This window comes from Nothobranchius furzeri, chromosome 2 (genome assembly GCF_043380555.1).
Source record: "Nothobranchius furzeri strain GRZ-AD chromosome 2, NfurGRZ-RIMD1, whole genome shotgun sequence".
NCBI classification, from domain to species: domain Eukaryota; kingdom Metazoa; phylum Chordata; class Actinopteri; order Cyprinodontiformes; family Nothobranchiidae; genus Nothobranchius; species Nothobranchius furzeri.
In genome coordinates this window covers 54816415-54874392 of record NC_091742.1, presented here as the reverse complement: position 1 = coordinate 54874392, position 57978 = coordinate 54816415, and the positions used below count along the sequence as shown (strand labels likewise).

Sequence of the window (57978 nt, the reverse complement as noted above, 5' to 3'; positions counted from 1 at the left end):
TTAGTGATCAAACAAACGGGTGGGGGGGGGGTCAAAGGGAAACACTAACTCGGTCTGCCCAGGTGGCGGGGCTGAAAGGAGATCCATGGTGCAGGCGGGTCAAACTTGGGCTGAGTGTGTGCTCCTGACTTTTACAGGGCGTGAACTCCGTCTAGTTGGATCTGAACCGTGACCGATTGGATGTCAGGCTCTGGGGGGTGACCTTTGACATTTTTACAACATGTGCTTCTCTGATTTTCCCTCAACCACATTTCGTCGCCGCGTTTCTCTGTTTACCACCCAGAGCCAAGGAGGATGACGTTCTGTCTGTTTTCGATGTTTACACATCTTCTTTACAACTTTTGTTTAACTGCTCATAATTATTAGTCATTAATTAAATTATACTAATATGTAATTAATATAATCTACTTCCATCAAAAGGAAATATAGTGAATAAAGGTTGTTGCTGGATTTACACTGGAATTAAAATATTATGGTATTGTGTGCTTCTAATGAGCCTTTTTCCCATTAAACCTGTTCAGCCATGCTCTTTATTCATAATGTAAAAATAAATGCGTCAGCTTGTAGTTAGAGCTGTATCTAAAATTAGTATAATGCAATTATATTCATGTGCACCCAATAAAATGCATAAATATAAAATTTACCAGTTTAAAATGAACACATTTTGAAACAAATACTAAAGAAAATCACATTCTCTGCCTCAAACGTTGATCAATGAGACAAAAGCACACTGAAACCCTTCTTCTTACAATCAATAAATATGTTTATTGTACAGTTCCTTAGGGTGTCTCCAGGTCAGGTGTTTAAATCAGGGGCCAGCGGGTCTCACATGTAGGTGGGACCTTCGTCAGCCTCTGAGAGGAACGGCAGAGAGGTCTGAGCTCCTGGGAGGTTTTCACACTGCAGGTAGCTGAAAACCACCTGGACCTGAGAGGAGACACACAGAGACGTCAGAAAGTGTGTGAGGTGGAGTTTTATCTTTGTCCTTGGTCTAGTTGTGTGCAGAAGCTCCAAGCTACTGTTTCACTCAATTTCTAAACAACTTCAGGAATGTGTTTTATCTGTTTGATGCTATAGTTTCATTTTTGAGGTGTTCACTGTAATATAACAAGTTCTGTCTCTGAAATTCTAGAAATCTTATTTTTCTACCTGTATCACCACCTCCTGAGAGATGTCCACCTTGGGTCCATGGTGTCCCTGTCCAGCCGCTGGTGGACGTAAAAGGCTTGGACCAAAAACCGTAGCCAGGTTTAACAAGGACATCTTGTTGAGTTCTTCTCTCTGTGCAACTCTGCACAACAAAACAAACAAATAAACGATCACAAGGAGATGAGGTGTGATTTGAAAGCAGAAGGGATGGTGTGCTGTTAGCATCAGACCGTTGGAGGTGACGCAGCAGGAAGAGGAAGGTGTGGCGCTTGACTTCAGGACAGGACTTCAGCAGGGACAACATGGACACCAGACGTGCGTTTAGGTCCTGGATATCTGCAGGAGAGAGGATCCATACAGACTCCTTATATGTTTCTCAGTGAACTTCGTCTTTAATAATTCTCTGACCACGCCTCGACTGCTTTTAATATTTCTGCATTTGTACCCCAAGCTAGAGGGCAAGCCCCTCATTAAACAAGGTTCATTTCTTCTGCCACTTCTGCATTACTCATCTATCTAACCTGGGCGCTGGCTTCCTCAAATCGCCACCCCTTTGTCTCCCATGATGATGTGGATGGGTTGTTGCATTCATTCTATTTGACCTGTTCAGCTGCGTTAGATTCCTTTGCACTCAAAAAGCCTAAACACAATGAAACCACCTCAGACCCTTGGTAGAATGAAGAAACACTGTAGGGTGCTAGAGCGTAGATGGAAGAAAGATAGGTCCCGTATCTCATCAGCTTTTTGATGACTCCCTCTCCCTATATCAAAGGACAGTCACATCTGATAGGAAAAAGTCTTTTTCATGCATCATCTCACTGCAGAAAGGTGATCAGTCAAAATTATATAGCAGCATCGATTCCATCCTGTTGCTCACTATATCTGACGGTATCACACCCTCTACCTCTCTGTGCATCGAACTCCTCAAGGTTCAGGACGTCATGGATGGTCTCTTACCCCTTGGACCTGCTGGCCATGCTGAACCACTTGACCCCCCAACTTTATCTCACTCCTGTCTCACTCAGCGACCTTGAAAATCTCATTAGATCCATGAAATTGGCTAGTTCTCCGGAGGGCTGTCTCTCTCTGAAATTGGTATGTGAAGTCCTTCCTATCTTGAGCCTTGCCATTCCGAATATTTTCAGCACTAGCCTAACTACCAGAGTGTTGCCTGCAGTCTCCAAAAAAAAAAAAAAATAACGGCTGTCCAGCCGATTATTTAAAATCGTGCTCGACTCTTCCGACTATGCTAACTTTTACACTTAGAGTCCACAAAAATTCCTAAAGTTTACTTTAAATAACAGTTTTAATTCTGGTTTCACCAACATTCCTCATTTTGGAATCTTAAGTGAATTTTTATAGAATTTAGACGTGAAATAAAAGGTGACCATGTGATGGCACTGTTACCCTCTGGGACGCCTGAACGTCAGCAGCTTTGATTTGATCATTAAATGTAAGAAACAGCTGGTTAATATCAATGTCAAAATACGTGTATGTGATAATAAAGTGTTTCATGTTAATATCAAAATAAGGAACTGCAGTATATCAAATGTATGGATTTATTATAGATTTCAAAGTTAAAAATATAGTGATATCAATTTACATCCAATATTACATGATAAATAATGATTTTATTCTGATTTTAAATATTTACCATGATTCACTGATTAAGAACCAATATAAAGAATTATTTTTCTATCACATATTAAATATATTGATTTAACACCAACATCGACATAAATATACTTGATTCAAAAATTAAGGAGCTTGGTTTTTAGGAGACTAATTCATTGTTGTAAAAATGCTTCTTTAGCTGTATTATTTTCCACTGACATTTACATAGTTTTTAGGAAAATTTACTTTTGACAGTCAGTTACATTTTTGTGAAAACCTTCATATTATGAGTGAAAATAAATTAGATGCATTTAGTTTGTCATGTTCGGGATGTTTTTATCTTACCCAGAGCTTTGGCCAGAGTCTGAAACATCTCAGAGGGTATCAGAGGCTCCGGCAGCTCTCTGAAGTAAAGTTTGAGGAGACCACAGACGGCGTTCACCTCAGCACCTCTCAGTCTGGTTACAGCTTCCCTCAGATCTGAGCACACAGATAATTAGTCATTATCAGTCTGTCATGTTTTGGTGTCAACTTGCTTCCTTTGCAGCAAAGAAAGAGTATGCAGAGCAATAATTTGTAGTAGCAGCTGCTTATGGGTGGATTTTGTCGGCCACAAAGGATTTTGTCTCTAAGACAAAAAGTAATTAATTGCAAGAAAGGCAGTGCTTCTGGATCGTTGTGTACAAAAATTTCAGTGGATTCTACTAAAAGGTGGCGCACACTAAAATCAAGAACAAGAAACATGCTCAGATCAGGATGTATCCAACTGTGCTCATTTTATTTTGATCATTATTTGTTTAACCAGGAAGTTTCCACTGAGATTAAAAACGTCATTTTCAAGGGAGTCCGGGCCAAGAGGCAGCTAAAGTTAGTCACAAAATTGTCTAAAGAATGGACCCAAAGACGTTTCCTTTGTATATTAAAAGGAACTATGCAGTTATGGCTTGCTTTTAGCACCCCCTAGTGCCCGTTTGTAGAACTGAAAGCAAAACCTATCCTTGCTGTGTGTGCGTTCGTATTTTTAACACCTTAACTCATTCGCTGCCAGCGTTTCTCACCATTTTTAAGGTTTTTAAGAGTCACAGAATGTTGCGCGCTAGGATTATGTCGATGCCAAAACAACCAAAACAAAGCGGAGACTCACCTCTTAAATCAGAAATAATCCGCGTGTTTCAAGCGTTATCCGTTCTTTCATAATCTGTTGTTGAACTGTGATCGGCGGAAGCTTTTCCGGTTCGCGCCTCACTTTTTTTTTACAGGAACGTCCCAAAACGATCTCCAAACACGTGGGTGTTCTGCTTCCTGATCATGGGACGTGTGACGTATGCGGATGAAGATCGGCTTTAGAGCTGAGATGTTTGTTCTCACGATGCGGGGGCTCGTTCCGACCCCCACACAGTGACGACTTTAGTCGTCAGTGGCAGTGAATGAGTTAATTCAACAACTGAAATGTCTCTCCAGCCTTCGCCAGTGTCTAAAGTGACTTATCACTAAATTAAATAAATCTGCTGTGTTCATGAAAGCATGCTGGAAGCAGACTGCAGCTCCAGGTATGCCAGCTAAATTTTTTAGAAGTCCCAACAGAACGGCTCGCCAGTCTGAAGTTGCAAGTGAAATATTCTGGCACAGGGGGTGATGGGGTTGGGTGGCTTTCATTAACCCTGTAAAGGGTCATTTTAGCACACTCTGGCTCAAGAAATGTTTAAAAACATGAAAGACTCCAAGACTCAAAACTGAAGAAGAGTATGCAAACTTTCATTTGGACAGGTAAATACTAAGCAGATTCATCTATTTTTGAGAGTTGGAGCCATAATTTTATTTAAATGAAAAGAAGTAAAAGGCGAGTTGTTGTCAAATTTCAAAAATTCTTTCCCCTTTCCTTAACGATGCTTCGGACCAAATCTTTAACATGGAACTAAGAATAAAATTAATTCAACTCAGCACATGATTCTGGTGGAAAAGTTCCAGAGAATGGGTTAAGTGGAAACCTTATCTATAGCGATCTAACTTCTCTGTAGTTTAACCAGCAATAACCCTAACCCTAACATCATCACCAAGATACGATGATGTTTGGAGGTGTGTAGACTTCATGAGTATCAAGGGGAGTTATAATAATATAATAATAGAACATGAGTTTACAACCCACAACAGGCCAGCTATGGCTCCAACCATGCTGTTCAGTGTAGGATTTGGGTTACACGAGGCTACCTTGACACAAAGCTGGTCTGCCTCTATCGTGTGGTCCACAGCTGTATGATATGCAGCACTATTGAAACATTTGTAGTTTTGCATGCACCAGTATTTTGTGCGTACACACCTTTCATACCTGAAGCCCTAGGTGGTTACTGTTTCCGTTGTCCTCATCAGTCTGCTCCTTTCTGTGCAACAACTACAAAAAGCTGTGTGTTTTCTTACTGCTGTTGAATGCAGCTCTGAGCATGTTGATGTCAGTGGCGGTTCCTGGAATCCTGTAGATCCCCACCTCGTCCATGCCCCTCCCCTCCACCTCCTCTACGCAGCATCTCACGACATGAGGAACCACCACCCTCTCCTGTCTGGCAAAAGAACGGAGAGTGTCGTTAGCTTCAGCTCACGGACGTGTTTAGTCATTCCGCACGTCTCTGCTCCTTCCACACTTCTGCTTCGCCCACTCTCCCACAGAACTAACCACTTCTGTTTTGAGAACCAATAATGTAAAGCAGAACACAAAGGAAATAAAACTCCCACGATGGGGGTGGGGGTGGGGGGTGGGGTGGTGGGGGGGGGGGCAAGATGCAGAACACCAGACGACACGAGGCAGGAGCGATTTGTAAAAGTAAACTCCCTTTTATTAGGATTGGGAACAAAGAAATCCAAAAGGGCAGGAAGCCAAACCTGATGTCTAAACTGAAAGACAAAAACCAAAAGCTTACTCATGAGCAGAGACCTAGTGGGGGGACAAACAACGCTGACAAACATCAATGGACCCACAAAACAGTGAGACGCAGACAGGGTTATGTACACAGGGACTGGGTGATTGGGAGACGAGGAGCAGGTGCGTGGGGAGAGAGAACTGAGGGGAGACTGTTGAATTTATTTCACAGTTTCCATTGGTTCACTCTATTCATTGTTTTACACATTTGTCCTGTACCAGAATGTTTCACCTTTTTTGTAATTTGTATTTTTAATTTGAATTGCTTTTATTTTTGATTTATTCAATATATTTACCTTCTACTGTACCATGTTCAGCGCCTTGGGCTTCCTGACAGGGTTGCGGAAGGTGCTTTATAAATAAAGCTTTGATTGATTGAATGAGATCAATTAACTAAATGCGAAGGGAAAAGCAGGCAGAGGGGATAAACCCTAACATATGAGTCTCTAAAGAAATGAACCTAAAAGACTACACAGGAGAACCAAAGAATAATTAATGACCTGAGAAGTGAGGGAGACTAATTAACAATTGGGGAAGGAAAACACCCACTAAAGGAGACGAATAAAATGAAAAGCTGAACCTATGAAAAACTACAGAGGGGTGACTAAGGGAGACCTGAGGGAGACCGGGAGGGAGCTGGGGGCAGAGAGGGGCACAGGAAGCTTGGGTACACATGAGGGGGATCCTAGAGGGACACCTGGAGGGGTTGGGGAACACAAGGAGCACATGAGGAGGGATGCAGACAAGGAGACACACGAGGAACACAATGAGACACATAAGGGGAACCTAGAGAGGGATAGAGAGCACAAGGATACACATGAGGGAGACGCAGAACACAGACCATGACAAAAACTCTCAACTGAGCTGCAGCTTTCAGTTTCAGGCAGGACTTACAGCGCCACTCTTTCAATGGGGACACAGAAAACGGGTGGTTGTTGAGCAGCGGGGCTCGGCGGTTGAAGATAATGATGGATGTACTTCAAGGAGAGAATCACCTCCACTTGACCAAGCTGCAGAGTCTGTCTTCTCCATCGATTAGTTAATTGTTTACTCTCTAGCTGCAGGATTGGAAAAATACACTTGTTAAGCCCTATACATTTATAAATTTCAGTTTGACCCAAATTTAGCAGATTTTCTTGCAATTTAGAGTTCCTTGCAGTTTACCAGAAAACAAAATAAAGTTTATTTGGTTTTCTAATGACACCAAAGTTTAAGCTGTGTGAACATGAAAGAAAAAGGAAGTGGGCTAAACGACAGTGTGGGCTCCTTGCATGAGCTGAACTTTATTTCATTCAGTTTAAAAGCTCTTTTTGTTCTTGTTACAGCAAGATGTTCTCCAAATCATTCACTTGTCCTCCTGCATGATTCGTTTTTTAAACAAAATGTCTTACATTTGTGTCGAAGATGTTCAGCCTGTAAGGACTTTATTTTTCATGATTAGGAAACGGCTTTCAACGTAGTGTCTTCTTTTATTTTCTTTGAATCAATGTCAATAAGTAAGATTGTATTAACTGTGTCCTGGAAGATAAATACTGTGTATAGTGCTTCACACAAAATCAAGAGTTTCTATTAATCTGGCAAAATTCTTTCAAGAACCTCAAGTTGCCAACACACATTTAACAGAATTAAATTATCGTTGCACTACCTTAAGCTTAGAAACATCTTGAGGCTTCACAGATGAATAAGATTGATCATCTGCATAAAACTTTAAGAGATGTCCTTTAAAGTACTCAAAATGTGCTGACATGGAGGCTGGACCAATAGAAACAACAAGGGCCTGAAAACAGAACCTTGCGGCACACCTTAGGCTCAAGAAGCTAAAGGTCTTTTTATAGAAGCAACCACCGAAAGAGCTTATTCTAGTAAATACCAAGAAACCACTCAGTAGCCACAGCCTGATATACCCACCAAGGAGCATAATTCTAGCAGTCAGTGGTTTCTAAAGCTAAAGTATCAGCATCAGTAAAACAAAACGTTCTCCTATTGACAACTTACTTTAAGTTGTCAGAAGACCATACAAACTCTGATGGCTAGTTCAGTCAAAAAAATTATGAGTACAACTAACCTAGAGTGTTAGATCAGGTCTTTTTGGATCTTTCTGTCTAAAGATTGCAAATAAATATGATCTTATCTGTTGTAGGCAATTGTTTGAATTACCCCAATGTGGGGAAACAGATCGTTCTGAATAGTATATTGTAAATGAGCTGTATATGTATTGTGCCTTCTTAGGGTTCTACAACCCCTCCAGGCGCTTCACAACACAGTCAGTCATTCACCACTGCACACACACTTTCACACACTGGTGGTGATGAGCTACAATGTAGCCACAGCTGCCCTATGACACACTGAAAGAAGCTAGTCACAAGGTAAAAGTAGATAACTATCATCTTAAAAGCTCTCAATACAAATGCTATTTAACAAACACTGACACAGCCTATATCATTTTCCTACAGCTAGAACTAGCTAGCTTTGCTGCTCATCCCCCCCCCCCCGCAAACAACTATAGACATTTCTCCACAACCACATGAGTAAAAAAAGAGTTCATTAAATTGTGTTTGTATAGTTTAAATTGCACAAAAAAATAAGTCTAAGGCTTAAAAAATATGGATGTGAACTTTTATTGACAGTTGTTGCGATAAAAAAGTTGGTTTTTTTTTTACCTTCACAGTAGTTTTCCCCAGAACTGTATCATTCTGTCCTTCATTCTGACTCACACATAGAACCTTCATATTGTGCGCACCATCCACATGGAAGGTCAGCTCCTGATTGAAATAACAGAAAAACCATTAACACCAAACAGACACCTAACCAGCTCTATCATTGTGTCCTGTTAGAACCAAGGGGGTAAGCTATGCCTGTCAAAATTGTAGCTTATCGTCATGACAACTCTGAGGGGGGGGGGGGGGGAATTTTTTCATAACTCAGCTTTTGTAAATGTGAGTACTTAGGGGCATATCCATTTGGTTCACAGGTAGCAGATGAGCCAACAGTGCTAGCTTGCTTCAGGGAAGGCCTCAACCTTGGCCTCATGTTAAGTGTTAAAGCCTAGAAGTCAGAGGTAGCAGAGGTCACTCAACCATGGTTTACTGGCTAACCCCCAAATTCCACTACCTCCGCTCCGGTCCGCCCCCGCCTTCCGCAGCCGCTCACTTCCGAACTCAATTTTTACTGGTACCCGGTCTACAACGGCTCCGCTCCGGTGCGGAGACCTGAGGTGCGCAAACAAGCATGTGCGGGATTTTCGAGATCTTGCGATACAGTCCGAGCAATAAACGCGGAAGTTAGATCCAAACACCCGTTGTGTGAGAGAAGCATCGGCATGAACTGTTTAATCTGCCCATCATTTGTGTTGAGATATCAGCAGTGTTTGGATCAACAAAGGGTGACTACTTTGATAGTGGAAACTGTATTTATGGCTTACTTTTGTGCATTTAAAGTTCAGCCGCCATTGATAGTTGTTAAAAGTTGTTAAACCTGTGCTTATGAAACAAAAAACGCCTTTTGTTTATCGATTTATTGTGAAATAACGGAAGTTGTGCTTGCTCCTTTTCCTGTTCGGCGGTTGTGATTTCTGTCCATTTACTGCAGAGGTGCTCCGGCGTCCGGCGAAAATAGGATCGATTCTATTTTTGCCGGACGCCGGAACAGAGGGCGGCGCACTGCGCCGCACTGCCGGAGCACGGTCGCAGTAGTGGAATTGCTCTGATTGACTACAACAGGACCGATTTTTCTCCGGCGTTCGTGTCGGAGCGGAGGTAGTGGAATTTGGGGGTAAGAGCGCCCAACAAAATCCATTAGCTTTGGTTAGCTTGTAGCTACATCGGCTCAGAGATTGATGGGCGTCAATCATCTGCCCCGATCCTAGCAACCCCACTCTCAGCTCCATTTTGTTATTTTCCGGGAGTGGCAAGATGCATGACGTGGAAAAACTGGCGGTGGTGGGAACTGCCCATTGGGGTTCGATTCAGCTTTTCAGAATCCTACGGGTAACAGCGCAGAGGGGTTGGCTATCTTATTTATACAGTCAATGATTTTAACACATTTCACTATTTCCAACTAGATTTTTACTGATGTTGTTTTTAGAGACGCACCAACCTGGTCCCAGTGTGGGTTGAGGCTGTTGACTGAAGGGTGTGATTGTGTTTCGTCATCAAAAAAGTCATACCCATCCACCTCAACACACACATAAACAGCTGAAATAAAACAAAAGTCATATTTACAAATAAGTAAGCATCTAATATATCTTCTAAATTGTGTTTCTAGTTTACATTTCTCTACTTCCTTTGTAAATGTTTAGATACATACAGGCTGGCTGCTGTAGTCCAAGAGCTGAGTGGATTGCAACACTGAACGTCCCACATAATAAGCCCCTGTTCTCTCCTTGTGTGAGAAAAAAAAATTTAACAAAAGACCAGAAGTATATCAATATTACAATAAAAATAAAAAATAAAAAACACGACAAATATTAAAGAGTTTGCAGAACAACTTTTTAAACTTTCTTCACGATTGGAAACTGTTCTTTGTGCCTCAAAATAGTATAAATCTATAAATCTTTGTTGGGGCTCACAATGTCGAACATAAACACAACCCCATTGCAAAGCCCTACAATTTAAAGACAGGTTTGCCCCATCCACTTAGGCAGGACATGAATTTCAATTGAGCTATGTGCTGATTGGCTGATTTACACCAATGATGCTGCCTGAAATTTGTATCTCTGTGTACAGCTGTGTTCAGTGTCCGGATAGGCAAGCTATGGATCTACCTGGTATTCATTCAAAGTCTGGATATTCCCAGCATATTTTGGAATGTTAAATTAATGTTCTGACTTTCTTCTTTGGTGTTGTCCTCTCATCCAACAAGGAGATAAACAGCAGCTTGAGCTAGCGTTAGCTGTAGCTCAGGCTAGTAATAACAGCAGAGGTGGAAAGTAACAAATTACATTTACTCACATTACTGTAATTGAGTAGCTTTTTTGTATATTTATACTTTTGAAGTTGTTTTTAAAATCTGTACTTTTACTTTTACTTGAGTATGTTTTTAAAAAAGAATTGTAATTCGCTACATTTTAAATCATATCCGTTACTGAGTAACAATAAATTATAGGCTTAATAAATTAAAAATACTGCGTGTAGCAGCGTCGAAACAGAAAGAGACACCTGCATGAGCGCCGCGTCTAAACCGTGGGGATGTGGGTGTTGGCAAGGCCGGATGAACCATATGGGCAACTGGGCAATTGCCCAGGGCCCACGAACTCTAAAGGGCCCAGGGCATCAAGGGCACGAGCAAAATACTATATATGTAATCTCCCGCTTTATATTAAATTAGGGTGACCTTACGTCCTGTTTTCCCCGGACATGTCCGCTTTTCACTCTCTGTCCGGGGCGTCCGGACTGGGGGTTCTTGTACTGATGAAAATGTCCGGCTTTTGCAGGAGCAGGGATCGAATTATGGGGGAGCTGTATAGCCTACACATCCAGGGGAGCCGGAAAAGTTTTCTATCTATATTACATCATTTATGGACTCTTTTGAGCAGAGAGCACAAAGAGCGATGATCGTTGGTGCGCAGGGCTCCAGGCTGCTGCTTCCAGCGCACGGTCCATTCTCAAAGTGGCGCAACCAAAAAACTATAATTAACACACGATCATTCATGTCCGCACATGTTCTCTATTTTCTGTCTTATTTGTGCCTGAAGCGCTCTGCCACTGCGGAGCTCATCACCAGTGCTGCGGTGATTTCACCTCACTGACGCAGCATCGAAACACGCTCTCCGCTTTGCGGTCAGGAGATCCCTTTGATCTGCTCAAAAGTAACTGATGAGGTGAAAAAGTAAGAATCCAGGCAACAGATTTTCTGGAGAGTTTAGAGGAGATGCAGGAAGATGAGAGACAGACAGGACAGGAAAATAGTTAAATAAAAACAAGAAAACAAAACAAAGTGTTGAAAAGTAAAATGTAGGTAGATTTATCTCCACTACACGTTTTTACCTGTATAAAACAATAAGTTACACACATGTAATAATTATACATCTGATACAATTCAGATCACCTTCAACACTCAGTCAAACACCCAGGGCCGTTTCAAGGCATTTTGGGGGCCAAGGAAAAAGCACTAAAGCAGAAAAATGAGATTTTGCAATAAATGTGCTAAATATTTACATATGAATTGTTTTAGAGCCCTTTTATTGGCAGAATCTGATATTAATTTAGTTCTCACAAAAAATGGGTCCCAACGTGGTTTGTGTGGCGTTGCCATAATTTAACGTCATAGGCACAGATCCCCTGCCCTCTTTTTTGGAAATGGAAATATGGTCACCCTATATTAAACAAACTGTCCACCCGGGCTTTTGCGCTGCACAGAGACGCTTTGCTGCCTATGACTTTGAACGTCAGTTGAGAGTCAGTCTCATGCAGACTGACCAATGAAGAGATGGCCTCAAGTTAAGACCCTCTCCTCATTGGTCAGTCCACACAAGGTGGGTCAAAGTTTACCCTGAGCGGGTTATGTGATGTCAGGCATTCAAGTATTGAGTATATTTACTACATATTACAGTAAAATATTCTGTATGTGACCATATTATGGTGATCCTTGGGTTGTGATGATGGTGCCCTTTAATATTGTTGCCCAGGGTACAACAAAGTGTTAATCTGGCCCAGGGTGTAGGACATTTTGCTCAAAAACATCAGTTCAGTCCCTGTCATCCACTCACTACATGCACCTTCGCGCACCGGTGTTACATAATCAGAATTCTGCTCGGTTCGGTAGCCGGAATCTGTTCTGTGTTCTAAACGTGTTTCTCTACCGCTCCGCACGGCAGCAGCAAAATAATGCTTAGCGCTCACAACAAGCGGATTATTGGCGCTTTGCTCATGAAACAAAAGACCTGCAGGCCTCTGTGAGTTAAAACATCCTGATACTGTTCAGGTGTAAAAATTGTGCTCCATCCCTGTGTTTGAACTCAGAAGTTGCTTCTTGATGCCACAGATATGTGATGATTTAGCTTGTTTCTTCATTTTACTCCAGAATAAGAGATTAAATTATTACAAAAGCAGTTCAGTGTAGTTAAATTAGTCATGACGTGTGTGTGTGTGTGTGTGTGTGTGTGTGTGTGTGTGTGTGTGTGTGTGTGTGTGTGTGTGTGTGTGTGTGTGTGTGTGTGTGTGTGTGTGGAGACACCATTAGTTCTAGTAACACCTGGGCTCCCAAGGCCTATTCTGACAGGATGGACGTTACGGGACCCTTAAGGATTCCAGTTGGATGATTGGAGGATTATTTAGGAGGATTGGAATGAACAAACTGATTTCAGTGGTGAAGGGTTAAATGAGTGAGCGAACCCACCACCAAGGATGAACTCAGCTAACTTTAAAAATCAGCTGCTCTAAATAAGCATGAAGGTCAGAGAGGAGCTCTAGGATGGACACGAATAAAGGAACTGTAATGTAGAGGTAAAGTAGGGCAGGGCCAACGTTAGCAGCTGTCATACGGTCCATCTGAAATGTTTGACTTTCATTTAGCTTGTTATGTGACAGGTAAGAGCACAGTCTCATGTTAGAGTTTTGTCATGAGAACATTGAGATACCTCACATGCTGATGGGAGCTACAAATAAAAAAGATGTCAAAATCAAAAATAATTTTTATCACAATTGAAACGTACTATCCTAGAAAAACCTCGTCCAATCAATGTGCACGTCCTGTTCTCACCGATTGGATAGAACATCCCTCCATCAAACGGTGCATGTGTGTGTGTGCGCTCGCACACGAGAGTGTTGTGAACTGGTGTTGTGATTTTGCACTGATGTAACCATCTATACGCTGACAAAAATGTAACTGAGTAACTTTTACTTTGAGTACATTTTATTTACAATACCTTTTACTTTTACTTGAGTAAAAATTTAGGCAAGTACTTTTACTTGTACTTGAGTAAAAATTATCAAAGTATTGGTACTCGTACTTAAGTAGGAAATTTTAGTACTCTTTCACCTCTGTATAGCAGTAGCTAAAACTAGCATTAGCAGTAGCTCAAACTATAGCAGTAGCTGAAACTAGCATTAGCAGTAACTTAAACTATAGCAGTAGATGAAACTAGCATTAGCAGTAACTCAAACTATAGCAGTAGATGAAACTAGCATTAGCAGTAACTCAAACTATATCAGTAGATGAAACTAGCATTAGCAGTAACTCAAACTATAGCAGTAGCTGAAACTAGCATTAGCAGTAACTCAAACTATAGCAGTAGATGAAACTAGCATTAGCAGTAACTGAAACTATAGCAGTAGATGAAACTAGCATTAGCAGTAACTCAAACTATAGCAGTAGATGAAACTAGCATTAGCAGTAGCTCAAACTATAGCAGTAGCTCAGAGTAGAGTTGTTCTCCTGCTAGCATGGCTGCCACCAACATGGTTGACGTTGAAGTGGGCAGGGACACTAAACATATGGTATTCAATTCAAGTTTATTTATATAGCGCCAAATCACGACAAGAGTCGTCTCAAGGCACTTCACATAATAAACATTCCAATTCACAGTTCATTAAGCCAATCAGAAATAATGTTTCCTATATAAGGAACCCAGCAAATTGCATCAAAGCACTGACTAGTGTCAGTGACTATACAGCAATCCTCATACTAAGCAAGCATGCAGCGACAGTGGAGAGGAAAACTCCCTTTTAACAGGAAGAAACCTCCAGAGAATCCTGGCTCAGTACAAGCAGCCATCCTCCACGGCTCACTGGGGATCGAGAAGACAGAGCAGGCAGACACACACACACACACACACACACACACACACACACACACACACACACACACACACACACACACACACACACACACACACACACACACACACACACACACACACACACACACACACACACACACACACACACACACACACACACACACACACACACACTCACACACACACACACACACACACACACACACACACACACACACACACACACACGCACACACGCACGCACACACACACACACACACACAAAGATAAGTAATGTGTCTATAGTTATATTGTGATGTCTTAGTAAATATTGTATTTGGTGAAAGATAAACTTTATTGTATTTATCCTAGTGGATAATTAAACGGATAAACTAGTATTAGCACATCAAAAGTCAATGAAAACAAAAAGTTATTATCAGGAGAGAGAAAATGTATTAGTGGTTAGCAGCAGTGTGCTAGTCGATGGCCCCCTCCATGAGGCCACCACAGCTGAGCAGAACATCATTGTAGCTTCTTCTGGGGAGAAAAACACTTACAGAGAAAATAAAGTTAACAGCTGAAATTGCACAAAATAGTACAGTTAAAGAGCAGACTGTAGAAGAAAGCAGTAGAGTGTGAAAAGTGGTCAGTGTGTCCTCCAGCAGTCTAAGCCTATAGCAGCATAACTACAGAGTTAACTCTGGATAACCTATCCTATTTAGATGTAGGCATGTTGGAGGCAGGGCAAGGGAGAGCCGTCTTTACCGACTGTACACTCCACCTCCCTGTAATCCCCAACTTGTCCAGATTTAGGCTAACATCAGATTTTAACTATAAGCCCTATCAAATAAAAATGTTTTAAGCCTATTCTTAAAAGTAGACAAAGTGTCTGCCTCACGGACTAAAGCTGGGAGCTGGTTCCTCAGGAGAGGAGCCTGATAACTAAAAGATCTGCCTCCCATCCTAAGTTTAGATATTCTTGGAACCACCAGTAGACCTGCAGTCTGAGAGCGAAGTGCTCGGTTAGGAACATATGGAACAATCGGATTACTGATGTATGATGGACCTTGATTATTAAGAGCTTTATATGTGAGAAGAAGGATCTTAAAATCTATTCTGAATTTAACAGGTAGCCAATGTAGGGAAGCTAAGACAGGAGAGATATGATCTCTTTTTTTAATTCTCATCAGAACTCTAGCTGCAGCATTTTGGACAAGCTGAAGACTTTTAACTACATTCTGTGGACTTCCTGAGAGTAATGAATTACAGTAATCCAGTCTTGATGTAATAAATGCATGAACTAGTTTTTCAGCATCACTCCTGGAAAGTATGCTTCTAATCTTACCAATATTCCGAAGGTGGAAAAAGGAAATCCGACAAACTTGTGAAACCTGGGATTTGAATGACATGTCCTGGTCAAAGATAACACCAAGGTTCCTTGCTTTGTTCTCGGAGATTAATGTAATGCCATTAAGCTCAGGTGATTGGCTAAGCAATTTCCTTTTCTGGATTTCTGGTCCAAAGATGAGAACTTCCGCCTTGTCTTGATTTAAAAGCAAGAAGTTAAGAGTCATCCAATTTTTTATGTCCTCAAGACAAGCCTGTAATCTACCCAACCGATTAGGTTCATCAGGGTTAATGGATAAATATAACTGAGTATCGTCAGCATAACAGTGGAAGTTTATCCCATGCTGTCTAATGATTTTACCAATTGGGAGCATATATATAGTAAAAAGAATTGGCCCAAGCACTGAACCCTGTGGTACTCCGCAAGTAACCCTGGAGTATGAAGAAGATTTGTCATGTACATTTACAAAATGAAATCTGTCAGACAGGTAGGATTTAAACCAGCCTAACGCTGTTCCTTTGATCCCTACAACATGTTCAAGTCTTTCTAAAAGAACATTGTGATCAACTGTGTCAAAGGCAGCACTGAGATCTAACAAGACTAGAACAGACACAAGATTCTTATCTGAGGCCATAAGAATATCATTTGTAACTCTCACTAATGCAGTTTCAGTGCTGTGATACTCTCTAAAACCAGACGGAAATTCCTCAAACAGAGCATTAGTGTTTAAATGCTGACATACTTGGATGGCCACTATTTTCTCCAGGACTTTGGATAAAAATGGAAGGTTAGATATTGGTCTGTAATTCATTGGGTCATCTGGATCCAGAGAAGGCTTCTTAAGTGAAGGTTTGATTACAGCAACCTTAAAATCTTGTGGTACATACCCATTTACTAAGGATAGATTGATTATATCTAGAATGGGGGAAGTAACCAAAGGAAATGCATCTTTAAATAATTTGGTTGGGATTGGATCCAAAATGCAAGTTGAAGGTTTAGATGAAGCTAATATTTATGATAACTCTGAAAGCTCAACTGGATCAAAACGGTTCAAGCACAGATGAGGTTCTAGAGTCACCTCTGAAGCTGCCTCACTTACTGAGGAAGAAGAAATCGTATTAGGGAGGATGCTAAAGATTTTGTTTCTAATAGAATTAATTTTACTTGTAAAAAATCCCATGAAGTCATTGCTGCTGAGGGCTAAGGGAATAGATGGCTCAGAGCTACGATTCTGTGTAAGTTTAGCAACTGTACTGAAAAGAAATTTAGGATTATGCTTATTCTCCTCAATTAATGCTGAAAAATAAGCAGTTCTAGTTTGTTGAAGCTTATTTTTATAAAGCACAAGACTATTTTTGCAGGATAGGTAGACCTCCTCATGGTGCGTAGAGCGCCATGTTCTCTCCAATTTCCTAGAGTTTTGTTTTAAGGCTCGTAGATGAGAGTTAAACCAGGGAGCCAAATTCCTGTCCCTAATTACCTTCTTTTTTAAAGGGGCAACATCATCTAATGCCACACGTAAAGAGGAATTCACATGATGAACTAAGGCATCAATTTGTGAGGGGCTAGAACTGAAAATATTGCCCTCTGCTACATGCCTCTGAGATGCTGAGGACAGTAAAGATGGAACAGTTGATTTAAAAGACGCAACAGCGTTGTCAGATAGAGACAGACTATAATGAAATTTACTTTCATGTCTCGAGAACTCAGTTATAAAAAACTCAAAGGTTATCAGAAAGTGGTCCGAGAGGACTGGATTATGTGGAAAGATTGTTATTTCCTCACACTCTATGCCATAAGTCAGCACAAGGTCCAATGTATGATGGCAGGAGTGGGTGGAGCTATGTATTCTTTGAGTAAAACCAATTGTGTCTAAGATATTGCTAAAGGCTACATTGAGGCAATCATTTTCGATGTCCACATGAATGTTGAAATCCCCCACTACAATGACCTTATCAGTATTTAGCACCAAATCAGATAAAAAATCTGAGATCTGATCCAAAAACTCAGAGTAAGGCCCTGGTGGACGATATAAAACTACAAACAAGAGTGGTTTTACAGTTTTGCAATCTGGATTAGGAAAACTAAGAATAAGATGTTCAAACGAACTGTAGCTATTAATCTGTAAGGGACTGATTAATAAGTCCGAATGAAAAATGGTTGCCACTCCTCCTCCTCGCCCTGTACTTCGAGCAATGTGATGATTTAAATAATTTGAAGGAGTCGACTCGTTTAAGCTAACATAGTCCTCTTGCTGCAGCCAGGATTCTGTGAGAGAGAGCAAAGAGATCTGATTATCACAAATCAACTCATTAACTAACAAAGTCTTAGAAAAAATGGATCTAATGTTCAACAACCCACATTTAATTTTTCTAGTTTTCTGCTCAGTTGAATTTGTTCTAATATTTATGAGATTTCCATGGTTTGCTTTATTAAGCCTGATATTTAATCTGTGTGATTTTGGCTGTGGGCAGGACACTGTCTCTATGGGGTAGTGGGTGGGTAACAGTACAGAAGCTGCAGAGGGGTGGGTTAAATTACGACTCTGCTTCCTGGTCTGGACCCTGGGTTGTCATGGAGGACTAATAAAACTGGCCATATTCCTAGAAAGAAGAGCTGCACCATCCAAAGAGGGATGGATGCCGTCTCTCCGCATCAGACCAGGTTTTCCCCAAAAAGTTTTCCAATTATCAATGTAGCCCACGTTGTTTTCAGGACACCACCTAGACAACCAGCGGTTGAAGGACAGCATGCGGCTAAACATGTCGTCACTGGTCCGATCAGGCAGGGGGCCAGAGAAATGTATGGAGTCCGACATGGTTTTGGCAAACTTGCACACTGAAGCAACATTAATTTTAGTGACCTCCGATTGGCGTAACCGGGTGTCGCTACCGCCAGCGTGAATAACAATCTTACTGTATTTACGCTTATCCTTAGCCAGCAGTTTCAGATAAGATTTAATGTCGCCCGCTCTGGCCCCAGGTAAACATTTAACTATGGTTGCTGGAGTCTCTAATGCCACGTTTCTGACTATGGAGCTGCCAATGATCAGAGTCGGCTTGTCAGTGGGTGCGTCACTGAGCGGGGAAAATCTATTAGAAACGTGGACGGGTTGGTGGTCCACGGGCTGGGTTCTATGCTTCCTGCGTTCCGTCAACCAGCCGGCCTGAGGTCCCGGCTGCTCGGGTTCCACTGGAGGGTCGCTACGGGGTTGTTCTGAGCTAGTTAGCCCCGCGCTAGCTAAGTAACTACGGCTGTTTAGAGGTTTTTCAACAGCGCGGAGCCGGGATTCCAATTCCGACATCCTCGCCTCCAAAGCTACAAAAATGCTACATTTATTACACGTACCATTATCACTAAAGGAGGCAGAGGAGTAACTAAACATCTGACACAGAGAGCAAGAGATAGGAGACGGAGAAGCAGAGACAGAAGTAGCCATAGCCGTGCTGAGGCTAAGCTAACTGGACGAGCAGCAAACTGTTCAGTACCAAATAAACTGCGTGCGGACTCAAATGGTTCCCTAAAAGCTAGGTGGAACAACAGAAAATGTGCGTTTTAGCGTGCTTTTGTGCTACAATAACTCAGAGATATCCAAGTACAGAGAAATTAAATCAGCTTTAGCGAGCCCCAAACACCAAACAGCTACACGGAGTGCAACACTGAAAACAGGAAACAGGAAACGCCTTACCGCTACCGCTGGTAGTGTGGATAAGTTTATGACAAGTTAAACTAGCTTTTCTCAGAACGAACGGTTTTCATTGGCTTTTGTTAAGATTACTACTGAGCGTGATGAGACACACGCATTTGACCCTCTTCACACGCTCTCACACCACACCTCCAATATCTCACGTTAAACCAGCACTTGTGCTCCCCAAGCGTGCATCACACACAGTGTGTAGGATTTATGAAAAAACAGATTATATTAATTATAGCATTATTTATGATTTATGGCTCTTTCATGGGAGCCGTTCATTAGTCTGTCGTTTACCTCAGAGAGCCGTTCAAAAGACTGGTTCCTTTGAGGGTGTGGATGGGGGGTGGGGGTGGGGTGGGGGGTACCTAGAGCAATGTGTTCCTGCGGTGTCCGTGAGGGCGCACGGGGTTGGTTAGGGTTCCTCCTACGTTCGTCACGGTGCGCTTAACCGACTTCCGGGGAGGTTTGTTCCCGGAAGACAAGATGAACTGCTCTCTACAGGGACTCGGCTCTCATCATTCACTTTGAAAACCCGTTCAAAAGATTTGATCCGTTCGTGAACGTCACATCACTACCCAAAACCGTGAGCTGCGGCTGCGTGCGCCACCCAAATGACGTGCTTGAAATGCTAGAAGTGCTATAAATGCAGCTGCGTCGCCAGCCGGTGTTGACGGAGCTTCAGTCCCAAATGTTTTTCTTTTGTTTTCATTCATCAGCCACAGATGGCTGCGCTCGCTCACAGCAAGCTGGGCTTCCTACCGTGGTGACTCCCTCACATGTTCCCTCTCCAACATCAGTTGGTGACGAGATGAATTACCACTTCACCAGTGTGCTTTTCCTGCTTGTGAGACAAACCCCTCCTCCATAACCAGGTTACTGGTACTGAAGCCTGGAAATGCCAGAATTGCTCAAACATTTTTTCCCCTACTGGCTGATATGAATTAATATAATAGAATAGAGTACATATTATTAGTCCCACAGTGGGGACATCCACTCATTACAGCAGCACACACACTTAGAGACACAGATTACAGTAAAACTGATTCCAGACATGATAACTTCAATAACTTCATGCTGATGAACACGTGAACATAATCCTCTGTTTAGTGGATGCAATTACATCATGAAGTTAGCTTAACATGATAGATTTTTTTCCTTGGCAGGAAATAATAACTGATAATATTATGAATGATATGATATAACCCCCCCCCCCCCCCCCATGGAATTTAAACATTTACATTAATTATAATTAATAGTTCCTGTGTGACATGTAGCTGTAACTCTTTACTGCTAGATAGATAGATAGATAGATAGATAGATAGATAGATAGATAGATAGATAGATAGATAGATAGATAGATAGATAGATAGATAGATAGATAGATAGATAGATAGATAGATAGATAGATAGATAGATAGTTTGAAGAAGTTCAGGAGAGATGGATGTTAAATTTTCCTCACGAAAAGAAAAATTGTAGTAAACAAAGGTCAGTTCCCTCTGTAAAGTCTGAGGTACTGAAAAGAAAAAAAAAGGAAAGAAAGAGAAATCGGACTTTTTTCTCAGAATTCCCTGTCAGAATTCTGAGAAAAAAGTAAGATTTCTCTTTCTTTTCTTATTTTTCTTGTCAGTGGCTCTAATATTCTTCAACAGAGTAGAAATAAATAAATAAAATGTAGAGCTCAAAAAGTCTCTATAATAATCGCCCCACCCCCACCCCCACCCCCCCATCCCCGCCCTAAACGGTCGCCGAATTGTCCGCTCCCTTCCCCATGACCCTGTCTCATTCTTTGAAATGTTGAAAAGTTGGCAGCCCTGCACCAAGGTGAATGTGGTTTTGAATTCTAGAGCCCCTTTATTATGTATGAGGTATGTAGTGCATGGTGGTGAATGAGACCAAACGTCGTGACATGAGCATTTTTAGACACAGACTGGGGTTATGTGGTGAGCACCTGCGCTTATGCTGTGAAGTGGTGGCTGCTGGGTCATTCTCAGCTTCACACATGAACTGGTGAGGGTGAGCAGATCTGGTGGAACAGTTTCAATGTCTGAACAAACAGCAGAAATGAACAGGTTACACAGCTGCAAAAACAAATTTCCATTAAACCTTATGCTGATTCTATTTATTACAACATTCATCACAATTTTATGTTCATGAAATTCAATTAGCATGAAATTCTGTTGCATTTTTGATACTGAGGTTGTTTATAAAAAGCAAAAATCCATAGCCCTTATAGGATTAGCCGTTAGCTCCTCTGTCCAACAAGAAATCAACAACAGTTCTAAATTAAATGTTCCTGACACTTCTACCAAAAACCTTTCAAAGCACATGAAATATCACTCAACCAAACATAAATATTGCTGCACAAGTGACATGCACAGCAGCTTAAGTCAACATGCATACGCTATTTTCTTCCTACAGAAAAAGAGAAATAGTTCAAACTTCTGTCCACATTTACTTTCACTGTCTGCAGCTGCCGTTTTGAGATGAGTGGCTTGGTGGTGATACACATTGAGAAACCTCTGGCCACATGCGAACAGCATCACCAACATGTTTGAGTTGAGATAATCAACACAAAACTGACAAGGTTTGAAAACATCATCCTGATTCTTGAACTACAACACTGCTCTGTCACAGATAATCGTGCATTTAATTTGCGCTCAGAGGTTGAGCTCCCAGCCAGAAAAATCAGCTAAAAGCATAAACTGGATTTAAAGGTCACTGACTATCACTGACCTCTAAATCCAATATGGCTGCCTTGTGTACAATAAGCTGTGATAGCGGCATGACTGAACCACCCAAAAGGCTTCCAGTGCTAGATCAGGTTTTCTGAACTGGTAGTTGAATAAAAACAAACTTGAAGAAACAATAAGGACTTGTCATCCCATATCCCTTCCTGTACTCACACACAACCTTTTTATTGTGACGACACCACCGTCTCATTGGGTCTTTATTTGTTTGTTTGTGTTTAATTGTGTTCTTTTCAGTTGCAGGCAGCTCGTTAGGCGGCCTTGGAGGCACCTGGGCTCAGGGTGCGGGGCTGCCAATAAAGCCTGCTGGTTCCTGTTTGCCAGGGACTCTCCTGTGTGGTGGAGAGTCCTCCCTGGCCATCTTGTATTGCCCTTAAGATTGCTTTAGTGCGGGGGTCGGCAACCCACGGCTCTGGAGCCGCATGCCGCTCTTCCATCCATCTGATGTGGCTCTCTGTGCTTGTAAAATAATGAATGAATATTTAAATACAATGCTTTATATTTTACATCTGTATGCCAATTCTAAATGTAAAGATTGTCTGCGTAAACCTGAACGGTTCCAGCCCAGTCTTACTGTGAGACCGGGTTGACGCGTCACGCTTGTGCGTAATCATATGCGCTTCCTGAGCTGAAGAGAATGTGAGATTCTGGGCTTCTCCTCAGACGGCTCCTGGATGTGTCGCCACATTGGAGACAGGAACAAGCGCTATTCAGCCAAAGTTTCATCATCAGGGAACATTTTTAAGTGGCAAGTCTCGCTTCAGCTGGAGGAATCTTCCTGCATGCGCTCTGGTTCTGCGACGCGCTCCAAGCCCCTCTCCACATCTTCAGCTCGCTGTGGACCTTATGTAGTACACGCTGACAGCGAGCTGCGCTGAGCAGTGTCCAGCTCAGATGTTCAGATGGGAATCTTTTCTTGAGTGATTTAGCTACATCTGCGATGTGCGTAGAATAAAATGTCAGTTCGTCTGCATGCGTCGGGGTAATTCTTTCTATTCTTTCTCCGTCAAAATAAACGGTCAAATACGGGAACTATCCAGTCAGCACAAGCCCTGCTTTTAACTGTTCTGTTTTCTTGTGAAAATTGTTGCAAAGAGATCAAATTTAACTTGATTACCACCAGAGCCAGGTGCACTGCGCCGTTATCTCCGTCACTGTAAATGAGGGAAAAACAAAATGATCGGATCCTTTTCTGACCTTCCCCACCTACAAAGTTTAATTACAACAATCAAACGTGACAGAGCCTGGATTTGTATTCTGAACAGTCTAAACATGTTTTAAAAAGAAACGTATGACAAAAGGGGCACCTGCTCAGTAAAACCACCAACAGGGTGAAAAATATCAAAATATTGTAGGCAGAGACGGGCTACAACTTCTGGATCCACTTTATATAAATCGTTTTATTGATTATCGTCTTATGAAAGATAACTTTGACGTACACGAGCGACCGGTACTGGCTGCTGTCACCTGTTGTGAGCAGCGCTCTGCTGTCTGAGGGTAGGCCCCGCCCACAACGCCGCGGCTGCTGTGGCTCCCAGTGTTTTCTTTACTGTGGGAAACGGGTAATAATGGCTCTTTGATAGGAACAGGTTGCCGACCCCTGCTTTAGTGGTTTTCTTAGTTTCTACCAATGAAATCCATTTGTTTGATTCTCCACTCCTCGGTTTGGCCTCCCTTCTTGTTGCAGCCCACAACTCCTAGACAGGGTTGTAACATTATTCAATGCTTAAGCGTTGCGTAACGTAATGGAGGTGCTTTTCCTGCAAGCTTAGCAGAAGCAAATGTATCGATTGAACAAGTGAACCACACCTTCAATGGAAATAAATGTTACAATGTCTCCAGATTAGCTTTATGCTATCAACTCACTGTTTGTGGTGAGTTTGTGGATGGCTTCCCTCCATTCTTCAAGTTCATACAGGGAGGAGAAGCAGAGAGTATGACTCTAGAAAAAGACAAATATATATTTTTATTACTTTGATCTTTGGTCAGGAAGTTTAACAAAGGCATTTAGATGTGCACCTTCCCACTAGGACTGTGCAGCTCCAGCTGGTACACCGGAGCGTACGTATACAGCATTAGCTCCAGATGTTCCAGTTTCTTCCTGCTCCGAGCATTCATAGCCATCAGCCTGGGACCTCTCTTTAGACAGGGACATGTTTACTCTTCACTGATTCAACAAAAAGACTCATCAATCCATTCTCTATAACACACACCGTGTGTTGTTGTAACTGCTGTTGCAGGATGAACATCTTGGTCCGTAAGTCGTGTAACCGGATATTTATGTCAGAAGAACGTTTCTTATCCGCGGTCCAGCGGAGCCTGAGACCAGCGAGAGGGAGATACCAACAGAATCTGTACTGCTCCTGTTTCCTGGAAGAAAAGCAACATGTTTTCGTCATCACTGCAGACATTACCCACAACCCCCCGTGTATTCTGTTGCTAAACTCACCCTTTGACTGCATGCTTGCATCTGGTGCACAGCAAGAGGTCGGTGTAGAGGAAGAGGTGACGCAGGCTGCGCACCCCTTCGTTCACATCCACAACAAAGCCGTCACGCATCAGCTGACGTCTCTGTCAGAAGACACGCACGTAGATGTGCTGAATACTGCTGCACAGTTTTTTTTCTTGTTACTCTCAGATGCTGAAGTGCAAGAGACTCACCATGCCATGACTGAGCGTGACCCCACATTTACTCTGTGAACTCTCGTTGACACCTGAAAGGAAGCTGCGAGACAGTCTTAGTGCTTCCTGTAAGGCAGCATTATCTCTGTGCTCCACAGGTGTCGTCTTTAAGAGGTCCTACAAGAAAACCATCAGTCAACAGACAAATATAGGTATAGACCGGACTGCTTTATGGATTAGGATGGATGGTTTGTTCGTCTCACACGGAGTGCCAATGTGGTTTTGGTTACTCTGTCCAAAGGCTTGTACAGCAACGCTGTAAACAAAAAAACTACCCATCAGATGCTGACAGGATCCAATGAGTCCACCAGGAACACACATCTATTGGCCCTACCTTCTAACGTGTACTTCGTCCGTACCTTTTCTACACCGTTGTTGGACATCAAACTCTGAGGAAAAGCAGCCTCTACATTAATATTGAAGCAGCTTTCTGATTGAGTGTTTCTGCGGAGGAACGGAGTTTTTAAGTACCTCAGCAAGAGTGCGAAAGCGAGGGTCCGACTGTGTGCACTTCCTGACAACTTCCACAGCCTTCTCATAGTTTTCAATGAACCCTCCGTAGAGGCTGAGGTGATTTACCTGGAACAAAAACAGATGTTTACGTCAGGCTTTTGCATTTCTTCATACATCACAAACCCAACGCGATTCACAGCTTAGTTATGATACAGTGAGCCTGATTATTAAAAGCTTCTATGTTCAGTCTCAGGAATGGCTGGTACAGTGAGCCTGTAGGGCTAAGCCCTTCATGGTGCAATTGAAAACACTCAAAGACCTAATAAATGCTAATGAAACCATGCTAGATCGGGACAATAAAACAACAGCAACATACATCTCAGAATAAATGTTCCTGGTTAGACGGTTTGATTTGAACCTTTGGTAGAAAGTACTTAAGCTGGCGATAATAAGACTAGTTCCATGAGTTTTGGGCGTCTTTTTCACAAAATGTGCAACTACCAATTGATGATGTCACACTCTAACTTTTCTAATTTTTAGGCACTAGGTCTTTTCAATAAATAGTTATTTATTTTTATTTTTATAAATTTCAGTAGGCCATTTTTGCCCGTTTGTACTGCCCTCAACATCCAGATCATATTCTCTTTTCTTCATACATGACACTGCTGCTTTTTCAGATGCCTTTTATCATCGGATTAGTCTGTGTTTTGTTCCATGACATAATTTCCTCATTGACATATATAGTATATTGTCGCTGGCGCTGCAAGGTTGTTAAGAGGTCCCAAGCAAAAAAGACCCATTGTCCAGCATAGACTAGGAAGCATGTTGCCCTTTCTTAATCTGCGTGGAGTGTTTTAGGGGTGCAGCATCTGACATAAACGTTTGTCTGCCATCTGTGTGAACCTGGGAGCCCCAAGCAATTACCTGCCCTGCCTATAAGCATGCAGCACCTCTGTACGATGTGTATCCCCACTCTGAATACCAAAGGTAAAGTCCAAGTGTTGCAAACACTGATCGATCCAAGCTAACTTACCAATTTCAGAAACAAGTCCCCAACCTCCAGGTCGAAGTTTCTGCATTTCAGTCCTGCCTCCTCGTCGGTACCGAGCTCTGTCTGGCTCTGAGCGTTCAGACGGTCCTTCAGACCGGAGCAGAAGCTTTGATGAACATCTCTGAGCTCAGGAACTTGGTAGAAAACGGTCTGTACCTCTTGGCTGGACAGAACCGGCTGTGAAGTCCTGGCTGAGGCACGCAAAGCCTTCATGGGCTGAAGAGAGACAGATTCAGAGATAAAGGTCAGACATTTGAGATAACAACATATGTGTGCTCAAGAAAAACTGGTTGTGTAAGAACAACTTAACTGTATGAACACAGATTCCCTTATTGATATTTCTAACATTCTCTTGACCTAAACTGAAACCCGCTTGGACAACACAATACCACACTTAATGAGCAGTAGCAATGAACAAATTTAAATTAAACACCAAAGAAAGTTTTCCCAGTAATTTTCTCATTTATGTGGCAATTCATTTTTGTTTAAAAGTCACAGTAAATGGATATGGGAAACAAAAGTTTTCAATGTTATTAATAGTAGGAAAAAACAGAAGTAGGCACCCAAGCACATGTCTTTACACAATCATTTTCCGCCCTAAAGGGGAAACATAATTATTGTGTTCATTGTCATTTTGGTTTTGAGATATTATTATAACAAGTCAGTGTGACACACGATAGAGATACACCTCTTTTATTTATTTCCCTGCGCTGACACCATCAGGCTTCCGTATAAATACCAAAACTCAGAAGACTTCACAGCTGTTTAAAATAAAGTTTTATTTTTCATGTTAATCTTTTATTGTCAACGTTTGTAATCTCTGAAAGCTGAATGGCCATTAAACTATTTCCTCAAAGACTTGCAAATATTAGTTATGGGACAACTTTTAAAAGGGTTTTAAGGATTCAAAACCAAATGTACATTTTCTGTTGTTGAATATAAGCAGCTTGGAGTGTCTAATGCAGCATACCACAAAGTCTGTGCTGACCTGCTTTCCTTTGCAAATTAGTAATGCAGTAGTGCACGGAGAAATGGTTTGTTCTGAGAAAAGCTGGTGTAACATGGCATAGTCATAGACATACAAGCTTAAATTTGCATGCCCCAGCCCACTTCACTGCCAACAATATGTACAGTGATCCCTCGCTACTTCGCGGTTCGTTTATCGCGGATTCACGACTTCGCAGATTTTTTCTTTGGAGCCTTATTCAAGGGAAATTCGCCGATTTGCGGTATTTTTCACCGATTCGCGGTATTTTTCTATGCGAAATATCAAGAAATTCCTGTTTTTTTCATCAATTTCATCATAAAATGCACTTTTTGTAATAAAACTACAAAAAAAACCAAGTACATTTTTTTTCTTGAGTTTTACCCACAAAAAGAGAATGTGATCATACGATAATTCAATATAGTACTGTACTGTAAATATGGTGTCCCTACTTCGCGGATTTTCACCTATCGCTGCCAGGTCTGGAACGCATCTACCACGATTAACGAGGGATCACTGTGAACGTTGGTGCCGCGGTGATGCTAACTGCTGAACAACACTAGCCCTAGCTACTGCTAATGCTAGCCCGAGCTACTGCTAGTGCTAGCTCTATCTACTGCTAATGCTAGCCTGAGCTACTGCTCACACAGACATATTTACGTAGACGCCTCGTGGACTGGTGCTACCTACTGGAGCTGCCGTAGTGGCCGGCCGTCATTTTAGATGGGTCTCCATTTGGCCCCAGTGCATTCATTTCTACTGAGCAAGGCGCTTACTCAACTAAAAAAACACATTTTATCATGCTTTTTCACAAAAGCAGACACAAGATATGACATGATAATTAAAATATAAATATAATCAAACAAAAGGAATTTAAATGTAAAATCCCATCGGGTAGGTTAGAAAAGTCACTGGTAATCCTACGTGATCTGTTTTCAATAGTACGCTCGTTGTTGTAACCGTAGGCTGCACAAAAAAACGGGCATAGTTTCCCACTCTGCATTGACTGGAGAGTGAGGAAACTCATCCAATATGGCGGTGACGCTGTTACACTCTCCAGCTCCCAGTGGGGCGTCTACGTAGTCATGTCTATGGCTAGCCCTAGCTACTGCTAATGCTAGCCTGAGCTACTGCTAGTGCTAGCCCATACAGCTAATGCTAGCCCGAGCTACTGCTAATGCTAGCCCTATCTACTGATAATGCTAGCCTGAGCTATTGCTCACGCCTTACTTAGATGAGCGGAAGGCCAAAACATTTTTGGAGCACCACTCATGATGTCATGAATATCCAGACTTTGAATGAATGTCAGATAGATCCATAGCTTGCCTACGGAGTTATGCTGATACTGTGCATGGCTTTACAATAAGGTGCTAGCTGCATGGACGTAATTTTTGGGGGGGGACATGTCCCCCCCACTTTTTCCAAAGTCAAGTTTTGACCCCTGCACTTTTTACCATCCAAAAACAATATTACGCTATATTAAATTGACACTGGTTGAGCTCTAGGACCATGCGGAAAACAACCGTTTGTGTTGAAGCCTGTTCACCATTAGAGCATACTGTAAAGACACCCCCGTGTCCCCCCACTTCTAAAGTAAAAATTACATCCATGGCTAGCTGATGGATCATAGAGCCATCGTGGTAAACCAGCCAATCAGCACACAACTCATTTCATATTCCTGTCCTGGCTGAGTGAGCAGGCTAAAGGAGCCTTTCTGCTGTAGGGCTTTATTATGGGGTTGTGTTTGGCCATTTATCAGGGCTCCTGTGCCATTTTGAGCCCCAACAAAATCTCAAATGCTCAAAGAGCAGTTTCCAAAACTAAAAACAATTGTTTTAGGACCCTTTTAAAGCCCAGTTAGCACATTAATTGGGGGGATTTCAATAATCACATCAGTTTATGGAAGTTTGATGAAAGAAGTTAGTTTTCATGTCTGGAGAGAAAGCTCGCCTTTAGTGGTTCTTAGTCAAACTACACTTTGACATAGATTTGCTTGTCAATTAAACAGTAATTCAGCTAGGGTAATAAACAGTAAATAATATGTCATAAAATACTAGACATACACACACACACACACACACTTCTCTTTTATCATACTGCTGTTTGTGATCTTCATAAATGCTCAAGGTTCCTTTTTAAAGTTTCCCCAATGTACGGTTTCCATTCTGAGCTACAGTTACAGTGACTAGAAATGCTTCAGCCTTTTGAGAAAAAACAGGAACCTAATATGTGATAGTGAACAACCCATAAAGAGGGAAGACGTGATACCAAAGGTTTCTGAGGAGCAAGCATTGGTTTTCAAAAAGACATGATTCTAAACACAAACACCGGTGCATTCGTGTACATTTATAGTAAACTGGTCAGATTTTGATACCGAACGAGGGACATTTGTGGTCATTATGGGGAATAAATTAGTGTTACCATGAGCAGGGCATCCAGCTCTCTGAGATAGACCTCTTCACTCCCCAGGATGCCCTTTAGGACCACAAGTCTCTTCTCCAGCAGCTCCTCTGTGCTCAACAGAGTCTGGATCAGTAGTGACAGGAACGTTTTTGTGAGAGAGAAAAAAAATGCATCAGTTCCTGCATTATGACTCACTTATTTGGTGATTTCTGAGCATTCATGTCCATAAAATCTCACTTTGTGCAGATTAAAGTGAATTAACATCACATGTTCATGTTTACTGAAAGCTGGTGCTTCTCTGAAGTGAGTTCCCTTCCTCTTAATCTGTTTGGTTTCCCTTAAAGTGACTAAAATGTTCTAGTAAGTGAATAACGTGGACTATTTCTCCTGTAAAATATATGATACATCCTAGGAGATTTGTCTTTTTTTAAATGCAAGGATCTTATGTTTCCACATTAAGCCTTTAGATCCTTATCAATATTCCTGCAGTTATTATGGAAATAAACCTGGTGAAAGGCTAAATGCCCACTAGAGACAACAAGACACCGGACGGTCCGATGAGTGATATGAAACGTTTGGCGTGGGAGAAACACAAAACTCACAGGGGTGTCGGGGAAGTCTACGCTCTCAGTGTTCAGAGGGGAGAGAAAACAGGACACCACCTCCTCATGGAAAACATCCTCCAAGGCGTCTGCCTCTGCCTCCACTGCAACAGATGCACAGACATAAACATCTGCACACATCTGTCAGGACAATTCATCGTTCCCATGCAGACGACAGCAGTCATTGTAAATACTGCTCACCTGGAACATGGTGCGTCTCCAGATAATCCACCGCCTCTTGGTAGACGTCCATGATGGCAGTCCTGTCCTGATAAGCTCAGACAGAGGACTGTGGCGATGCAACATGTGAACACGCTCAGAAGGGGACAGAAAAAACTTCCTCTTTCTCTTCTGGACGAGCAAAAGGGGAAAATACAACTTCCTGTTTGACTGAAACTCTGTTCAAGACAGAGAACTGGTGTGTGATGATGTTCAGACATGACATTTCGCCTCGACTTCCTATGAAAGACAAAACTGGCCTCATCAGTAGATGCATATGTGAGTTAACCTGCTAAAGGTTAGGAAAGCTCATTTAGGCCACAGGTCTTAAGGACTTTAGTTAATAATAATGATGTAAAAATAATAATTATAAGTTCTGTTTAAAGATTATTTTGATCGTGTTGCAGGTTTCACTTTCAGGTAATTGAAAATAATAATTTAAAAGCATTATTATGATTTAACATATAAACCAGTTGCTGCTTATTCCCCTATGTCTTGTTAATACAACACTGCCATCTGCAGGATAAACAGTGTTAGTGCAGCTTCATGAATTAAGCTTTAAAGTGACAGTGTGTGTTTTTCCTGGCAGTAGGGGACAGTAGATACCTAAATATCTGCAATCAAGCAGTTATTTTTTGTGTTGGAATAAGACCTTGCCAAGGGATGCCCATTAGGGTCAGAAAGTCTTGTGGAGTGCAAACTTTAGCAAAATAACGAGCACATCAGACTCCCTTTCATCACTGGCACCAAGTGAATAGGTAAATGTATAAAACAACATTTAAGAATGATGAAAGTTTTGTAACTGTATGTTACAAATCAGTAAATGCATTTTGTCCTCATGGGCTCCCATAGAAGGAAACATGGCATCTAATATGGCGTCGCCCAGAGACTTAGACCCGCTCCCATGTATTGTACACATGATTTTTATGGTTATATGTTATGAAGCCGCCAATATTTTTCAACAACTGGGCATCATTTCATTCATTTTCAACAACATTTTGATGGATGTTTCCAGAGATTAATGGTAAAAACTACACATCGTCAGAGAGTATAAGAACCCACCTTTCGTCAAGGTTTTTGACAGGTCTATTGTTCTTTGACCTAATGACCTTGGTCCCCCCGCCCTAGCATAAATCAGATTGGCAGGTATATTGTCACTAGTCTCTTTTGTGAAGATCTATATGATAAGATAACCACACAGTTCCCACGACCCGCTCTCATTCTTACGTGACCCTATATGTTAAGAAAATGAATTTTGTGCAATGGCGCATGAAATCCTTTATTGTGAAGATGTGTATTGTTGATCTGCACCATTTTAGTTACGCTTGATAACTGTTTTGTGTTAGCCTTTCACACGTGAGACCCTTTTGTCCAGATGTATGTTGTTGATCTGCACTGCTTTGAGTTAGCCTCACTGTTCCCAACCATCATACGTGAGACTCCCACCACCCCTGCTTGCCTTTATAAAAGCTCAGATTCATGTCAAGGGACACTGTTCACACACACACACACACACACACACACACACACACACACACACACACACACACACACACACACACACACACACACACACACACACACACACACACACTTTAAATTAATGTTTAACAACTGCTAGATTTAATTCTGAAATTTACACTCAATTGTTTTGACATTTAAACATAAAGAGACCATTTTTGTTTAAAGACACATCTGTGAAAACAGATGTGATCATGTGAGCAGTACTGCAGAGGGTATATGGTGGATCAGATGCTCAAATTTACTAAAAGACGCCACATCCAGTCAGTTTTGACACTATGATTTGCTCATACATTATTTTTTTTTATCCATCACAATTACGTAGGAGGAGAAATCGGCGCCTCACTCCACTTCAAAGAACTAACCGGATGAAAATGGCCTACCTGCTTCTACAAATTAATTACGGTCTGATGGAAATAGTGGGAGACGTGCTGTCATTGTAACGAGGATCTGCGGTTTTATTTTTCTTCATTCATCAACTTTATAGTAGGTTTTGTTTCTTTCTATATATAATGAGTCATACGTCTGAAAATGGTGATCAGCTGACTGATTGGTTTGATGGACTTTCAGATCTGTGTAAAGATCTGTGTGAAGATCTGTGTGAAGATCTGTGTGAAGATGAGTTACAGTTTTAGTCCATTGCTTGAACACACTTTGCAAAACTTGGTGCATGGTGCCAAAACTCCACACACAAGGAAGTACGGAAGAAAACTGGGAAATAAACCATTCACATCTATCCCAGATACAAACTCTGCCATCAAAACTGAACAATCCTCTGTCAAAACCTCACTTTGATGACTAAATGATGCCCACTTCCACATGTCAATACACTCTCATATCTGCTGCAACACACTAGTCTACTTTAAATAAAACACTGCAGTCTTTCACTTGTACTGTATTTATTCAGTTACAATTCCAGATGTTTCTCAGAATTCCAAAAATAAAATACTGAAAACAACATTACTGCAATTACATTACAGTAGTGAGATTCATATGACAGGAAATTCAGTTACTGTAAAGCAAAAATAAAACAAACTGAACTTCACACAAAAGAAGTTACATGTATGGATCCTGCCGTCTGTCGGGGTCGGGCCACAGGACCTCGTCCACATCACAAGCAATATCTTCTCCGGCTAAACATTGGGGAAAAAATCCCCTTGTGTGTCTAATCCATCCCTGAATTCACCTGATTTCAATATCTCCGCAGGCCTGTTCCATTGCTTGTGAAAGTTGCATTCGGGCGTGGGGTTGGTGGTCATATACGCGCCATCTCCATGCTGAAAAGAACTCCTCTATAGGATTCAAAAATGGGGAGTAAGGGGGCAAGTACACCACTTCAAATCCTTCATGATGAGTAAACCAGTCTTGGACCAGAGCAGCCCGGTGGAAACTAACATTATCCCACACAACAAACCTGGGCTGCTCTGGTCTATTCTGTATGACGATGTCATGTAGACCATCAAGAAATGTGAGTATTTCCTGTGAATGGTAGGGCCCCAATTTGGCATGAAGGTGCAGTAGCCCTTGAAGGCTAATGGCAGCACACAATGTAATATTTCCTCCACGTTGCCCAGGGACGTGCACAATTGCCCTTCGGCCAATAAGATTACGCCCCCGTCGTCTGTTTTTTGTCAGATTGAATCCAGCCTCATCGATGTAAATACACTCATGAGGCTGAGCAGCTCCATCCATGGCGAGCATTCTCTGCAAGAAAATGTACATATTACTGTACTGTACAGTATTGTATGGATGGCATTACTCAAAGTACACAACTACACTGATACAGAATTGAACCACCTCATCACACAGGGGCCGGTTTAGCTTTCTGAATATACAGTGTCAATGTGGTACTGATCCAATGGTACAGACTCAGCTATTTGACTGCTCCTCTTTTGTATTGTAAATGTAGAGGACTGAAACACTTACCTGTACGTATTCACGTCGAAGTTCCTTCACTCTGGCATTGTTCCTTTGAAATGGAACCCTGTACAGTTGTTTCATTGTAATATGGTGCTTTGTCAAGATGCGTCTAATGGTGGTAATGCATACTGTATTTATATTGCCAAAACTCTGTCTATCTGCAATTATGTGACTCTGTAGCTGGTGGAGACGGATCGCATTATTTGCCCTGACCATGTCCACTAATGCAAGTTCTTGTTGTTCAGTAAATAGGCGTTGACGTCCACCGCCAGTAGGTCTTCTGATCATTCTGTAGAAAACAATGCAACCAGTATTTGGAATCGTTTTGTTCTATTTTTCAGTACTATACAAACTGTATTTTACTGTATTTACTGTACTTGTATTACAGTACTGTAAAACATCTCAAGACATGATTATAGGTGTCACAACACAAGGAGCCACCCTTCAGTACAGTACTGGTGTAACAGTACATGTACGTTACATATAAATGTAAGATGAGACAGTACTGTAAATACTCAAGCTACATTACTGTAGTAGAGGAATTGAAGACATACCTGTTTTTCTGTCTGAATGTCCTTATGATGGATGCGACCGTGAAACGGCTAAGATCGGGGTGGACTCTCTGTCCAGCTTCCCTCATGGTCAGACCATAGTTTATGACATGGTCCACCACAGTTGCCCTAATGTCATCAGAAATTATGGTCCTTGCACGGCCTCTTCGTCCACGTCCTCCTCTTGCTCTGCCCCTAGCTCCCCCCCCCCCCCCCCCTCCATGCTGGCAAGTTCTCCAAAATGGCTTAGCTAAGGCCTTTTTGTAGCTGACTGATTGGTGTTCAGTTTTGTTAGTAATTGTTTTCAATGACAGACTGTGTTTTGTATTTTGAATAGCTGTGTTTTCCCAATGGTACTGCGAGATTTACTTTTTGAACAAAGTGTCTTATGTATGAAATAGTGTGTTGTGAGCAGGAGCAAGTGTGTTGTAGAAAGGAGCTAGTGTTTTGCAGAATTGCAACCAAAGTGCAAAGCAGCACTTTTGTCTAAGGTATGGTTACACTTTGTTTAAGGCAGAGCCACAACAACTTCGAGTTGGGTTCCTTTGGTTTTAGCATCTGTCAATCGTGTTTAAGCAAATGGCTAAAACTGTAAAACCATGCGAATAATGTCCATAAAGTGGAAATCTTAAACTAATTCATTTTCAGCTACGTAAAGACATTTGTGTTGCCGCTGACTGGGGTAATCGATCTTGCATCCGTGGCAGACTGTAGGGAAGTGAGCTTTGATCGCCATGTTGACCAAGTGAAGAAGACGCATTTTCACTCAGTCTACTTTGTCTTCTGAAAACACCCAGTCAGGCAGACGCTGAAGCTCCTCATCGGTGCTCTGGATGTCGAGGGGTTGCTGTTGCTCACCGTCCTCCTCCTCCTGACCAGGTTGAGGCGGAACCGGTGGCGGCTCAGGGTTTGATGTTACTGAAGGTTGAGCGGTATCAGGACTTGCCGGAGTCTCGTCGACCCAGGGTCGGAATGGTACGTTAGCAGAGACGGTCTCCGGAACCTCCATGATTGTGGGGAGTTGTGGTAGGTTATCCTCCAGAAAGCATGATGGCGGCGACGTGGGCCGCGGACTGCCGTTGTATCTCGGTGGTGATGAAGCCGTTAGTACCCAGCTCGGTTGTGGGTTCCATAGTTCATCAAGGGTCGTCTGATTGTAGAACCCCATCATGCTGATGCGCTAGATCATCTGGATGAAATGGTTTCTAACTGTCAGCTCTTTATAAGTAGTGCAAGGTGGGGGCGTGGTTTGATGATGCGGTTGCCGCTCCTCCTCCTCCTCCTCCTCCTGCTCCTGAGGCAGGTCTTAGAATTCTAGCTTTTTTTGCAGAATGCATATATATATATATATATATATATATATATATATATAAATAGATCAGACGTCAAGCTAAACAGACAGGGTTAAAAAAATATGATCGACCTTTTTTTTAAATAGTAATTAGTAAGCATTTGATACCATTACAATTTCCTTTGATTTAATTTTAAATAAATATTTAGAGTGCCCAGGTAGCACATAAACAATGCAATTTAACGTTTTTCTTAAAGTAGGAACGTTTAACCTGTGCGGCCAGAGCGCTCTCCTTCCTTCTGCTCTGTGTAAACCTGAGCTGATCACCTACTTGTGCGTAATCAAATGTCTATAGAGGAAAAGATGGAAAAGCTTTAGCCATGAGGTTCACTTTTGCCTCAGACCGACTTATTGCTGTTTTATGGTGTGGCTGAATCTGCGATCCGCTGCCACGCGGACTGGAATAACAAATGCTGCAGTGGACTTGAGTTGCGGTCAGGTTCATGAGGAGTCACTGGCTGGAGCGGACCCGACTTTAATACGTCATCCCAAATTAGAAGCTAATATCTTAATTTGACCTGGAATGAAAAATGTTATAAAACCTCTTCAAAGTTTTTTCTCACAGAGGAAGCAGCGCTCATTTCTGCCTTCAGTCTGACGGCGTGCCGGAGTTTGCGCAGCGTTCATGCTTATTGAATCTGTGTGTGTGTGTGTGTGTGTGTGTGTGTGTGTGTGTGTGTGTGTGTGTGTGTGTGCGTGCGTGCGTGCGCGGCACAGCTCCATGAGCTGCTCCAGTCACCGCGTCTCGTTATTGGCGCTATTTAAACGAATGTTGTAAAATTACTTCTGCCCAGCCCAGATGTGCTCACTTGTGCACCCGTGAGCCGTGGTTCAGCTGGAACGCGTCTGACCTCTGACAGACGCACTCTGAACTTCAGATCTTCAGCGTGCTATTAATAGCCTGAATGGGAATCATTTCTTGATTTATTTAGTTACATCCACAATGTTCTGTGTGTGAGGTTTACAATGTCAGAACACCTGCATGAGACAGGGTCAGGGCCAGATTAATACTTTGTTGTACCCTGCGCAACAATATTCAAGGGCCCCATCATCACGACCCAAGGATCACCGTAATATGGTCACATACAGAATATTTTACTGTAATATGCGGTAAATATACTCAATACTTGAATGCCTGACATCACGTAACCTGCTAAGGGTAACCTTTGACCCACCTCGTGTGGACTGACCAATGAAGAGAGGGTCTTAACTTGAGGCCCTCTCTTCATTGGTCAGTCTGCATGAGACTGACTCTCAACTGACATAGATCTGTTTAAAAGTAACTGATGAGGGGAAAAAGTAAGAATCCAGGCAGCAGTTTTTCCGGAGAGTTTAGAGGAGATGCAGGAATATGAGAGACAGACAGGACAGGAAAATAGTTAAATAAAAACAAGAAAACAAAACAAAGTGTTGAAAAGTAAAATGTAGGTAGATTTATCTCCACTACACGTTTTTACCTGTATAAAACAATAAGTTACACACATGTAATATTTATACATCTGACAAAGTTCAGATCACCTTCAAAACTCAGTCACACACCCAGGGCCGTTTCAAGACATTCTGGGGGCCAAGGCAAAATGCACTAAAGCAGAAAAATGAGATTTTGCAATAAATATGCAAAATATTTACATATGAATTGTTTTAGAGCCCTTTTATTGGCAGAATCTGATATTAATTTAGTTCTTACAAAAAAATGGGTCCCAACATGGTTTGTGTGGCGTTGCCATAGTGTGACGTCATAGGCACGGATCCCCTGTCCTCTTGTTTGGAAATGGAAATATGGTCACCCTACATTAAACAAACTGTCCACCCGGGCTTTTGCGCTGCACAGAGACGCTTCGCTGCCTATGACTTTGAATGTCAGTTGAGAGCGGTTGAGAGTCAGTCTCTTGCAGACTGACCAATGAAGAGAGGGCCTCGAGTTAAGACCCTCTCTTCATTGGTCAGTCCACACAAGGTGGGTCAAAGGTTACCCTGAGCGGGTTACGTGAAGTCAGGCATTCAAGTATTGAGTATATTTACTGCATATTACAGTAAAATATTCTGTATGTGACCATATTATGGTGATCCTTGGGTCGTGATGATGGGGCCCTTGAATATTGTTGCCCAGGGTACAACGAAGTCTTAATCTGGCCCTGTTGGTTCTAGATTCAGTACATTGTTGTCAGTGTTGGGACTTACTCGTTAAAAGCGCCAAAGCCTCATTGCTGACTTTAACAAGTCTCATCTACAAATATTATCCCTCATGAAGTTACTACTTTACACCAGAAGATAGTGGAGATGTGCAACCTTCAGGCTGAGCAAAGTTTGGGAGTTGTTAGACTTTGAAAAACGCCTCCCGCCGAGAGGCTCCCAGTCGGGGAGAGGAGGAGATGTGCGCAACATGAAGAGCGCAAATATTAGATAAAACGTATAATTGCCGGCAGGTCTGGTCTTTGTTGACTGATCACTTTGTCTGGTAATGACTGACTCTGATTATGAAGCAGAATATTGACTCTGATGAAGAAATTCACTCATCCAGCCGGGATGATTGACGCTGCTGCAGCATCAGACAGCTGGTGCTGCACGAGAGGTGTGTGGAGTTTACAAGCCCCAAACGTTGGGTTTGATGTTGGTTTAACCTTCTCTGGGACGTGATGGATGTAGAAATGATGGTAAAACACCGCTAACGTGACAGACGTAGCGACAATGTGAAAAAAAAATAAAAAGCCGTAATAAAAGAGGCCGATGCGTTATGTATGGAAGTCAAGTGTGTCACATAATCATAAAAAAGTGAAATATTTAAAAAGATTTATATATAAATAAAAACTTTCCAAATATAATGAAAATTTCGAAATTATGTAAACATACGAAGGAACATATGTTGGTCAGGCTGATGGGAACCACTGCTCTAAGTGATAAGTGAATTTCGTTTTTTAAACATATTTTATTTGCAGTTTTTTAGGGCTTTTATGTTTTCTGTAAAGATTGGTATGCTGAAAATCATATAATGTTTTGCATAAAGGATGTTGTTTTGGTTACGGGAGAATAACAAATGACTGAATTAAATAGTGGGCCGCCTCTGTCAGTGCGCCCCTGGGCAGCTGTGGCTACATCGTAGCTCATCACCATCAGTGTGTGAATGTGTATGTGAATGGATGAATGATACACTGTAGTGTAAAGCACTTTGGAGTCCTTACTCTGAGAGGCGCTATACAAGTGCGGATCATTTATCATTTATAGTGTTGATCAGGCAGAGCTTTGTTGCCAGTGTTCCACTGCATAATGACTTCAAACACGTATATAATAGTGTTAGTTTTTACGTAAACCATTGGATGAAATTACACAAACTGACTGAGCTCCAGTTAAGGCGCTTGCAATAGTGTGTGTGTGTGTGTGTGTGTGTGTGTGTGTGTGTGTGTGTGTGTGTGTGTGTGTGTGTGTGTGTGTGTGTGTTGGGGGAGGGTACATTGGAACTTTGTCCCCCCAGTTTGAAAATCCTATCTGCGCACCTGGTAGTAGTAGTAGTAGTAGTAGTAGTAGTAGTAGTCATATTGGAGAAGTGGCAGTGGTATTAGTAGTGGTGGCATTAACAGCAGTGATAGGAGTAGTGGTAGTAGTTATACTGGAATTGTGGCAGTGGTAGTAGTAGTGGTGGTAGTAGTAGTAGTAGTAGTAGTAGTAGTAGTAGTAGTAGTAGTAGTAGTAGTAGTAGCAGTAGTAGAAGACGTTGTAAGGTTATGAAGTTCATTGTTTTCAACTACATACAGCTGCCCCCTGGGCACAATAACACCGTGTAGAAAAACCAAGGTCGGGTGTTCCTCAGACTGTTTACATTCCAGGAGAAGGGTCCGAAGGAGAAGAAGAAGCTTTACTTAATCAAAGTACTTTATTTGTGATTAAAAATATTAAGCAAAACAGATGTTGATCAACAATAATCAAGTGAATGATCTGTGAAATAAATATGTCATGAAGTATGTTTAATGGAACCAGGACTACGGCACAGACAGACTGACCCTCATCTCCATAGAAACGCATGACACATTGTTCCAACCAATCAGAGCTTTCGGCTGCCATAGGAGAATCTGGCTTGTTGACTTAAAGTGTCCAATCCGCTTTACTAAAACTTATCAACAATTCAGAGATATAAAACAAGGCAATGCCATTTTTAAGTCAGTTCCATTTTGACTTCAGTTCTATTCACCATCATCCTAAAGACAAGCGCAGCCTGTTCGGATGTGTTTTCTTTAAACTAAGAACTATGAAACGGGAGATTTTCGTCGTTTAACAACCAGACGACGTCCTTTCAAAATAAGAGCACCTGCTGATGCCGCTGAACGGTACCGGGTCGACCCTCCAGACGGGCTTTGAAACGTTGTGATCGCTGCACCGACAGCTCCACCGTACATCCGAGGTTTCCAGACCTGGCATTTCCTGATCTACTTGGGAGACCCCACTGGGTACGTACACGGCAAAATAGCGGCTCATGTCATCACTTTATAAGCCTCGTGATATCTAGTCATAACAAAGACGACCAGATTCGATTACGTCATCCTAGAGAATCTGAACCAGACACACACACTCACACACACGCACCAACACAACATCCGAATCCATTCTCATCCATCACAGAGTAGTCCTGGTAGATTGTTTAGAATTTATAATTCAGAAATTAAAGATTCTCAAACGATCCCATATCTCTCTCTTTTCTTGTCTCAAAGTCAATACAGAGTGTTTAATTAAACTCCCTGATGATAAAAACAGCCTATTCTTCTGTTTATAAAAGTGAACTACTAACAGTGTATTAAAATACAACTTTGGTTAGTTACAACACTTTGTTTCCGTTACAACGTGTTGGAGTGGTGAAAGTGGTAGTAGTCGTGGTGGTATTAGGAGCAGTGGTATTAGTAGTAATGTTAGTGGTGGTGGTATTAGTGTAGTGGTAGTAGTAGTAGTAGTGGTAGAAGTCGTATTGGAGTAGTGGCAGTGGTAATAGTAGTAATGGTATTAGGAGAGGTAGTATTAGTAGTAGTGGTATTAGAAGCGCTGGTATTGGAGTAGTGGCAGTGGTAATAGTAGTAGTGTTATTAGGAGAAGTAATATTTGTGTCACACCCTGTCCTGTCTCCTCCTAGGTTGTAGTCTGTGTCTCCGTTAGTTGCTCCCACCTGCCTCTTGTTTCCCAATCACCATAGCTCCCGTTCCTCAGGTATTTAAACCCCTTCTGTTCTGTGTTCCTTGTGGTGTCATTGTTCCAGTGTCAGCGTGCGTCTTAATAAACCTGTGGAATTAATCCTACCTGTCTGCCTGTTTCCTTCCCAGTCTGGATCCTCGCCTTAGCTCCGCTTCACTCCGTGCACGTCGTGACAGAATGACACCACCCCTCAGTAGTGGATCCAACGGGGAGATTCTCCCGTGGAGTTTCCTTCTCCAGTGGCTCACGTCCGACCACCGGCCAGCTTCTCCGTCTCCTTGTGCTCCAGATCCGCCCCGCCGCAGACGGCGGCACCGACCGGCACCCTCGGCTATCCTCGCCGCCCTCCCAGACCCGGATGGGAGTTTGGACCGGGAGACGCTCCCGGATCGCTCCAGCTATGTGGGCACGAGGCTGGCTATCTGCTCCCCCGGAGTCGGTCTACGGCGTGGAGAAAAACGCCGGACTCCACCACCATCCGGGGTCTCCAGACGGAGCTGTGAGCCCACTTCTGCTCCTGCCCGGCGCGGCTGTTCGGACACGCCCACGGCCAGACCACCAGTCCCCTCTCCTGCCGAACCGGCGCCTCCGTCATCTGTAGAGGAAGGAGCAGCAATCAAAAACCCGGCTGATAGAGCAACGGGCGGAGCTCAGCCGGTTCCGCGAGCTCATCAGCCGCCAGGAGTCTCACCTGGATGCTCTATCCTCCTCGTCTCAGGGCCAGGGGAGCGAGCGCGGGGTTCACCCAGCGGAACTCGCCGGTCAGCGGGCTGAGCTGGCCCAGCTCCGTCGGACGCTCAGCCTCAGGGAGCTAGAGCTGGACGAGCTGGCCTCCCGCCTCTCCTCATCGCTCCAAGTTCTCCTAACAGCGGCTCTGCCACCGGCCCAGAAGCCGACGGAGCGGGTCCAGAGGCAGAGGGTACCGACCCGGAAGCAGACTGTACCGGACCCGGTCCAAAACTCGGCGGTCCAGAAGTCGAGGGACCAGAAGCCGACACCTCCGGGCCAGCCGCAGACGGTTCCGGTTCCGGTCCAAAGGTCGACGGTCCGAAAACCGAAGGACCAGAAGTCGACGCCCCCGGACCCGAAGCCGACGCCCCCGGACCAGAAGTCGATGGAAGTCGACGCCCGTTCCTGTTCTGAAGTCGACGCCCGTTCCTGTTCTGAAGTCGACGCCCGTTCCTGTTCTGAAGTCGTCTCCTCTGAAGACGACGTGTCCGAAGTTGTCTCCTCTGAAGACGACGTGTCCGAAGTTGTCTCCTCTGAAGACGACGTGTCCGAAGTTGTCTCCTCTGAAGACATCTCCGAAGTCGTCTCCTCTGATGACATCTCCGAAGTCGTCTCCTCTGATGACGTCCCCGAAGTCGTCTCCTCTGATGACGTCTCCGAAGTCGTCTCCTCTGATGACGTCTCCGAAGTCGTCTCCTCTGATGACGTCTCCGAAGTCGTCTCCTCTGATGACGTCCCCGAAGTCGTCTCCTCTGATGACGTCTCCGAAGTCGTCTCCTCTGATGACGTCTCCGAAGTCGTCTCCTCTGATGACGTCCCCGAAGTCGTCTCCTCTGATGACGTCTCCGAAGTCGTCTCCTCTGAAGTCGGCTCGTCTGATGACGTCGCCGCCACCTCTGAAGTCGGCTCGTCTGATGACGTTGCCGCCACCTCTGAAGTCGGCTCGTCTGATGACGTCGCCGCCACCTCTGAAGTCGGCGCGTCTGACGACGTCACCTCCTCCTCCAAAGTCGGCTTGTCTGACGACGTCGCCTCGTCTGAAGTCGCCTCGTCTGGGGATGCTCTCTGCACTCAAGAGGTCGACGCTCCATCCAGCCCGGCGTCTCCATGGTCGCCGGTTCCATTGGTGGTTTTGAGGGCCGCTCCGGCCCAGCCTGCAGAGACTTTGTCACCGGCCCAGCCTGCAGAGCTCCTCTATCATAGAGGCAGGCCCTCAAGGGTCCGTCCTCGTCTCCTCCTCTGCCGCAGGCGCCGGCCTCCAGAGGCCCGTCGCCTCCTCTTCTGCCGCAGGCGCCGGCCTCCAAGGGCCCGTCGCCTCCTCGTCTGCCGCAGGCGCCGGCCTCCTGGGGCCCATCGCCTCCTCGTCTGCCGCAGGCGCCGGCCTCCGAGGGCCCGTCGCCTCCTCTTCTGCCGCAGGCGCCGGCCTCTGAGGGCCCGTCGCCTCCTCTTCTGCCGCAGGCGCCGGCCTCCAGAGGCCCGTCACCTCCTCTTCTGCCGCAGGCGCCGGCCTCCAGGGGCCCGTCGCCTCCTCGTCTGCCGCAGGCGCCGGCCTCCTGGGGCCCGTCGCCTCCCCATCTGCCGCAGGCGCCGGCCTCCACGGGCCCGTCGCCTCCTCCACCGGCCTCCAAGGGCTTGTCGCCTCATCTGCCGCAGGCGCCGGCCCCCGGACTCTGCTGATCCCTGCCGCCTCTCCATCGTCCTCTGGGCCCTCCCTCCGGGTCCCCCTCCCCCCGTCCTGCTCCTGGTTCCTGTGGGCATCTGGGATCCGCCCTTTGAGGGGAGGGTACTGTCACACCCTGTCCTGTCTTCTCCTAGGTCGTAGTCTGTGTCTCCGTTAATTGCTCCCACCTGCCTCTTGTTTCCCAATCACCATTGCTCCCATTCCTCAGGTATTTAAACCCCTTCTGTTCTGTGTTCCTTGTGGTGTCATTGTTCCAGTGTCAGCGTGCGTCTTAATAAACCTGTGGAATTAATCCTACCTGTCTGCCTGCTTCCTCCCCGGCCTGGATCCTCGACTTAGCTCCACTTCACTCCACGCACGTCGTGACAATTTGTAGTAGTGGTATTAGAAGCAGTCGTAGTAGTAGTAGTGGTAGTAGTGGTGGTATTAGTAGTAGTGGTAGTAGATGTGGTAGGAGTATGAGTAGATGTATTAGTAGTAGTAGTAGTAGTAGTAGTAGTGGTAGGAGTACGAGTAGTAGTAGTAGTAGTAGTGGTTGTAGTAGTAAATGATAAATGACCCACATTTATATAGCTCCTTTCAGAGTCAGAGAACTCCAAAGTGCTTTACACTACTTTGTATAATTCACCCATTCACACACACGTTCACGCTGATGGTGATGATCTAGTGTAGCCACACCTGCCCTGGGGGCGCTCTGATAGAGATAGTTGTTTTTGTTGTTGTTGTAGTAGAAAGAGAGACAAAGTAAAGAACACACATTGCATTGTGATTAAGCATGTATATCTGATATATTTAGGTGTGTGTGATAGTCCATGTTGTAAAGAAACCTTTGCTGTGTTATGGGTTACTCCTCCTGATTGTTGTAATGCGTGTTTTTCTTTCTCTGTGTAGGTTGGCTGTGGCTCTTCCTGCTGTTCCTGCCCCTCTTTGGAGCATCGGGGAATGCCGCAGCTGACTGCAATTTCCTGATTGCCACACCATGTATTTAAGCAGCTGCTTCCTGTGCATGGTGTGGCGTTGTTGTGAAGAGTTTCTGGTGTTTAGAGCATAGCTTTGTTTCGAGTCTGTGGTAGTTTTGTTTTGTATTACCCGTGAAGTCCTTTTCCCACTTATGTGGTGACTTTTTGTTATTAAAAGTAATCAGTATCGGATCTGGTCATCCTGTCTCCTGCATTTGGGTTTATTCCTGTGTACCCTCGCGTGACATTACAACGCCACCATGACCAACCCAGCAGGAGGAATACCAGCTGCCAACGTTCCCTTACCTGGGTCAGATGAGGACGCGGCAAGTGGAGGTGAACTTGCTGTATTGGCTCGGGAGTTACGCGGCTGCCTGTCCGGAATGCAACAACTCCATGGACGCCTCTCTACAACTACCCCTGACTGCATCCCGGAGATCAGGGCGGGGCTAAATGTGGGTGGGGTCAAACGTTTAGAGGTGGGCGGAGACAACTATTTGACTCCTGCGTCCTGCCCCTCTCAATGGAACCAGGAAACCGCTATGCTATGTGTGTGTGCAATGCTGTGACAGGTGTCGGGACAGAGGGAAGTAGCTGCCAAAATGGAGGTAAGCTAGGATTTTCTTTCTCTGTTTTAACAATATCGAGGACCAGTGTTGGGCGAACGTTTTATAAACTTGGAAATTAAAGGTTTTTTTCCCATTGTGAATTTTCAGATGATACATATAGCCTATTTTACACATGCGGGGCGACTTACTTTTGAGGAGAAATGTTTACAGGGTTCCCACGGAGTCTTAAAAGCATTGAATTTATGAATTTGAAAGTAATACCTTTAAAAGACTGGAGAAACCCTTCAATTTTGGCATCTGGGTCTTAAAATTTGTGTTGGATGTAAGTTTTCTGTACTGCATTTTTCTTCTGAAGTTCATCAAAATATTCCAAACAAGTGATGACACCAAGAGAAGCACTATTTTTAGACATTTATTTCAATTTTGTGTCTTTACTGTTTGCACTGTTGCTTTTATACAATAGAAATACTGCAAGAAATTAGGGTAATAAAATTAGCAATAATAAAAAAAAATGTCTTAAAATTAAACTAAAATATAGGCAACAAAAATTATTAAGGTTCTAATGTCCAACCAGATCGGTTATATTTTTAACCATTTGTTTAAAAATATAACCGATCTTCTACCAAGTGCCCACCCAGTGTTTTGTCAAAATATATTGGTAAAGTTGTATAGATAAATAAATGAAATTAGTTCAATAATTTTATTTTATTTATTTACTTTTTTACTGATAGTGCCGTGAAATAGGTATTAATTTTCCATATGGCTTTAGAAAGATCTTAGACTTAAATTTAAGTTGAAGAAACCTGTAGGAACACTTTTATAGCTTTGGGGAGATATGTTGTGTGGTCATGATTACTTTTTGGTGGAAATATATTTTACAGGGGGAAATATGTTAGTTTTTTAAGCTTTTTATGTTCGTATCTGAGTTCTACACCTGATGGGCTTTATTATTATGGTTAGAGTGCTAATCTGATGTGTGTAATTATATAAACGTTTTGCTCATTCAAGTGTCAACAGAATAACATGAATGTTTTCATAGTGAATGAATGTTGTCATTGTATCACCAAGGTCTGAGGAAGACAGAGTGCAGGCACGGAAAAGACGGAGAGAGGAAAGAGTAAAACAGGTGAGAGACAATTTGATTAATTCTTGTAGTTTAACTGTTGCTTGCAGACTAAAGCATAATTCCTTCATTTATTTCAGGGCCTGGAAGTGGTCCCTCCTAAGAAGTCCTGCCATACTGAATGAGTCTGTGCAGCATCAGGTATTGTTCAAACAAGTATTATTGTACACAACCCCCTAGGTTGTTGAAATGGGATGTGGGAAGATTCAAGATTCAACCTTTTGTCATATGCACAGCTAGAAAAACACACTTTCTGCACAATGAAATTCTTACTTTGCCAAGATTAGAAAATTAAGACCGTTCCAGACAGAGCACTTTTTTTTCAAAGCAAGTTTTTCAGTCATTTCTCTATTTTCATTAAACCAGAATACTAAGCAACTGATCTTTTTTACAACTTGCATCGTTAATATGCTTTTTATGAACCACAATCTTTTTCCTTTCTAGCAGAGGCTGAGAACTTGCTGGAACTGGACTTTTCTTGTGTCATTGTTTCTTCTCCAACCTCTATTTTAATTAGAGGTGTCAAATAATTCCATTACTTGCAATTAATTTTTTACAGCCATGATTAACGTGTTGTATATTTTTATTATGTTTATCATTTTTAATCTACTGCTTCTTTATGGGACTTTTAAATAAACCAATTTCTTTTCCTGTTCTTGAAGGGTTCATGTAAACTCATAAGTTGAAGGGTTGACGTTACAGTGACAAGACCAGTGAGAGATTAGCTGCAGCAGTGTTTATTTCAGCGACCTTGTTATCTTTACTCTGTTTTTTTTCACCCTTCTTGCAACTTTTTCCAAAGTTATTGTTACCATTTGGATGTAATGGGTGTGTCACTGAGCATCAAGGCTGCTGACAGCTTCTCTCCTGTATCAGACGCACCTCCGTGCTGCAGTTTGGAAAGACCACAGCATCAGCTGTTTGGCTAGCTGTTAGCATTGAAAATAATGCTTATATTATGTACAGTTATTAGATTAAATTGAAAGATTAGATTACTTTCAGATCATACATAATTAATGTAAAATATGTTTTTAATCTCTTGACAGCAGTAATTTTAATATTGTCTTTATTTTTGATTAGGAGAATTCTCTGCTTGAGGACACCTTTGAGGCAGCAAGGTGGTGTACCACAAGGTCCTTCAAAGGAAGCCTTTCCCTTCCCCAGGTCATCACCATGGACAGGGAAGCTTGCCGGAGGGCAGTGGAGAGGTCATGCTTCTGTGATGGCCTGGATGAAGAGGAGATGAACGATTGCAGGGAACCGTTCCTGTTCATGTTTAGTTTTCAGTCAGACTATAAGGAGTTCTGCAGAGAAATTGAGGAAAAAAGGAAGATGAAGGTGTTTTCTGGTTTTGAAATGCCATAGTACAGCGGTGTCACAGTTTTTGCATTCTTTTTCCTCCTCACATTGTTTTTTTGGAGGTTCTCTTGTTTTTTGTGTGCTTTTTGGTTCATTTGTTTGTACTTTTTTTTTATTCCTGTGTTGGCTGTTGTTTGCTCTATTAAATTTACCTTTTTTGAAAAATTTAGTCTGCATTCTTGGGTGTCTCACACAATGTCTCACCACCCCGCCTCAAACCCTGGCATGTTTTAAGAAGTATCAGCACAATTTAAGTCTCTGTTCCTCTTAATGTAGCTGATATAACTGAGTGTACAACAAATTTACCCGTGTCTGTCTGTACTGTTTTACACTCACTTGGGAAATGACTATTAAAATACAGGCAGCATTGATAAAATCAACTATTAAAATGGTTTTGACAGGTTCAAAGAATAGTCTATTAAATGCTTGAACCTTTTATAGAGGTACCAAAAGTATAGCTAAAAGACACAAATACCTGGCTATGTGCTATAAATACACATACCATACAAAAGTAGAAAAAAGAATAAAAATATCAGAACAGATTGGATCAAAAATGGCGCCTGTAATTATCTGCTCTTTAAAATTATCATGACATCCAGCAAACAAGTCATTTGATTACCAATGTTATGCTTTACATGGGTTTTGTGGGTTTTTAGGGCTTTCTAATCCTTAGAAAGGGGCTACTCGCAGTTTCCTGGTTCCATTGAGAGAGGGGCAGGAGTCAAATAGTTGTCTCCACCCACCTCTAAACGTTTAACCCCGCCCACATTTAGCCCCGCCCCGATCTCCGGGATGCAGCCAGGGGCTACTCCCTCTCTAGGCTGGAGCAGGCTCCCACTCCACAGGCTCCCACTCCGCCTCGTCAGGTCCGCCTGGGTTCCCCCGAGCTCTTCAATGGCACGGCTGTGGACTGCCGGCCGTTCCTCGCCTCCTGCAGGCTGCATTTTGACTTTAACCCCGGTGAGTTCCCCTCTGAAGAAAGTAAAGTAGCCTTCGCCATGAGCTTTTTAACTGGACAAGCTAAGAGGTGGGGCCTGGCGGAATGGGACCGAGGCTCGGACCTCCGCCGCTCTTTTCGGGAATTCTCTCGCCAGCTGCTCATGGTGTTCGATCCATCCACTCCTCACCGAACTGCTGCTGCTGACTTACTCTGCCTTAGGCAGGGCGGACGTAGCGTCTCTGCCTATGCAGTGGAGTTCCGTACCTTGGCAGCTAACACTCGCTGGCCGGAAGAGGCGCAGATCGACGTCTTCCTTCGAGGTCTCTCCAGCACTCTGAAGGACGAGCTGGCTGCACGGGAGGTTCCGGAGGATCTGGAGGAGCTAATCGAGCTGGCTACCCGCATCGATCGTCGGAGGATGGAGCGAAGCAGAGAGGAACGCCGTCTACCGGATTTTAACCACGCACCCCTCAGGGCCTTGTCACAGCCTCCAGTCGCTCGTGAGGCTCCGTCTCCTGTGGAACCCATGCAGCTGGGAGTGGGACGGCTCCCTGCATCTGAACGACGGAGACGGATGAGGGAGGGGCTGTGTCTGTACTGTGCTCGTCCCGGTCACCAGGTGCGTCACTGTCCGGGAAACGGGGGGGCTCACTATCGGGGGGGCACCTAGTGAGTCGGTTTTCATCTTCCTCCCCACCCTCTCGACCCCCTGTCAATGTGCTGGTGACCTATGGCCAGATACAGAATGCTTATGAGACTTTGATTGACTCTGGTTCAGATGGTGATCTGATATCCCAGGAAGTGGTAAGCGCACTTTTTATTCCAGTAATACCCTTATCCCCTGCCTTGCTCATCCGTGCCATAAACGGTTCCATCATCCACAGAGTAACAGCACGCACGGTTCCTATTAAGGTAACTGTTTCTGGAAACCATTCTGAACTTATGGATTTTTATGTAGTGGACTCCCTGAGGCCTCCGGTTATTTTAGGTTTTCCTTGGTTGTGTAAACATTCTCCTCACATTGACTGGTGTTCAGGCCGTGTGCTCTCCTGGAGCTCTTTCTGTTTGCTGAACTGTTTAACGGCTGCTGCTACACGCTCCTCTGTCTCTAACCCTCCTGTTGAACCTCCAGACTTAAGTTCGGTGCCCCCCGAGTATGCAGACTTGGCCGCTGTGTTTTGCAAGGTGCGAGCCAAGGCCCTGCCCCCTCATCGTCCTTATGACTGCACCATTGACCTCCTGCCTGGAACGCAGCCTCCTAAGGGCCACATCTACCCCCTCGCCATCCCTGAGCGTGCAGCCATGGAGGAGTACCTACAGGAGAGCCTGCAGGCTGGGATCATTCGCCCTTCCTCATCGCCAGCTGGGGCGGGATTCTTCTTTGTGGGCAAGCGGGATGGGGGCTTACGGCCCTGCATTGACTACAGAGGGCTGAATGGTATTACAGTCCGGAACACTTACCCTTTGCCTCTGTTACAGTCTGCTTTTGATCTTCTCAGGGGGGCTCAGATCTTCACAAAGCTGGACCTGCGGAGCGCTTACCATTTGGTTCGTATCCGTGAGGGAGATGAGTGGAAGACTGCTTTCAATACTCCCAATGGCCATTTTGAGTATTTGGTCATGCCGTTTGGTCTCACCATTGCGCCCGCAGTTTTCCAATGCCTCATAAATGACGTTCTCAAGGACATGATCAACAAATTTGTGTTTGTTTATTTGGATGATATCTTGATATTTTCCCCAGACCGAGACACTCATGTGCAGCACGTCAGAGCCGTATTGCAGCGTCTTCTCGAGAACCAGCTGTTCTGCAAGGCGGAGAAATGTGAGTTCCACACAACACAAACCAAGTTCCTTGGGCATGTGGTTTCTCCTGGTTCAGTGCAGATGGACGAGGCTAAGGTACAAGCTGTTCTCGATTGGCCTGTCCCCGCGGATCGTAAGCAACTCCAGCGCTTCTTGGGGTTTGCTAACTTCTACAGACGTTTCATCAAAGGGTTCAGTGGCGTGGCTGCGCCTCTCCATAAACTCACCTCAGCTCAGGTACGTTTTGTCTGGGACGTTGGAGCCAATAGGGCTTTTACTGAGCTTAAAAGATGTTTCTCTACGGCTCCTATCCTGACACAGCCTGACCCCTCCAAACAGTTTATTGTGGAGGTCGATGCGTCTGAGTCTGGGGTGGGGGCCGTGTTGTCATAGAGAGCGTCTGATAACAAAGTTCATCCCTGCACGTATTTCTCCTGCAAGCTCAATCCTGCAGAGAGAAACTACGACATAGGGAACAGAGAATTGCTAGCTGTTAAGCTAGCCCTTGATGAATGGCGCCACTGGCTGGAGGGTGCAAGACAGCCTTTTCTGGTGTGGACAGACCACAAGAACCTAGAGTACATTCGCACAGCTAAGCGACTTAATCCACGCCAAGCCCGGTGGGCTCTGTTTTTTGACCGTTTCAACTTCACCCTCTCTTATCGCCCTGGCAGCAAAAACATCAAACCTGACGCCTTGTCCCGACAATATCAGCAGGACTGCAGGTCGACAGAGGTCCCGGGTACCACCACCATCGTTCCTCCTGTCCTGGTACTTGGGGCTAACCGCTGGGCCTTGGAACATAGGGTCAAGTCTGCAGTGTCAGGCACGGTCCCAATCCCTGATGGATGCCCCCTAACTGCTTGTTTGTACCTTCAAGTCTACGCCCCGCGGTGCTGAAGTGGGGGCACTCGTCACGCCTGGCTTGCCATCCCGGGATGACAAGCACCGCCTTCCTGGTGGCTCGGCGTTTCTGGTGGCCCACCATGTCCTCTGACATACGAGCTTTCGTCTCCTCGTGCCCTGTGTGTGCCAGTGCTAAAGTGCCCAGAACCCCTGCTGCAGGTCTCCTACAGCCTTTACCTATCCCCTCAAGACCATGGTCCCACATAGCCATGGACTTCATCACGGGTCTGCCCCGTTCAAGAGGTAACACTGTCATTCTGACTATCGTGGACAGGTTTTCGAAGTTGGTTCATGCTGTGCCCCTACAGAAACTGCCTTCGGCAAAACAACTGGCCGAGATAGTGGCACGACATGTGTTTCGACTGCACGGGCTTCCTGAGAACATTACCTCTGATCGGGGTCCACAGTTCGTGGCAGCATTCTGGAGGGAATTCTGCAAGCTCCTCGGGATAACGGTCAGTTTAAGTTCTGGTTTCCATCCTCAGACCAACGGGCAAGTGGAGCGGTTTAAGCAGGACTTGGAGACCACCCTACGAGCTATGTGCTCTAAGAACCCCCCGACCTGGTCCTCACAGCTCCCTTGGGCAGAATATTCCCATAATTCTCTTGTGAACTCTACCGGTTTCTCCCCTTTTCAGGTTGCCTATGGTTATCAGCCCCCACTTTTCCCCCATCAGGAGAGGTCTGCATCGGCCTCCGGCCCCGCCGCGTTTGTACGACGCTGTCGGCGCACTTGGGTGGATTACCGCTCTCGTCTGGTCCAGAATCAGGAACGGTTCACCGCAGTGGCGAACCGTCGGAGATCAGCCGCACCCGACTACAAGGTGGGAGACAAGGTTTGGCTTGCCTCGACAGATGTGCCATTGAAAGGGGGTTTGAGAAAGCTCCTTCCTCGGTACATCGGCCCCTATTCAGTGTCCAGGGTCATCAACCCGGTGGCGGTCAGGTTGGACCTTCCTCGCTCCCTGCGGATCCACCCTGTTTTCCACGTGAGCAAGCTTAAGCCCTTTGTGACTAGCCCCTTGCATCCGCCCCCTGCGGCTCCACCTGCTCCTCGCCTTGTGGAAGGTGGCCCGGTCTTCAAGGTGAACAAGCTCCTGGCCTCTCGGAGGGTGGGTCGGGGCATCCAGTACCTGGTGGATTGGGAGGGTTATGGCCCGGCGGACCGCCAGTGGGTCCCCGAACGCCACGTCCTGTGCCGTGACTTGATCACCCGTTTTCACCGGGACAACCCTGATCAGCCTCGTCGTCCGTCTGGAAGCCGGACCTTGTGAGGGGGGTTATGTTATGGGTTACTCCTCCTGATTGTTGTAATGCGTGTTTTTCTTTCTCTTTGTAGGTTGGCTGTGGCTCTTCCTGCTGTTCCTGCCCCTCTTTGGAGCATCGGGGAATGCCGCAGCTGACTGCAATTTCCTGATTGCCACACCATGTATTTAAGCAGCTGCTTCCTGTGCATGGTGTGGCGTTGTTGTGAAGAGTTTCTGGTGTTTAGAGCATAGCTTTGTTTCGAGTCTGTGGTAGTTTTGTTTTGTATTACCCGTGAAGTCCTTTTCCCACTTATGTGGTGACTTTTTGTTATTAAAAGTAATCAGTATCGGATCTGGTCATCCTGTCTCCTGCATTTGGGTTTATTCCTGTGTACCCTCGCGTGACATGCTGTGTTATTTTGTTAAAGCATTTTTTTATTTCATTAGAAGGACCACAAATGAAAAAACAACAAAACTCCAACCCTCAACATAAAGCCCGTGAGTTCCTAAGTAAAAACATTCCTTATTAAACTTTAAACCACAGATCTGTTGTTGTTGTTTTTCACCATCCTGTTCTGATCTTCATTAATCAAACACAGTCCATAACTTCATTTACATTTTCATTGTTCTGCAAACTCTGCTTACTCTTATTTCAAACATCTTCAAATATAATATATATCTGCTGGTAAGGTATTGTTGCTAGCTTTGCACATTGTACTATTTTACAGTCAGCTAAATGATGGGGATTTCATGAGTTAAATATCTAGAAAAAAGTTTTTGGCCAAATGCAAATGCATGTATGAAGCACAAGGGGGCAGCATTACCCTTATGCCTGCTTAAAAAAAAAATAATTTTCTTTGTTTAATATTCATCTCAAGTTTTGAATGTCTGAAAGAACATGAGGAAAAAAGCTAAGTGCGTGGTGATTCATCTGTAGAGGAGGACTGCTTCTACAGCTTATCTGAACACACGTGACTAAGCCAGATAAGATGTTATTCAGTGGTGATAACAGACTGATCTGAAGAGGCTGGTAAAGGAGCTACGTGGTCATGACCTCCTGTGTGACATTTAGAGGAGGGATGCACAACTGGTTCTGGAGGGACACCTAGCATGTTTTTGTTGTTTCTCTGTTCCAATGCACTTAACCCAATAGCAGATTCATCTGGTCAGCAGCTCATTTCAGCTCTGCAGAAGCTTCTTAATCACCTGCTGATAAAAGTCAGGTGTGTCGAAGCAAGGAACTAAATAAGACATGCTCCATACCGGCAGTCCAGGACCAGGATTGGACATCTCTGAATTAGAGACAGTGGGACATTGTGTGGCATTCAGGTTCGTGGTAAACCCCAGCCTTCGTCCCCATCTCTGCTAAGAAGCTTTCATCACTCTGTTGGCTCTGTTATCCGCTCTGCTGTGGTCTGTTGGGGTGCAGGCAGCTCTGACCGAGACAGGATGAGACTGAACAGGTTAGTTCAGAAAGCTTACTCGGTTCTGAGCTGTCCACTGGATCCAGCTGAGGAGACGTGAAAGGAGGATGCTGGGGAAGGTGCAAGATGGCAGTGATGGTGCCACAGGAGTTAAGTGCTCACCCTGTAACTGGAAGGTTGCAGGTTCGAGCCCCGCTCAGTCTGTTGCTGTTGTTGTGTCCGTGGGCAAGACACTTTATTGAATTTCCCTCTGGGATTAATAAAGTATTTTTGAATTGAATTGAAAAACGTACAGCAGTGTGTGCTCTGTCTTCTCGATCCCCGGTGAGTCGTGGCAGATGGCTGCTTATACTGAGCCAGTATCCTCTGGAGGTTTCGTCCTGTTATAGTTTTTCTCAGTTGCTGAAGCACAATTCCTGAAACCTTGCTCCCTTTTCTCAAAACATTAAACACAAAACCTCAGCTTCAAGCACGATTTACAAAACCTCTCATTCCTCTTGCGAAATCAAACTTTCGCCTCAAAACAGTTTTAACTGTGCTCAAAATCAAACACTACTCTCAAATCATAAACAAATTACTGAAAATTACATACACCGTCAAGCAGTCAGTAAACAATACACCAAAAAATAGAAAGCACAAAGTTCAGGGCCATACAATTTGTTTATTGTACCACATACAGCCTGCAGTCCGTTGTGCTACAGTGTTCAATGACAGTAAAAAAAAAATAATACATGAAATGAAAAACATCAAAGAACTAAACATGTCATCAATGGACCTCTTCTTGTCTGTGGGCTGGGTCAGGCCACAGTATTTGTGTTGCTGTAACAAGTACATTTCCCCACTGTAAGATCAATAAAGTCTATTCTATTCTATTCTATTCTATTCTATTCAATAAGCTCCTCTATGTTCCTCTGTCCTCCGCCCTCTTCTTCTACTTCTCCACACACAAATGGCTCAGATCAGAGGGTTTTCTGAGGAAGGCCTCCTCAAGGACACACAACAGCTTTTTACTCGCGCCCAGCTCTCTTAACTCCCCACTCCGCCTTTCTCCAGGCTCCTGCACCTTCTCATGTGCTTCTCCGTTCTTTTAAGCCGCCTTCTCCTCCTCTTCCCTTCCTCTCTTTTCTCTCTGCAAGGAATGCGTAAATAAATAAATTACTGATGTGTGTGTGTGTGTGTGTGTGTGTGTGTGTGTGTGTGTGTGTGTGTGTGTGTGTGTGTGTGTGTGTGTGTGTGTGTGTGTGTGTGTGTGTGTGTGTGTGTGTGTGTGTGTGTGTGTGTGTGTGTGTGTGTGTGTGTGCCTGCTCTGTCTTCTCGATCCCCAGTGAGTCGTGGAGGATGGCTGCTTATACTGAGCCGGGATTCTCTGGAGGTTTCTTCCTGTTAAAAGGGAGTTTTCCTCTCCACTGTCGCTTTATGCTTGCTTAGTATGAGGATTGCTGTAAAGTCACTGACACTAGTCAGTGTCTTGATGCAATTTGCTGGGTTCCTTATATAGGAAACATTTCTGATTGGCCTAATGAACTGTCCTGATTTGGAATGTTTATTATGTGAAGTGCCTTGAGACGACTCTTGTCGTGATTTGGCGCTTTATAAATAAACTTGAATTGAATTGAATTGAATCTGAGGTCACAGGTAGGCGGCTTCAGTAAATATCAGTTTATTTTTATAGAACTTTCACAGCAAAAAATCAAAAAGTGCTTCAGACAAAAACAGACAATAAAACTTAGATAATGAAAGCATGGACTACTAAAACTAGAAAACTAAGTGTAAGGTGTGTGTGTGTGTGTCTGTGTGTGTGTGTGTGTGTGTGTGGGGGGGGGGGGGTTAAAACAGTGAAAGAATATCAATGAAACAGGGAAGACTAATACTACAAAACTGAAAGTAAAAGGTGACCATGGGGTAAGGGCGAGGGGAATGAAACCAGAAATTATGTAAACCAGGGGCCTCATTTATCAAGCTTGTGTAAGCAACTTTCCATGCAAACTTTGGGATTTATGAAAGAAAACTTAGCAGAAAAATGTGCACAACGTTAAGTCGACTAAGGACCTTGCTTACGCACATGTTGGACATGGAGAGCTCCACCAGTGCTGCTGCTGAGAAGGATAACATTATGAAATCCTCCTGCAGCATTATCACTTGTACTGCTTCGTGCTCACACACACACACACACACACACACACACACACACACACACACACACACACACACACACACACACACACACACACGCACGCACGCACGCACACACACACACACACACACACAAAGACAAGTAATGTGTCTATAGTGATATTGTGGTGTCTTAGTAAATATTCTATTTGGTGAAAGATAAACTTTATTGTATTTATCCTAGTGAATCTATAATTAAACGGATAAACTAGTATTAGCACATCCAACGTCAAGGAAAGCAAAAAGCCATTATCAAGAGAGGGAGAATGTTTTAGTGGTTAGCAGCAGTGTGCTAGTCGATCTTTCAGGTCACTGACGAGGTGGTTGGTGAACCTTGTTATTCCACATCATCATGCTTTATTACTAATAAAACTTCAGAGCAAACAAGTTGGTGAGGTGTTAGCAAAACTACAACTGGACCATCAGCTAAATGTTTCTTTTTAAATAAGTCCAGGCTACGTGTAGACATAATCACATAAAAAACCTGGACACCATATGAAAGAAAACAAAACTTTTCTTTTGCACCACGTGTTTCTGTCCCTGAAAGCACAGCTGTTATCTAAACCAAAGGTGTGCCAGTCCACTGAACTGGTTTTATTGCACTTTTACAGCTTGACACTGAGCAGGAAGTGAAGATTTTGTGCTGATTGTTTTGGTGAATGGAATTCTGCAAGATCCATGTTCAAAACAGAAAATCCGGTGTTGTTCTTGTAAAGCAACATATTTGAAAGCAGTTTCAGTCAGGGATCTCTCGTGCTATTGAGAGATAACGGCACCTTCCTGTCTCTGTTTTATTTGTTTATCGCTGGTGTTGAGAAGTCAGGAACTCCTGCACAGCTTCACTTTAACTGTTAAAGGTTTGGCCTCAGCTTGCAATGTAAGTCTAAATAAACAAGTGGCAGAAGTGGCTAGGGTTGAAGAAAGGGGAACATAAAAAGGTATGAGCAAGATGTTGAAAATTCTACATTTTTCTTTACAAATGATTTAAAATAAATAGCGCTCCATTCTGAGTAAAATCACTCAAGTAGTCTGAGTTGTGCTTTTTACATTCTTAAAAAAGAAAGTGGACTTAACACAAACGGTTTTACTCACAAGGTCCTCTGACCACACAGACCAGCACAGATCCACTTCCTTCCTTGGTTCCGCATTTTCCCAATAGCATTAAAGCTAATTCCCTTTTTTTGTTGTTGTTTTTTGTCTAATACACAGAGTAATAGAGATTAGTTTTTACCCTCTTCCTGGTAATGAAATAAAGAGATGTGGACCCAGGACAATGAACAGGGATGAAGGGGCGTCCACTTCGCTGACACTCTTACAAATGTGTTGCCTTTGTCAGCAAGAAAGTAAAAACAAATCTCCATTACTCTGTGTACAGAAAAAGAACCGAAAAATGGAATTGGATAACTAGCACACAATGAATGTAACAAAGCATTTAAGCTATTTTTCCAGAGAGTTCACTCAAGCTCTTCTATTAAAACTACAAAAAAGTTGGTACAACAGAAATGGAGCGATTAGCACAGATCTGCGCCCTCCTTTCTGACAATTTACACAAAGCATTTTAGCTCGTTTTACAAACTAAGCTTTCTCAGGCTACAACAACGGCACGGTGGGGGTGTCAGCACAGAGTTGAGCCCTCTTGTGCTTCTGGAAGCTCTCTTAAAAGCTGTTGGGAGCTGACTGGTCATTCAGTGCAAAGAGGCAGCAGCCAACACCAGAATATAACTAAAATTTGTTTTATAGAAGCTTCTATGTTTGAAAATTTTATTGTGAAAGAATAAATGGTATCTGGTCTATATTGGATATGGCACATTCAAGAGTCTTAGACCAACCAACCCGCCCCAGGGATTTTACAGCACATCAGTCATTCACCCATTCACACTCTGTAAACCCGAATGCTCAAAATAATTAATTGGAATAAGTAGTGTAAACTTAAAAAGTTCTCAAAAGTTATCTTTACTTAAAAATATTGAGTGAAA

At 43.6% G+C, this 57978-nt stretch overlaps 1 protein-coding gene across 3 annotated transcripts; it reads right to left on the bottom strand.

The window, feature by feature from the left end:
* Positions 1–739: 739 nt before the first annotated feature.
* On the bottom strand, positions 740–30703 carry si:dkey-33c9.6 (breakpoint cluster region protein). Of its 3 annotated transcripts, XM_054747771.2 has the most exons (23): positions 30558–30703; positions 30357–30460; positions 29773–29877; positions 26523–26582; positions 26349–26453; positions 25334–25441; positions 25197–25251; positions 25066–25118; positions 24842–24979; positions 24630–24751; positions 24394–24550; positions 24200–24319; positions 24047–24122; positions 21382–21477; positions 9980–10054; positions 9770–9867; positions 8335–8436; positions 6569–6732; positions 5179–5318; positions 3109–3243; positions 1380–1485; positions 1150–1291; positions 740–927 (listed from the first exon to the last, which is right to left on the bottom strand). In XM_054747771.2, exons 1-23 carry the CDS (start codon positions 30607–30609, stop codon positions 826–828), a joined length of 2415 nt encoding a protein of 804 aa, XP_054603746.2. In that variant the 5' UTR covers positions 30610–30703; the 3' UTR covers positions 740–825. The 3 variants fall into 3 exon arrangements, 2 of the variants coding, with proteins under 2 accessions (XP_054603746.2, XP_015802359.3); XM_015946873.3 differs by having other exon boundaries at positions 26349–26582; XR_008564600.2 differs by lacking the exons at positions 740–927; positions 1150–1291; positions 1380–1485 and having other exon boundaries at positions 5081–5318; positions 26349–26582.
* Between the last annotated feature and the right edge of the window lie 27275 nt (positions 30704–57978).

Excerpts from the sequence above, each read along its gene's own strand:
- si:dkey-33c9.6 (XM_015946873.3), bottom strand. The coding sequence starts at position 30,609 with ATGGACGTCTACCAAGAGGCGGTGGATTATCTGGAGACGCACCATGTT. Across the intron at positions 24,123-24,199 it reads TGCACAGTCCTAGTGGGAAG|AGTCATACTCTCTGCTTCTC; the intron begins GTGCACATCTAA and ends GTCTTTTTCTAG. Across the intron at positions 6,733-8,334 it reads TGGGGAAAACTACTGTGAAG|CTAGAGAGTAAACAATTAAC; the intron begins GTAAAAAAAAAA and ends CCAATCCTGCAG.